This window comes from Triticum urartu, chromosome 4, assembly GCF_003073215.2.
Source record: "Triticum urartu cultivar G1812 chromosome 4, Tu2.1, whole genome shotgun sequence".
NCBI classification, from domain to species: Eukaryota; Viridiplantae; Streptophyta; class Magnoliopsida; order Poales; family Poaceae; genus Triticum; species Triticum urartu.
Genome location: NC_053025.1, coordinates 69,312,710 through 69,384,798, shown reverse-complemented (window position 1 = coordinate 69,384,798; position 72,089 = coordinate 69,312,710). Strand labels below are relative to the sequence as shown.

Here is a 72,089-nt window from a genome sequence, read left to right as displayed (position 1 = left end):
GCCCATACAACCAAATGGCGCCCCTCCGTCCCGGTTCGACCCCATCCAGTTTCGGAGGATGATTTCTTTTGAGTCCCTAACATTTTATGCCCCTGTTCTTTACCTCATAACTCCATGACCGTAGCTCCGTTTCATGCGCATGATATATCAAAATGTTCATTGGGAGATGCTCTTCATTTCATTCCATTGTGTCATGCTTGTTTGAGTTCATCTTGATGCCCAAATCATTGATGCAAGAGTGCTATAAAATGTTTACTCCTGTTCCTTAGCAGATTATGATGTTTTGTCATTTTTGTCACATTTTATGTGTGCATCATATGGGCATGACCTCTACATGTGTTTTAAACTATGCCATGCCATCTTTACAGAGGTGCTTGCCTTTTAATTTTGTGATTAATGTGGTGACTAGCACAGGCATGCAAACTAGGCTTCGTGATATTGCTGATTTCAGGGACTTTGGATTTTGCTAAGTCTTTGTTCTGCTGTTATTTTTATGCCATGTAAACATGATGCTACAGTGAGATACATGCTTGTTTTGAGTATCTTCATTAAGGGTGTTTTGACACATGGTTATGCTCTATCCATCCATACCCATGTTTGCAATTATGGAGTGCCCTAGAATGTCTTAATCTTGCTCTACTTTTGCTATAAAATGTTCCTGGCAGATTGTTTACATGTTAATCAATTTTTCCATGGTTGTTGCTAGTGATCCATGCATTCTATGAACTTGCTCTTGCCATGGTTAGCTTCATGAACATGTCATATTGCTGTTGGTATGATTGTATTGTCATGCAATGCCTTGTGGTGAGTGATTTGAGCTTGCAAAGTTGCCTTCATAACTCTGTTTTTGCCATGCTCTATTTTCTACTAAGTCAGAAACTGTTAATAAAACTTGCTATGTTTACATGGGTGCCATCATATCTTCTGTGCCTTTTTGGCTCATGATCAGTAAGGGACTTTTGTTCTATGCATTTATTAGATTCATGCCATGCCTTGTATTGCTATGATATGTTCCTATAGTATGTTGTTTGCTTGCTCTAAACATGGCTTCCTGATGTTATTTCTGGCATGTTAGTATTTTCACTAAGTCTGTGAAGCTGATATCTTTTGCACTTTTGCCATGCTTGTTTGAACCTGCTCTTGAGTGATTTAGCCGTAGCTCAGTGTTCATGTTTTGTCAATCATCTTGAGTACATCACTTCCATATGATTTGTTGTTATGTTGGGGTGCAGTAGCTTAGTTTCATGTTGCATTCTAGGTGTCATCATGTTGTTAATCGCAGAATTGTGCCATTATTGTTTTGCTTGCCATTTGCAAACCGTGCCTCCGTTTCCGGTGATCCTTATATCGATTTAGACCGAAATAATCTCATCTTTCCAGTGGCACACTTGGTTTGCCAAGTTGATGCCTTGATCATTCTTTCCCTTCCTGAGCATGCATATGCATTGCATATCATGTCTTGCATATAATGCCATGTTTTGCATCATGTTGTTTGTGCATTGCACCGTGATTGATTGTTGGTCCTTTACTTGTGTTCTTGCTTTGGGTAGAGCCGGGAGACGAGTACGTGACCGAGGAACATGTTGATTACACTAACAAGGATCAAGCTTTCGTCAACTCTGAGAACTTTGTAGGCAAGATGACCATACCCTCGAAATCACTTCTATCTTTGCTTGCTAATTGTTCGCTCTATTGCTATGCCGCGATACCTAAAACTTGCTATATCATGCCTTCCATATTGCCATGTCAAGCCTCTAACCCACCTTTCCTAGCAAACCGTTGTTTGGCTATGTTACCGCTTTTACTCAGCCCCTCTTATAGCGTTGCTAGTTGCAGGTGAAGATGAAGTTTGTTCCATGTTGGAACATGGATATTGTTGCGATATCATTACTATATATTATTTACTTTAATGCATCTATATACTTGGTAAAGGGTGGAAGGCTCGGCCTTATGCCTGGTGTTTTGTTCCACTCTTGCCTAGTTTCCGTCATACCGGTGTTATGTTTCTTGATTTTGCGTTCCTTACGCGGTTGGGTGTTATGGGAACCCCTTGACAGTTCGCTTTGAATAAAACTCCTCCAGCAAGGCCCAACCTTGGTTTTACCATTTTCCACCTAAGCCTTTTCCCTTGGGTTCCACGGACTCAAGGGCCATCTTTATTTTAAACCCCCGGGGCCAGTGCTCCTTTGAGTGTTGGTCCAAACTACAGCCCCTTGCAGCGCCACCTTAGGGAAACTTGAGGGTTGGTTTTAGTTGTACGGATTGCTTATCTGGTGTGCCCTGAGAACGAGATATGTGCAGCTCCTATCGGGATTTGTCGGCACATTCGGGCGGCTTTGCTGGTCTTGTTTTACCATTGTCGAAATGTCTTGTAATCGGGATTCCGAGACTGATCGGGTCTTCCCGGGAGACGAAGTATCCTTCGTTGACCATGAGAGCTTGTGATGGGCTAAGTTGGGACACCCCTGCAGGGTTTGAACTTTTGAAAACCGTGCCCGTGGTTATGGGCAGATGGGAATTTGTTAATATCCGGTTGTAGTGAACTTGACACTTAACTTAATTAAAATGAATCAACCGCGTGTGTAGCCGTGATGGTCTCTTTTCGGTGGAGTCCAGGAAGAGAACACGGTCTCGTGTTATGCTTGAGTGTAAGTAGCTTCAGGATCACTTCTTGATCGCTATTAGCTTCTCGACCGTGCGTTGCTTCTCTTCTCGCTCTCTTTTACGTAAGTTAGCCACCATATATGCTAGTGCTTGCTGCAGCTCCACCTCGCTACCTTTTCCTACCCATAAGCTTAAATAGTCTTGATCTCACGGGTGTGAGATTGTTGAGTCCCCGTGACACAGATACTTCCAAACAGATGCAGGTGTCGATGATGCCAGTGCAGGGGACGCTACTGAACTCAACTGAGAGTTCGACGAGGATTCGGGACGATATTATGTTTCTTTTCCGGATGATCGGTAGAGGAGCCCAGTTGGGACGATCAGGGATCTAGCATTTGGGGTTGTCTTTATTTATTTTTGTTCCGTAGTCGGACCTTTGATTGTACCTTGGATGATGTATGGTATATTTATGTATTGTGTGAAGTGGCGATTGGAAGCCGACTCTTTATCCCTTTCTTATTCAGTACATGGGATGTGTAAAGATTACCCCTCTTGCGACAGACCTACCATGCGGCTATGCCTCTAAGTCGTGCCCCGACACGTGGGAGATATAGCCGCATTGTGGGTGTTACACCTCATGACTTGATTTGAAGAGTTCTGATCTAGCATTAGTCGGTAAGACTCCAACTGGATCCGCTGTGCATGAGCATCCAAAGCAGCCCGCTCCTCGGCCATCCTAGCGTTTTCTGCGTTTAGCTCCTCCTTGGCCTGTGCTATCTCATCACGCACTTTTGCAATCACCGCATTATGCTCATCCTGATCCGCCGGGTTAACCACTGTTGTTAACAAGGCTGTCAGCTTATCCAGCAAATCAGTTAAGAGCTGAGCCGGCGGGCGCACAGGGCCTCCTGCCACAGCAGCCGTTGCCACTGCTGACCCGGAAATCAGCTCTGCTGCAGTCGATGAGTGATGCACGGGCTGTGTCCGGCCATGAAGATTGCAACCCGGTTCGGCGGCTCGCAGGGGTCCGGAATACTGTCACCATCAGAACAGCCCCCAAGCCGGCCGTCTTGCAGTTGATAAAATGACTCGGTCTCACCAGTGGATGACTCGCCATTAGAGTAAACGACGGTCTCACCACCGGATGCCGATCTATCCTCAGATTCCGCTCCATGGATAAACTCCACGAAGGCACAATTCATGGCGGGCCAAACTCGGGCAGGTCTTGCATGCTGAGCTGTCTCGATGATGTCGGTGCAGATGTCCGGCTGAGGGCTCGGTTTGCCGATCCTGCCGGTGAAGACGTGAATTCCGCCAAAGGGGACCCGGTACCCGTACTCAATTGAGCCGGCCTTGGAGACCCAGCCTGCGTTGTCGATGTAGAGCTTGCCGCGACGACTCTTGGTCATCCGGCCCACGGCGTATCCCTTGATCCCTTTGAAGTTACCCTCTAAGAACTTGAAACCACCGTGCGATAGCCCCATGGTGGGCGCTAATTGTCGTGGAATTGTCACGGCATATGTCCTAGTGTGAGGACTTAGTCGTGGAGCCATCGCAACGATGTTAGCTTAAAGGGGTTAATCAGGACAAGGGACATGAGGAATTTATACTGGTTCGGCCCCTTGCGGTGAAGGTAAAAGCCTAATCAAGTTGGAGGTGGTATTGCTAGGGTTTCGATGAGCATGGAGCGAATACGCTTAACCTGGCTCTCGATCTATTGTTTCTTGTCCTAAGTCGTCGCTGGGTCATCCCCTTATATACACGGGTTGACGCCCTATGGCCTACAGAGTCTCGGCCGGCTCATACAACGGATTCGGCTCGGTGACCTTTTTTACATGCCTTACAATACAAGTCTTGTAACATGGCTCGGTGAACTGCCATTGTTAATATGCTCTTGGTCTTCATTGAGATGAACTGCCATAGGGATGACCCAGCCCCTCCTGGGTGGGTCATACCTGATAGAAATGAAAGGGTTGAGGAAATAGAACCAGTAGCTTGATGAAGATGATGATTTGGTCGACCAGTTCCAACTGCTGTGATAGTTGTATGTCTGGTTGGAGCAGCTAGGTATTTAAACCTGAGGACACACAATCCTGGACACACAATCCTCACCATATTCTCCTTGAGCTAGGGTCACATAGACCTCGCCCAATCACTCGTGGCAAGTCTTCAGGTGACTTGCAAACCTTCACAGACTCGGTCACTCGGCGATCCACAATTTCCTCTTGGATGCTCTAGACCATGATGCCTAACCGTCTGGAGCATGCACAGTCCTCAAAGGTAACAAGCATCGGTTCCACACAGGAACAATCTCTTTAGTGATGTTCAATCACTTTGGGTTTGTAGGTGTTTGGATTTGGGTTTTCCTCACTTGATGATTTTCGCTCAAAGTCCTCGAAGGATGGAATGCTCTTAATGACAAGTGTCAGTTTCTCTCAGAGCAGCCAACCAGCTAGTGGTTGTAGGGGCGGCTATTGTAGCCTAGGGAGCAGCCCAACATGATAAGACATAAATGCCCTTCAATGATATGACCATTAGGTGGGTAGATATTTTGGGACAGCTGGCGCATAGCACATCAACGGTCGGAAATTTGACTATCAAATTCCTCAGAGCTATCATGTTCCTCACTTGTAGGCAATCCGCACTGGCGAATTCATAACTCCTTAGTTAGAACAAATTCCTCAGAGAACATAAGATCTTCATCTCTGTCACTAAAGAAATTGATTGAACTGTATGAGATTTCCAATGGCTTCACTCGAAAGGATTGGGTAGGTGTAGGATTTTGCGATGAGCATCACTTGGAAACTTCTCCTTAGTTTTACCTCGACCCCCTTTAACAGTACGATGTTTCCTATGACTCAAGAAAGGGAAATGAAACTACGAAAACAAAAGACTTCACGCTTCATAATCCTTGCATGAATATCAAGTCTTCATGGTCACACCAATTTCTTCACTTTCAAAGTCTTCAAGAAAACCAAAGTCTTGAGCTGAAGACATTCATTTTTAGGGGTCGACTTTCATCGTAAATATCAAACTCCTCATAGACTTATAGACCTGTGTACACTCACAAACACATTAGTCCCTTAACCTATAAGTCTTCAATACATTAAAATCACTAAGGGGCACTAGATGCACTTACAGAACCCAGGCATCCTATTCCATCCCCCTGAGCCTAGTTGGGTTGCATGTGAGCTCCAGGAAATGGAGGTGTCACTCTGTGTGTGTTTGTGGGCCGAATTTCGTGTTTTGACCCTTTTTAGTATAATTTCGAGATCTAACCCCGTTTGAAAAAATTTCAAGATCTGACCCTTTTGCCTACCGCCAAGGGTGCTGGCGGTAGCCCACCACACCCTACCGCCAGGTCCCTGGCGGTAGGTGATGGGACGGCGCCTAACGGCCATCAGCTACAGCTGACATGGAAAAGGATCCTACATCCACAGACCCTAGCGGTAGGCTACTAAAACCTATCGCTCGGGGCCCTGGCGGGTAGGCTCCTGGTGTGGATAAGGTTGAGTGGGGCGGACCTTTGGTCCCCCACACCCACTCATTCAGCACAAGTCACCACACACCTCTCCCCCGAGCTGAAGTCACCCCATCTCTCTTTCTACTACAAGAGCCTGCAAATCTCTCTCATTTGGTTGACATTTCTCCGGTGGATTCGTAGGACTTTCATCACCCAAGGTACCTCTCTCAGTTCCCCTCATTTTAATTGGTTGAAATCTTGGTTGTGTGCATTAGCTCATTTTATTGCAAATCCTAGTTCATCATTTTGGTGTGGTCAAATCAATTAGTATGATGCATTTAGGATTATGTTTGTTATTTCCTTATGTATTATGTTCCTAGAATTGTTTGTGTATCTAGATCTAGTGCTATGATGAGTGGTCATCTTTGGGGTTAGGGTTAGGCTTAAGAAAATAATTAAGATCAAGATCACCTTAATAGTAACCAAGTGTTGTGCTCTGTTTGATTTATTTTGTTGATTGTCATCTTAAACCCGTATATTCATGTAGGATGGACATTGCAACTATGAGTCTGGCGGTAGCACGTGAGAAGGTTGTAGCGGAGCTACAACATGGTATGATGAGGGAGCTTCAAGCATGGTTAAAGAGTTGTTATGATGCAAATGCGGCCATGACGGATTTTAGCAAGTATTACATTATCGAGGAACCTTGTGATGGTAAGGAGAAAAAAGTTTCCCGTAGGCTTGTGAAAGAAAAAAGAAGATACTTCATGAGCTGCAGGAGCTGGAATATGCTTACACACACACTTTGGCAATGGAGATTGGGTTCTCTGTCAGCAAAGAAGAATTCCGGGAGCTTTACTTGACAAAACCCAGACATGTCATTGGATGGGCAATCACACAAGGCGTGTCAGAGAATCCGGACCGCCATGCTCGATGGGGCTGGTTCCATGAAACGAATGGTGTGTTGGAGAATTGGGCGGGATCCGCTGACTTTCGACTAAAGCCGGCGAACAAATTGAACGTCTTATACGTTTTAGAGCTATTTTTTCGGTGTAGAAAATGTATGCTTGAGCTTGAGCTTGTAGTTTGAACTCATGCCATTCGAATCGGTAGATGTTTTAAGTCACTTGAACAAGTGTCATTTGTGGATGTAATGAACTATGCTGAGTTATGTATGTCCTTGCTACTTGATCACGTCTGGATGTCATTTTTGGATGTTCGTTGATAGAAGTTTGTAAAAAGGGTGAAAAAACTATATTATGAGGGGGTTGGCACCCTACCGCCAAGGTGTCTGGCGGTAGGGTAGACAACTCTACCAAAAGAAAATGCCTCCAGTTCATTATAGCAACGGTTGAGGGGGGGTTGGCACACTACCGCTAAGGGGCCTGGCGGTAGAGTAGCCAAGCCTACCGAAAAAGCACCACTTTCCTTACAGCAACTAAACTCTAATGGTGGCACCCTACCGCCAAGGGGTCTGGCGGTAGGGTAGCCAACCCTACCAAAAAAATCGCCACTTCCGTTACACCAACTAAATTCGAATGGGGGCACCCTACCGCCAAGGGGTCTGGCGGTAGGATCTTGCACCCTACCGCCATGGGCCCTGACGGTAGGTGTAAAAAACAGAGCACACCCTCTATTTTGTGTTCATTAAACACATCCCACAACAGTTTATCACAATTTATCACAAAAATTCATGACAATAAAAAGAAATTCAAGACAAACTTATGTCTACGAGACAGATAGTTTTGACGACAAATTCATTACAAATGACAAATTTAGGTCTAAGGGGTAGTTCACGACACATGGCTTCTTGCCTTAGTACTAGATAGTTCATGATAAATGTGGCATGGCTTCATCCGGTTACATGACGAGTCCACCAAAGCGAAGGCCCTACTGAGTCATACGAGGTCATTTCCCCTTCTTGTCACGTGCCTCATCCTCCTCTTGCGCCTCGTGAGCCTTTGCAAGCTTTCTTGCCCTCTCCTCCTCATGAGCAAGCTTTGCTTGGTGTGCCCTCTCCTCCTCTCGTTTCTTCCGCTCCAACCTCTCCTTCTGATGACGCTCCTCCTCCAAACCTCTTCGAAACGATTCTTCGAACCGCCATTGGCGCCTAAGACAATCTTGATATTGGTCCTTTTGGACATCTACTGGCATTTCATGATCTATCCATGTGAAGTACTTGCATAGAGGAGGCGGTGACTGCATACACAAAAATTGTTAGTGCTCACACAAATTTGAAAGCAACATGTTACTTTTAAGACATATCGGTGGTCGGTCATAGGGGTTAGTTGGAAGCGCATGATCATGGGCATAGTTGGGGCATACAAAATATCTCCTTCCCTCCGTCCATGACTTCTTTCGGTCGGTGGAAACCTTCACCTTGCAAACATCTCCACACCAACATGGTGGGATTTTCACATCTTTCTCCTTCACCCTTGTCCAAAGATGTGTTCTCCCACTTGTTCGTCATGTCTTCTTTGTTAGTGATACGTCTCCAATGTATCTATAATTTTTGATTGTTCCATGCTATTATATTATCTGTTTTGGATGTTAATGGGCTTTATTTTACACTTTTATATTATTTTTGGGACTAACCTATTAACCGGAGGCCCAACCCAAATTGTTGTTTTTTTGCCTATTTTAGTGTTTCGCAGAAAAGGAATATCAAACGGAGTCCAAACGGAATGAAACCTTCGGGAGCGTGATTTTTGGAACAAACGTGATCCAGGGGACTTGGAGTGGATGTCAAGCAATCAACGAGGAGGCCACGAGGCAGGGGCGCCTACCCCCTGGGCGCGCCCTCCACCCTCGTGGGCCCCTCGTTGCTCCACCGACCTACTTCTTCCTCCTATATATATTCATATACCCCGAAAACATCCTGGAGCACCACGAAACCCTATTTCCACCGCCACAACCTTCTGTACCCAAGAGATCCCATCTTGGGGCCTTTTCCGGAGCTCTGCCAGAGGGATCATTGATCACGGAGGGCCTCTACATCAACTCCATGGCCCCTCTGATGATGTGTGAGTAGTTTACCTCAGACCTTCGGGTCCATAGTTATTAGCTAGATGGCTTCTTCTCTCTCTTTGGGTCTCAATACAAAGTTCTCCTCGATCCTCTTGGAGATCTATTCGATGTAATCTTCTTTTGCGGTGTGTTTGTCGAGATCCGATGAATTGTGGGTTTATGATTAAGTTTATCTATGAACAATATTTGAATCTTCTCTGAATTCTGTTATGTATGATTGGTTATCTTTGCAAGTCTCTTCGAATTATCAGTTTGGTTTGGCCTACTAGATTGATCTTCCTTGCAATGGGAGAAGTGCTTAGCTTTGGGTTCAATCTTGCGGTGCTCGATTCCAGTGACAGAAAGGGAACGAAACGTATTGTATTGTTGCCATCAAGGATAAAAATATGGGTTTTATATCATATTGCATGAGTTTATCCCTCTACATCATGTCATCTTGCTTAAAGTGTTACTCTGTTCTTATGAACTTAATACTCTAGATGCATGCTGGATAGCGGTTGATGTGTGGAGTAATAGTAGTAGATGCAGGCAGGAGTCGGTCTACTTGCCACGGACGTGATACCTATATACATGATCATACCTAGATATTTTCATAATTATTCGCTTTTCTATCAATTGCTCGACAGTAATTTGTTCACTCACCGTAATACTTATACTATCTTGAGAGAAGCCACTAGTGAAACCTATGGCCCCCGGGTCTATTTACCATCATACAAGTTTCCAATCTATTTTATCTTGCAATCTTTACTTTCAATCTATATTATAAAAATACCAAAAATATTAATCTTATTATTATCATCTCTACCAGACCTCACTCTTGCAAGTGGCCGAGAAGGGATTGACAACCTCTTTATCGCATTGGTTGCGAGGTTCTTATTTGTTTGTGTAGGTACGAGGTGACTCACGCGTGGTCTCCTACTGGATTGATACCTTGGTTCTCAAAAACTGAGGGAAATACTTACGCTGCTATGCTGCGTCACCCTTTCCTCTTCAAGGGAAAACCAACGCATGCTCAAGAGGTAGCAATAAGGATTTCTGGCGCCGTTGCCGGGGAGATCTACGCCAAGTCAAGACATACCAAGTACCCATCACAACTCTTACCCTTCGCATTACATTATTTGCCATTTGCCTCTCGTTTTCCTCTCCCCCACTTCACCCTTGCCGTTTTATTCGCCCTCTTTTCCGTTCACCCCTTTTTCGCATGCTTCTTGTTGCTTGTTGCCCTTATGGCCCTGCCTAGATTTGGTGATCTTCACCTTAAAAGGTTCGAAGAGATTGAAAGTAACGTTAGAAGCTTTATGACTTTACAATTTGAGCATAACAATTTCTTTAGAAACGCGCTTAAGGAACAAAAAGGCTTTATTGAGTTTGATGACATGTCTAAGGAATTTTATGGTTTGAAATCTCAAATTGCTCATTTTGAAAAATTAATTGCCAAAATTTTGGATAAGCAGGCCACCTTAGTTAATAAGATGGCTGCTAAACCAGAAAGTTTTTATGAGAATAAGGATGAATATCTAAAAGTGATTGATGTGTCCCCTATTAAATCCTGGTTTTGTAATATGAATCTTGATAATGATGGGACTGGAGATGAGTCAACTTTAGTTAGAAGGCGTCCCAAAAATTCGGAGTTTTTAGATCTTGATACTAAAATTGGTAAAAGTGGGATTGAAGAGGTTAAAACTTTAGATAGCAACGAACCCACTATATTGGATTTCAAGGAATTTAATTATGATAATTGCTCTTGATAGATTGTATTTCCTTGTTGCAATCCGTGCTAAATTCTCCCCATGCTTATAGTCAAAATAAAGCTTTTACTAAACATATTGTTGATGCTTTGATGCAATCTTACGAAGAAAAACTTGAGTTGGAAGTTTCTATCCCTAGAAAACTTTATGATGAGTGGGAACCTACAATTAAAATAAAAATTAAAGATCATGAATGCTATGCTTTGTGTGATTTGGGTGCTAGTGTTTCCACGATCCCAAAAACTTTGTGTGATTTGCTAGGTTTCCGTGAATTTGATGATTTTTCTTTAAACTTGCACCTTGCGGATTCCACTATTAAGAAACCTATGGGAAATATTAATGATGTTATTATTGTTGCAAATAGGAATTATGTGCCCATAGATTTCATTGTTCTTGATATAGATTGCAATCCTTCATGTCCTATTATTCTTGGTAGACCTTTCCTTAGAACAATTGGTGCAATTATTGATATGAAGGAAGGGAATATTAGATTCCAATTTACATTAAGGAAAGGCATGGAACACTTCCCTAGAAAGAAAATTAAATTACCATATGAATCCATTATGAGAGCCACCTATGGATTGCCTACCAAAGATGGCAATACCTAGATCCATCATTGCTTTTATGCCTAGCTAGGGGCGTTAAACGATAGCGCTTGTTGGAAGGCAACCCAATTTTATTTTTGCTCCTTGCTTTTTGCTCCTATTTAGTAATAAATAATTTATCTAGCCTCTATTTTGGTTGTGTTTTTTTGTGTTTAATTAGTGTTTGTGCCAAGTAGAACCGTTGGGAAGACTTGGGGAAAGTCTTTTTTTATCTTGCTGTAAAAAACAGAAACTTTAGCGCTCACGAGAATTGCTGCCATTTTTTATTGGAGAGTGCTATTTAGTTAATTATTTTTGAAGATGATTAATATATAAATTTCTCACGTCCATAAATTTAATTTAGAATTTTTGGGGTTACAGAAGTTTGCGTTAGTTACATATTACTACAGACTGTTCTGTTTTTGACAGATTCTGTTTTTCGTGTGTTGTTTGCTTATTTTGATGAATCTATGGCTAGTAATGGAGTTTATAAACCATAGAGAAGTTGGAATACAGTAGGTTTAACACCAATATAAATAAAGAATGAGTTCATTACAGTACCTTGAAGTGGTGTTTGTTTTCTTTCGCTAACGGAGCTCACGAGATTTTCTGTTAAGTTTTGTGTTGTGAAGTTTTCAAGTTTTGGGTAAAGATTTGATGGATTATGGAACAAGGAGTAGCAAGAGCCTGAGCTTGGGGATGCCCAAGGCACTCCAAGGTAAAATCCAAGTACACCAAAAATCTTAAGCTTGGGGATGCCCCGGAAGGCATCCCCTCTTTTGTCTTCGTTCATCGGTAACTTTACTTGGAGCTATATTTTTATTCACCACATGATATGTGTTTTGCTTGGAGCGTCTTGTATGATTTGAGTATTTTCTTTTTAGTTTACCACAATCATCCTTTCTGTACACACCTTTTGAGAGACACACATGAATTGGAATTTATTAGAATACTCTATGTGCTTCACTTATATCTTTTGAGCTATATAATTTTTGCTCTATGTGCTTCACTTATATCTTTTAGAGCACGGTGGTGGTTTTATTTTATAGAAATAATTGATCTCTCATGCTTCACTTATATTATTTTGAGAGTCCTTTAGAACAACATGGCAATTTGCTTTTAGGCATAATAAAAACTTTCATATAAGTGCATTGAATACTAAGAGAAGTTTGATACTTGATGATTGTTTTGAGATATGGAGGTAGTGATATTAGAGTCATGCTAGTTGAGTAGTTGTGAATTTGAGAAATACTTGTGTTGAAGTTTGTGATTCCCGTAGCATGCACGTATGGTGAACCGTTATGTGATGAAGTCGGATCATGATTTATTTATTGATTGTCTTCCTTATGAGTGGCGGTCGGGGACGAGCGATGGTCTTTTCCTACCAATTTATCCCCCTAGGAGCATGCGCGTAGTACTTTGTTTCGATAACTAATAGATTTTTGCAATAAGTATGTGAGTTCTTTATGACTAATGTTGAGTCCATGGATTATATGCACCCTCACCCTTCCACATTTGCTAGCCTCTCTATTACCGCGCACCATTCGCCGGTATCATACACCCACCATATACCTTCATCAAAACAGCCACCATACCTACCTATTATGGCATTGAGTCCATAGCCATTCCGAGATATATTGCCATGCAACTTTCCACCGTTCCGTTTGTTATGACACGCTTCATCATTGTCATATTGCCATGCATGATCATGTAGTTGACATGGTATTTGTGGCAAAGCCACCTTTCATAAATTGTTTCATACATGTCGCTCTTGATTCATTGCATATCCCGGTACACCGCCGAAGGCATTCACATAGAGTCATATTTTGTTCTACGTATTGAGTTGTAATTCTTGAGTTGTAAGTAAAAAAGAAGTGTGATGATCATCATTATTAGAGCATTGTCCCAGTGAGGAAAGGGTGATGGGGACTATGATTCGCCCACAAGTCGGGATGAGACTCCAGACGAAAAAAAGAAAAAAAGAGGCCAAAAAGAAAAGAAAAAAAAGAAGGCCCAAATAAAAAATGAGAGAAAAAGAGAGAAGGGACAATGTTACTTTCCTTTTTCCACACTTGTGCTTCAAAGTAGCACCATGATCTTCATGATAGAGAGTCTCCTATGTTGTCACTTTCATAAACTAGTGGGAATTTTACATTATAGAACTTGGCTTGTATATTCCAATGATGGGCTTCCTCAAATTGCCCTAGGTCTTCGTGAGCAAGCAAGTTGGATGCACACCCACTTAGTTTCTTTTGCTGAGCTTTCATACACTTATAGATCTAGTGCATCCATTGCATGGCAATCCCTACTCACTCACATTGATATATATTAATGGGCATCTCCATAGCCCGTTGATACGCCTAGTTGATGTGAGACTATCTTCTCCTTTTTGTCTTCTCCACAACCACCATTCTATTCCACCTATAGTGCTATGTCCATGGCTCACGCTCATGTATTGCGTGAAAATTGAAAAAGTTTGAGAACATCAAAAGTATGAAACAATTGCTTGGCTTGTCATCGGGGTTGTGCATGATTTAAATATTTTGTGTGGTGAAGATAGAGCATATATAGCCATACTATATGATTTTGTAGGGATAACTTTCTTTGGACATGTTATTTTGAGAAGACTTAATTGCTTAGTTAGTATGCTTGAAGTATTATTATTTCTATGTCAATATTAAACTTTTATATTGAATCTTTCGGATCTGAACATTCATGCTACAATAAAGAAAAATTACATTGAGAAATATGTTAGGAAGCATTCCACATCAAAAATTCTGTTTTTATCATTTACCTACTCGAGGACGAGCAGGAATTAAGCTTGGGGATGCTTGATACGTCTCCAATGTATCTATAATTTTTTATTGTTCCATGCTATTATATTATCTGTTTTGGATGTTAATGGGCTTTATTTTACACTTTTATATTATTTTTGGGACTAACCTATTAACCGGAGGCCCAGCCCAAATTGCTGGGTTTTTTTGCCTATTTCAGTGTTTCGCAGAAAAGGAATATCAAACGGAGTCCAAACGGAATGAAACCTTCGGGAGCGTGATTTTTGGAACAAACATGATCCAGGGGACTTGGAGTGGACATCAAGCAATCAACGAGGTGGCCATGAGGTAGGGGGCGCGCCTACCCCCTGGGCGCGCCCTCCACCCTCGTGGGCCCCTCGTTGTTGCACCGGCCTACTTCTTTATATATATATACCCCGAAAACATCCAGGAGCACCACGAAACCCTATTTCCACCGCCGCAACCTTCTGTACCAAGAGATCCCATATTGGGGCCTTTTCCGGAGCTCCGCTCGGGGGGGCATTGATCACGGAGGGCCTCTACATCAACTCCATGGCCCCTCCGATGATGTGTGAGTAGTTTACCTCAGACCTTCGGGTCCATAATTATTAGCTAGATGGCTTCTTCTCTCTCTTTGGATCTCAATACAAAGTTCTCCTCGATCCTCTTGGAGATCTATTCGATGTAATCTTCTTTTGCGGTGTTTGTCGAGATCCGGTGAATTGTGGGTTTATGATCAAGTTTATCTATGAACAATATTTGAATCTTCTCTGAATTCTTTTATGTATGATTGGTTATCTTTGCAAGTCTCTTTGAATTATCAGTTTGGTTTGGCCTACTAGATTGATCTTTCTTGCAATGGGAGAAGTGCTTAGCTTTGGGTTCAATCTTGCGGTGCTCGATCCCAGTGACAGAAAGGGAAACGACACGTATTGTATTGTTGCCATCGAGGATAAAAATATGGGGTTTATATCATATTGCATGAGTTTATCCCTCTACATCATGTCATCTTGCTTAAAGCGTTACTCTGTTCTTATGAACTTAATACTCTAGATGCATGCTGGATAGCGGTCGATGTGTGGAGTAATAGTAGTAGATGCAGGCAGGAGTCGGTCTAGTTGCCACGGACGTGATGCCTATATACATGATTATACCTAGATATTCTCATAATTATTCGCTTTTCTATCAATTGCTCGACAGTAATTTGTTCACTCACCGTAATACTTATGCTATCTTGAGAGAAGCCACTAGTGAAACCTATGGCCCCCGGGTCTATTTTCCATCATACAAGTTTCCAATCTATTTTATCTTGCAATCTTTACTTTCAATCTATATCATAAAAATACCAAAGAATATTTATCTTATTATTATCATCTCTATCAGATCTCACTCTTGCAAGTGGCCAAGAAGGGATTGACAACCCCTTTATCACGTTGGTTGCGAGGTTCTTATTTGTTTGTGTAGGTACGAGGTGACTCGCGCGTGGTCTCCTACTGGATTGATACCTTGGTTCTCAAAAACTGAGGGAAATACTTACACTGCTTTGCTGCATCACCCTTTCCTCTTCAAGAGAAAACCAACGCATGCTCAAGAGGTAGCAGTTAGCACACGGTGGCCTAGTCATGGAATTGGATGAAGCCATGCCTACAACAATTAAAGATGATAAGTCAAACATATGAACACATTGACATGTAAAGAAGCAAATAATTAAATATGTTAAGCAAATATATCAACAAATTGACATGGACGGAGACAACTAGTACCATTCACATTATTTTAACCATCCGGATTTAGCAACGCGTCGACAGGCTTTCCTCTATCAACCTGACATGTCCTAGAACCACCGGATCCACGACCACCACCTCTCGTTCGTCCTCCATGGCCCCCTCTAAGACTAGTCCTTCCTCCACGGACCCCTCCAAGACTAGTCCTTCCTCCACGGCCCCCTCCAAGGCTATTCCTTCCTCCTCGTGTGCCGGCGGAACCTCCTCTACCGCCACATGTTTGACTAGTGCTCGTGTTGGTTCTGGGTCTTTTCATGCATCTCCTAATGTTGTGTCCCATCTCGTTGCATTCTCCACAATTGTTGGTGTCTGGTGCCTCCATGAAATGACCACTACCAAATTGCTTCATTCCGGTGTATCCAGCTAGATCATCCATGTGACTCATGAACCTCTTCTTTCTTCTTCTGTCCCTCATAGGCATCATGAGTGCCGGATCTGGCGCAATGTGTGGGCCATCATAATCAGGCCACTGTGGCGGATCAAGGAAAGGATTAAACTGAAGCGCCCACGTCAACATCGTTCGTTCCAATGTGAACTCGTGCAACCGCACTATTGTACCATCGGATACGGGCAAGTTTCTCGCCCGTGTTGCGGTCATCAAATGCGAGCAAGGCCAATGATACTTGTGTGGCCTCTCACATTGGCACCACCGGTTTTTGATGCGCACCCCGTATCTGATTTCACCTGCTTGTAAACAACGACGACCCTATTTCCTTGCTGGTCACCTTCTTGTAGATTAATTTTTCTTGCGACGTCAACCCATCCTCATCCAACTCTTCCTCCGGACCCTCATCATCCGAACCATACCGACACATACGGTTATAAGGGACGGTACGGTCCATGTCTTGTTGCCACACAATGACATCCAAGTTACCAATGGCATTTTAATGAATCTGTTCATTCTCCGCGTAAGCATCCTCTTGAGCAACAATAGCATCATCATCAACATGACCACTAGCATCTTCTTGAACAAGAGGAATAGCATCATCTCGGATTACTATGGCGCTGGCATTGATATGATCTTCATTGGGTTGGCTACTTGGTGGTTGGCTAGAATAATTGGGGAGATACACCTCGGCACTACCATCATGTATTGGGGAGGATACACTGCGGTTCAAATCAATTTGCAAGGGAGGAGGATCAACCTTTGTGGCAAATATCTCAAGAGACTTGTCTTGTGATGCGTCTACTTTGTCCTTGTACACATTCCAATGCAATTGGAAGGTGATGGGCATACTCTTTAATCGGGACTTTACTCCCAATCCAATGTCATACCTCCCAATAAGATCAACCTCGGCATTTGGTCATTCCAATGTAAGACGCTTCTCACTTTCACTGCAAGATCATCAAAGCTTGGACTTGTGTCAAAAACCATAGCCTCTTCCCGTTCATCGTCTTTTCCATTCATAAATGTTGTCTTGTCCAAATAATGAACATTTACGAGCTTATGCGTCTAAGAACAGTGGAAACAGTAAAGTCATCCATATATGTCATCCAACCAATTCAAATGGAGCAATAACATAATTTATGTACACATTAGACAAATAACTTCTATTCATAGTTAGTTTCACCTTAACCTTAACCATAACCCTAACCATAACTATAATCCTAACCCTAACACTCACCCCTAACATTACCACTATAACCCCTAACCCTAGGCAAGCACAAACATAGCCATAAATGCATCATAAATGTGCCATAAATGCATCATAAATGCACACGACAAGATCAACACCTAGGGTTTGCAATAAATTGAGCAAATGCACACAAAATCAAGATTTCAACCAATCAAAATGAGGGAAAATGAGAGAGGTACCTTGGGTGATGAAAATGCTTCGGATCCACTGGCAAAATCTCAAGCAAATAGAGTTGATCTAGGGGGTGTTTGGGTGAGGGAGAGAGAGAGGAGAGGAGCTCACCACGGGGAAGAAGAAGAATGGGGAAGAAGAGTGTTGGTGGGGCCCACACACCAACTCCTCCCAACCTTATCCACCCTAGGATCCTACCGCTAGGGCCCTTGGCGGCAGGTGTTAGTAGCCTACCGCCAGGGTCTGCTGTGGCGGTAGGGTCCTTTTCCACATCAGCTGCAGCTAACGGTCGTCAGGCGCCGTCCTGTCACCTAACACCACATCTTAAAGGGTCAGATCTCATTTTTTTCCAAAAGGGGTCAGATCTTGAAATAACACCATAAAAGGGTCAAACAACGAAATTCTACCGTGTTTGTGATGCCTGAGCACAACTTGAAAAATAGAAGTTTTGTGCGTGTCAGGCATGGCTTTTTTTTAGCCGAGGCATTGGATTGTTTGCTTGAAGAAAGCTTACAGTATAAAGAATTCGTTTGGGAGCTGGCCCAGGGGAAACTAGCAAATTAAAGTACTCTATACCTCCGTCCGGTTTACTTGTCGTCCTCATAATTTGAGTTATAGTTTGACCATAAGTTTGTCTAATAAAAAATAAATTATATGTAGAAAGAATAATGTCATGGAAAGCTACTCACTCCATCCCGTAATATAAAAGCGTTTTTGACACTACACTAGTAAAAAAACACTTTTATATTATAAGACAGAGGGAGTATATCCAAATAAGAATCCAACAATATTTTTTTAATAAAATGCATTAACATTTTGCTAGTTAAGTATATGATCAAACTGCCAGGCTAATCGGGGTGCCTGGACCATCTGTAGGCTACTATTTTCGTTTGGGATTATTGGGCCCGAAGACCACTTCTTTTGAATCAAAGCACATAGTAATTTATTCATATTAATATTTCCATTTCATTTTCAATGCACTCTCTCACATACCAGCTCTCACGCGCAGTCAATGAAAAAATATGCATGCAACATATTTATTATTCAACTATGGGACTAGCAACGATGCCTCACACTAAAAAGAATAAAATGGCTGCATGCATGTAGGTTTTCAAAGCAAGGCCTTATAAAAATGAACATGCTTGTGCTGCTCTTAGGCTTAATAAACCCAGACGGAGGGAGTAATCAAGATTTTGATAAGCTAGCTTCTATTCGTGATACCATTTCTTACATGATACCATGATACCAATTTGCAAAACTCAAATTAAACATGTCAAAAATACTGAAAAAATAAATCATGTTCACAACACATATGTTGACAACCCCTAAAAAATTCAAATCAAAATTTAAAAGACACAAAGAGAAACAAAAAAATACAAATAAAGATGTGAATATTGTCATTCTTGCTTTTATCTTCTTTTGACACTATTCATGATGAATTTCTCTTTCTTTTCTCCTTCTCTATTTTGAATTTTGATCTGATTTTTTTAGCGATTATCGACATGTGTTGTGAACATCCATGTTTTTCTTTCAGAAATATTTGACATGTTTGAATTTAATTTTTGCAAGTTGGCATTATGGTATCATGTAAGGACAGGTATCACCGGATATTTTCCCGAGAGTCAAACCGACAGGCTTCATGTCAGGCGTGAAGGCATCATGACGAACCAAATAGCGTCCAGGCACATTACTGAAAAAGGTTTTCGCCCCGCTTTATATATAAAGCAATGATCAACAATATTTTGGAACAGACGCACTCCACCACAACACACGCACACACCCAAGGCGGGATACATAGGTGTTGAGCGCAGCAACACGACCCCTAATAATATAAGAGCAACCGGGGCTCCACCAGTGAACACGCCACCACGAAGATATGAAGCCACATACGACGAACCGTGGGCTCCAAAACGGTGCCTTCGCGAAGGTAACGACACTGGAGCGCCACCATCGCCCGATCCGAGAATCAAAGTTTTCCTAGGAGCCACACGACAGACAATGAGAGCCGCGAGAACGCCTTCTAGAAGGGAACGAGCTACGCCGCCACCGCTTCTCTCGAAGATAGAGCAGGTTTTCACCCCGGCCAACACTCACCGCCATCGAACGCCGTACCTCGACTACTACGCGGCCCACACGACCATGGCCACCGGGCAGCACCAAGCGACAGGCTCTGCCCATGAGCACAACACAACCACCACCAGGGCCGCTGCCCCGGCATCCAAGACCTAGATACCACCTCACCCAACACCCGCCACTACCCCCACCGAAGAGACAATCGGATCTCGGGCAAACAAGCCCCCATCGATTCGTCATGCAGCACCGGGTGCGAGACGAGCATGGTCCTGCTGCCGGGCGTGAGACGAGCTCAATCCTGCAGCTTGAGCACGAGACTAGCGATGGGCCGCGGTAGGGAGAGGGTCATCCCTTCAACGGAAATAGCACCCGGACGACGAGAAGATAGATCAAGGGCCGACACAAAGCCACCTACGGACGAGCCGACACTGGTACATGCCAGCCGTCGCCGCAGCCGACTTGCCAAGCCGCCGTGGAGCCATCCATGACCAGAGCAGCAGCCGCCCCGAGCCACTGCCCGACCCGCATCGCCCGGGCGAGCTCCAGGCGTCGAAGCCGTCAGGCACGAACCCACGCCTCCAGCCGTCACCAAGCACCAACCCTCAAACATCACCCCAACGCCGGTAGGACGGAAAGGCACCATCTTGAGCTGGAGACCCCCGACCTCCCTCGATCCAGCCCACCATGGGCCACTGGCAGCACCGCCAACTACCAGGGAGGCCGGATCCGATGCCCACCCAGCCAGATCGAGGGGGGAGGGAGGGCAGAAGCCGAGGAGGAGGAGTCAAAGACGACGGGAGGAGGGACCCACCGCCCACCACCCGAGGCCTGACGCCGTGCGCGCTTCGCCGCCGAACGCCGAAGCCCAGCCGGGCCACCACTCGCCGAGGCCCGCAGCCACGCGCCCGACCGCACACACTCCGGACACCGCCAGCCGCCATCTCCATCAGTGTGTGAGGTCGATCGTATTCTACCATTTTGCCTGCAAAAAACATAACTGTTAGCCTACAACAAAATACTCAATGACCCCTGAGAAACAATACTAGAAAATAGTAAAAGAAGTGCAAGGGTAAAAGAAGTGCAAGGGTAAAAGAAGTGCAAGGACCAGTTAAACATCTAGGGAAACAACATTTCAGCATGTTATACTCTCTGTCATAGGAGTTTTGTTTTGTGCTACAGTTACAGGAGGGTGGGAGGTTGACATGACATTAAGAAGTTTGTAGGCAGGGCCATGATTATCCCTTCCCAGCTAACGGAATCTTAGTACAGATACCTGGCAAAAGTACTTCAGTGCCTATTTGGCAAATTTGGGGTGTTACTAGACGTTGAGGAAAGAGTACTAGAATTCTATACAATAACTTTCCTACAAGTATAGAGTTTATATAACAACAAATGTGATAAAATAGAACAGGATTAATTTCTGAAGTTCTCGGAAACCATTCATGCGGGCCACATTCGTTTGACTGTTTGTGTGTACTTCTGGTCTTCTACTCCTAATGGCCATAATGGCACTTTCAGATTAACTTTTATTGAATTGCCTACACCAGCAGTTTTACCCAAAGCTTAAGGTGATTGAGAAAGGTGGGGAATATATATTTCAAAATTTCTTATCACATCTTAGCCCCCAACATATCTTAGACGTCAGATCAAAGCATGCTTTTCACAAAAACAAAAACAAAAAGGATCAAAGCACGCCACAAATAATTTTTATGAATATCAATACCATGTGAAAGGGGCTAAGCCGCTAGATAATTTGGTCAAGCTATCATTGCTTTACATAATAAAGGGCAGTCACTGTATAGCTACAAGTCCCTTACACATGGTGCACGTTTTCAACCAGTGCAATCTCTAACTAAGAGATATCAGCCGGCTCTGCTTCCATACCAAATTCTATGCACCAACTGGTTCATCCACAAAGTCAAGCTGGCAAGGCAATTTTCGATTGATCAAAGCAGATAAGAGTCTTAATTATTAATATTATTACTACTTCTCAAGTTCTTGTAATAAGTTGTTAGGTTTTAGCATAAACAGGTAATTGCTCCAAATGTATATGTGTTGCATTATCCCGCAAGGCCACACCAGATTATGGTAACATTGCACACTTAAAAAAATTTAATAAGATGGAGATTTCTGAAAATAATGAAGGTTCTGACAAAAATAGGGAATAAAACCCTTAATTTATTAAATGATCCCAAAATTTGTAGTGCACTAATTTACGAAAATTAATATACACATCAGTTTCCTGATAAATTTCTAGAAATTCTGCAGCTTTTGGGAACAATGATATCCAATGCCATCTTGACACTACGGTGTTTTCCAGAAAGAATATGCAATACTTCAAATATATTGGAGTGAACTCTGACCAATACGTTCATCAAGACATGTTTGATCTTTGCAATACAAAAGCAGATTGTCGTGAAAGTTGATGAAAATAGAAGTCGTTTGATATGGCTAACCTTGTCAAAATTGATGAAGTTCATTTGCACACACAAGTACACAGCACATTGGCTGACATTCAAGAAGTTCGAGAATTTTGACCAACTATTTGGAGAACTTAGAATTTATCCTTTAGGGAGCTCCTAATGAGAAGGATTCCGGCTATACATGAGACTTCTATTGGGAAAAGGTTACTTAAAACAGTTTGAGTCAGCTGCGCCTGTTCAGTGAACAGTAAGTAGGTTACTTAGCACCTGGCCTAAACTAAAAGCTATATATGGGGAGGGTGCCCCATATTGAAATGGATTTAAGCATGAGATAGCGCAGTCATTTACCTCAACTCATCTCTATGCAGCTATATATGGGGAAGGTGCCCCATATAGTAATGGATTTAAGCATGACTATGCTCGCCCGGTTATACTTCCTGGTTACCATGTTGGTATAGCAATACCCCTCCATCCCTTGTATCTCTTCCCCAATTCCTCCCAGCCGTGGCTATGTTCTGAGATCAAGGGTCTCCAACAGTCCCTGTGTGTGTGCCTGTGTGGTGATGGTGTGGTTGGGAGGCAGGGGACATGCGTAACTATTTATTTTGGGCGTTCAAACTGATGCACGAGCCCATCTTCAACAATCCCTTGCCAATTGATTTTAGAGTTGGTCCCAAAGAAGTACTGTCAGTTCTACATTATTTGACTATTGTCTTTCCATATTACAACCCTGAAATCTTCCATTTGTCAGATTCAATCCCGAATTGTAAAACCGGCTGAAATTCAACTCTGAACTATCAAAACCGGCTAGGATTCAACCCTTCTCTTCCCTGAATCTGGTTTTCCCTGAGGAGGCCTGGTTTTGACCCATTGACCGTCCAGTAGGCAGCCACGTCAGTTTTATTTTGTCAAACAGATTTAAAAATAATCTGAAAAAAATTATATTTTCAGCCCCTATTTTGGTCAAATTTTAGCCAAAAACTAAAGTATCCAGAAAATTTGAAGTAATTTGTAAATCAACAATATTATACTATCATTCTGGGAAAGTTTCATAGTTTTTTGCCAAATTTATTTAAAATTAACATGAATTACATTTTCAGCCCCTTTTTTGGTCAAAAAATAAAAGTATCCAGAAATTTGACATAATTCTGTAAAATCAATAATAGTATGTCGATCATTCTGAGAAAGTTTCAGTTTTTTTGCCAAATATTTATAAATACCCTGAAATTACATTTTCAGCCCCAATTTTGGTCAAATTTCGTCCAAACAAATGAAAGTATCCAGAAATATCGAAAAGCTTCTGTAAAATATAGAATAACATACTGATCATTCTCGGAAATGTTCAGCCATTTTGGCTCAAAGGAACTATAAATAGCATCAAATTTCAATTTCTGCCTGTACAATCAAAACGCTGATGTGGCTGCTGACTGGATAGTCAACGGGTCAAAACCAGATTCAAGGGAGAGAAGGGTTAAATACTAGCCGGTTTTGATAGTTCAGGGTTGAATCTTAACCGGTTTTAGAGTTTGGCATTGAATCTTTAGACAAACCGAAAAGTTCAGGGTTGTAATATGGACTACAAACCGAAAAGTTCAGGGTTGTAATATGGACTTCTCTCAAAAGTTATGGCTGCAATGTGTTGTTTATACACTATATGTGCGACTTACAAATGTAAATAAGACCTGCAGGTTGTTTTAAGAGTTGGGTCCAACTCATGACCACTGGTGGAACCATACTAGCAAACTGCAACATGATTGTACCGAATAATGAGTCGAGGGCAAGAACCACATGCACATTCATTTTCTGAAAGAGTCTCTTGGTAGTTGGTAGCAAACAATATTTGTAATTTAACACCACATGCGAACCTGAAAACAATCATGAAAAGCCATAAAGACTGATTAGATGCATGCATACCGTTGTTAATAACAAGTACCCAGGTGCAGTCCACCACTGTTGGTATCCGATGTGCAACTGTGATAACTGTGCTGTCCTTGAATTCCGTCCTGATTATCTTCTGAATAATAGCATCAGTTGCAGTATCAATGGATGCTGTTGCCTCATCAAGGATCAAGATGCAGTTTGTTCTCAATAGCGCACGGGCCAAGCAAAGTAACTGCCTTTGGCCCATGCTCCAGTTTGATCCTCCCTCCACAACTGTTGGGCAAAGCAAGTAAAAGAAATGTGACATAATTGCAGCAAGTTCTGTAAAAGAGAATGAGGTTGAAAAGACCTACTATGTGAATCCAATCCTTGCTTGTCTTTAACTGCTTCAATTAGTTGACATTTGCCTAGAACCTGGCAAAGGTTAATTCACAAATGCTTCCTTAGTTTTCAAATAAGCTGTTTATTAGGAAGAGGGGACTAGTACTAAATTGTGTAATAGTGCAAATATTTCCTTTAGCAGTATATTTCAGTAGTGTTGCTGCTTGCAAGGTGCTAGCAGTTCAATGCTACCATGCCATAAATTATTCAACATAATAATTTCAGCAACATATCACAATGTTCAAACACTACCAACTGATTTACTAGATTGCAACCAGAGGTGCAAAGATCTGGTTATCTAACTATGATTGAAAAACCCTCAAGAGGAAAGTAATATACTGACAACCAAGGAGCATTCCATCTGGGGTATAGTCTGAAAACATAAAACACCATCTTTTACAAAGATAATGAGGTCATTTATTGATTATTATAACTCATGGATGCATGTGAGAGCGTCTGCTTTTGATCTTCTTTTCTCTTAACTATTCTTGTTTCATCATAGAAAAAACATTGAGGAACGAATGCTAAATTCTTTTAACAGGGAAAATAGAAAATAATCAAATTATAGTAACAACATATGGAAACCTACTTCCCAGATTTGTTCATCCGAGAAACGCCCTTGAGGATCCAAATTATATCTTATGGAACCATAAAAGAGTATAGGATCTTGAGGGATAAGACCAATTCGAGATCGTAAGTCATGTAACCCCATTTCTGTGATGTCGTAGTCATCAATGATTATCTTTCCTCCAGAAGGCTCAACAAGACGAAAAATTGCATTTATCAAACTTGTCTTGCCACTTCCTGTTCGACCGACTATCCCAATCTTGTCGCCACCTTGAAATGTGCAAGTAATTCCATGAAGTACTGGAGAAGCATCTTGATTATATTTTATCTGCTAACACAAATATCAATTGCATTATGTACAATGCATGAAAAAATCATACTGGTCATGTCTATGGACGATAAACAAGACATTTATTTTTCATCACCTACCTCCAAACCTTCAAGTTCTATCTTACCCACAGAGGGCCATGCATCCGGTGGTTGATTCTGTTTCATAATATATGGTGCCTCACTTACAATACCCATGTATTGGCTCAACCTTTCAACAGAGATTATTTGATTTGCAAGAGAACATTGATTTTGTATAGAGAACAGGAATAACATATTAAGTGACAGACCATAAGAGAGCAACATCCCTACAGAACCTGCAGAATTGTATAAGCCAACATTAATAATTATGAGTTAATCTTAATCTAATTCTCATTTCATGTGCTCAACAACTACTAAAAGGAAAGGAAATGATGCAATTCTATAGACTGATAAACTAACCTATGTCAAATTCTATAAGAAAAAACATTACAGGAACATAGAACTACATATGCATGATAATAACAAGAGAATCATGTTGTGTTTCTTCCAAATCTGCCATGCTGTGAAATGGATGATTAATGTTATGACCTCGTCTCGACAAAATTACTTGGAATCAAGCAACCTCTTGAGGATGGAAGAGCAAGGGAGCAAGATGTGTGAAGCTAGAAAAGGAGCTGGGAGCACCAGACACCAAGACAAATGACTGAAATCAAAGATGAATCATGCAACAAAAGATCATCAAAGAAACCCAGAACTAGATGGTAGTACTTGTTAGGAATATGCAACTTGTATTCCCATGAGGCCATAGGCCGATATATATATACATGTACAGGTGTGGAACATATGCAGGAAACCCCTTATACAACGGGATAAATACAAAGGGGTACATGACTTATATTATAACTCTAACACCCCCCCTCAAACTCATGGTGGATGAACAACACTGAGTTTGGAGAGATAAAAGCCATGTTGTGCTCTAGTCTGAGCCTTCGTCAGGAAATCCGCCAACTGTAACTCGGAAGGCACATACTGAAGAGCAATAACCTGATCCTGCACAGCAGCACGCACATAGAACGCATCAACACCAATATGCTTGGTGAGCTCATGCTTCACAGGATCGCGTGCAATGCTGATAGCACCCGTACTGTCAGATAAAAGCAGAGTTGGTGTAGTGACAGAAACACCTAAATCCTGAAGTAACCACCGTAACCAAGTCACCTCTGCCGTCAAAAGAGCCATTGCTCGCAACTCAGCCTCGGCACTCGAACGGGAAACTGCAAGCTGTTTCTTCGTCTTTCAGGCAATGAGAGAACCACCAAGAAAAACACAGTAAGCAGAAAGTGAACGGCGATCGGAAGGATCACTAGCCCACGTAGCATCCGAATAGGCCTGGAGCTGTAAAGAACTGGAGCGAGGAAAGAATAGACGGTGAGAGATCGTGCCTCGAAGATATCGAAGAACACGAAGGAGATGACTATAGTGAACCGAGGTGGGGGCAGAGACAAACTGACTCAGAATATGAACCGGATAAGAGATGTCCGGACGAGTGACAGCTAGATAGACAAGACTGCCAACAAGATGACGATAACGCGTCGGGTCAGGGAGAGGATCACCATCAGTAGCACGGAGGTGAACATTGAGCTCCATAGGAGTCTCAACAACGCGCTCGTCAGTAAGAGCAGCACGAGCAAGAAGATCCTGGATATACTTTTCCTGGGATATAAAAAAGCCATCAGAGGTAGAAGAGACTTCAATCCCAAGAAAGTAGCGAAGAGGTCCAAGATCAGACATAAGAAACTGCTCACTAAGACGGGCCTTTACAAAGGCAATATACTCGGGATCATCCCCCGTGATGATCATGTCATCAACATAAAGAAGAAGAAGAGTCCGACCACAAGGAGAAAGGTGAATAAACAATGCTGGATCATGAGCACTGGCTAAAAAACCAGCAGCAGTGATCACAGAAGCAAAGCGCTCAAACCAGGCGCGGGGGGCTTGCTTAAGGCCATAGAGAGAGCGACGAAGACGACATACCATGCCATCAGGAACAGAATACCCAGGTGGTGGCTGCATATACACCTCCTCACGCAGCTCACCATTAAGAAAGGCATTCTTAACATCAAGCTGAGATATAGACCAGTGGCGTGCAGAGGCAACGGCAAGAAGTGTACGAACAGTGGTCATATGAGCCACAGGAGCAAAAGTCTCGTCATAATCACGACCATGCTCCTGCTGAAAACCACGAGCCACAAGACGAGCTTTGTGACGCTCAAGAGAACCATCGGAGCGAGTCTTAACCTTGTAGACCCACTTACAAGTGATCGGACGGACTCCGGGAGGAAGAGAAACAAGATCCCAGGTACCAGTGCGTTCAAGAGCAGCAATCTCCTCATAAGCCAAAACCCTCTCATCATAAGCACGATCAGCAGCCTCATCAGCAACCTTAGCCACATCCTTGGCGGCCTGATTAGCATCCGTAGGAAGAACCGATGGAGTTGGCGGAGTAGGAGCCACCGGAGGAACTGGACGTGGCGGACAGCAGACCTCGCCAGAAAGAACACCCCAAAGACGGATGCCACGCATGTGAATGCGCATGAAGCCAGTAAACTCAGTGTAGTTAGTACCATCAAAGATCACCAGACAACGAGGGACAGCAACATAGCCCGATGTAGCAGACATTTTTTTTTAGGAACCAACGAGAGCACCAGCGACAGCAGAGGACGCTAGCGATGGGATCCTAGCGGAAGAGAGAGCGCTGGGGGATCGAGGCCGGCCCGTCGATCGAGAAAGAGAGCAGTTGGGACCCAGCTATCTTGGGCAGCTCAGCTGGATCGCGGGCGGGACCTCGTGGCTGAAGCACGAGCGGAGCCGGGTAGGAATCGATCGGGAACCGGGCGCGGATCCTGGCGGCGGCCGCCGATTCCGCCGTAGGGGAGGGAGGCGTCCCGGCGTGGAAGTCGCGTCCCGGCGTGGAAGTCGCGCCGGAGCTGGCTGGGGAGATCCGATCGGGAGGGAGATCCGATCAGGAGGGCCGGCTTCGATCGGGAGACTCAGGAGATCGAGGACGGGGGGATCGAGGACGGGGGCTTCGAGCGAGATGAGACAGGCGGCTGGGAATCGATAGCACGAGTTGCAACGTGCAGACAAAATTACCCTAGCTCTAATACCATGTTAGGAATATGCAACTTGTATTCCCATGAGGCCATAGGCCGATATATATATACATGTACAGGTGTGGAACATATGCAGGAAACCCCTTATACAACGGGATAAATACAAAGGGGTACATGACTTATATTATAACTCTAACAGTACTATGTAAGTCCAGGGTTATCTCCTTTTTCAAAAAAAATATGATACTGTGTCACAGCTATGGGATGGCAGTTTGGCTCGAGATGGTGATTAGCGAGATATACGCTGAAGGGTAATCCTCTGAGAAAAGGAACCACTTGCAATATAATTTTTATTTATTGACAGGGAAAACAATGCAATATAATCTTCAACATCGTGTACCTAAATTCTTTACAAAAACACAGGTTAGCACTAAGGGCAAAAGAGCAAGTTAACTAATGGTTACAAAACATTGCATTCCCTTGAATAAAGTTTCACACATCTCACCAGGGCTATAAGTTCCTGCAGGAAGAAGAGTAATAACAAGTGCGGACAAGGAAAGAATAGCAGCACCCATTATCTCCAAACGTTGAGTCAACCATTCAGTTGCAGCAAAGCAGTGAAAAGATGGGCTTGCATTATTGTCGATAAGATCCAAACTTTTAGCAAAAAAATGATCTTCTTGCTTAAAGGCTCTTATTGTAACTGCTCCTGCAATCGATTCTCCAAGATGATTGGCCACTAGAGATTTTGTAGTGCCATTGATCCTCATCAATTCCTTTGAGGAGGCTAAGTAGTATCTCTGTAATGTTATATTTCAGTAAACCAGGTCATGTAAATAAGAGCCTACAGAGACTACATCATGCGTAAATGGGATTATACAAGCTTACCTGCAACTTGACAGCCATGATGATAACAGGTGCAGCAACAAGCAAAATTTGCCAGGTAAAGAAGCACAAAACACTCGAATTGATATATGCATTTAGTGTGGCACAAATACTGAAGGACATCGTAAATGGAAGATCAAGATCGATGATGCTTAAGTCAGATGATACCTGCATCATAGAGTTATTACTTGCTGCCTAATTTAAAATTATCATGGGTCAAACTAAAATAAACGAGATTCATATAGTACTACCAGTTCTTAGTACTTACACGGCTAAGTATCCTTCCAAGTGGAGTGGAATGGTAGAAAGACATGGGTGCACAGAATAGGCCACTAAGTAGTTGGGCAAATAGAGGTCCTGATGTCCGGAGACCAAGATCAACTACTAACAGAGCTCTAGATAGCAAGAAAATGATTGAACCAAATCCAATGGCTGTATACACCAGAACAAGGTTCAATGTGCATACACAGGGATTTTGAACATTAACAGCAAGCCATGAGTTCTGAAATATTTGCCCACATGCAAAAATAATGTTAGTAATAGCAACAAGACTAGCATATATGTAGCCCTTGTTCTGGCCCAAATACATTAAATAAGGCTTCAGTCCAGTGTCACCAATTTCTCTCCCCTCTGTTTTAATTAGTTGATCAGATGCTGATGACTTGATGGATTCTTTTGCCGTACCGTGAATAACACAGGCGTTCCTCTCAAACTGCTTGCCTACATTATAAGCCATTCTTTTAACATTAGGAAAGTCTGTAGTGACTTCATGTGCTTTCACAAGGTCCTGAAATTGTTTGGAAGACACTAGCAGTTCTTGGTATGAAGTAGCATGCATGATCTGCCCATGGGACATTAACTGCCAAAAGACAAGTTACTGTCTGTCAACAAAATAGTAGGAGTTCCCCATGCACCGAAGGATGACCAAACTGTATCTTGTGAATAGCTGAGAAAGCACAATACAGTGATGAATTTCATATGGTTGCTTCCTTATGATGATTTAATGCAGAATTTAACATAAGTCGCAATTTTGTAGTGCAACCAACTTAATAATAGGACAGGTGGTAGGAATCACTTCAAATCTGTTACTACCCAGGAACACCGGTAGCACCACCTCAATAAAGAAAGGGAGAAAAAAATAGCCATGAAACGTGGGATGAATATATGCTTATAGCCAAATGCCAAATGAAAATCGCCCTATAAACCCCACTATTATCTGATCCTTGCAATTAAACACTTCTAAGCCTACTCTGTTTATTCAAGGTGGTAATGAAGCCCCTTAGCCTCCCCCTTTGTTAAGCATAAGAGGAGATCCGCGTGCTTCCCTGGACTCACACCATGAATCCTAAAACTGGTATATTAGCAAATACTTTAGTTTTTACTAATAATCACTTATTTTACTTGATTGACCCTTATTAGTATATAAAATTAATATAAAAAAATATCCTATAATATGCAGCAATCACCCAGGGTTAACATGCATATTAGCAAGGACTGGATCAGGAAGAAAGCTTGATTCCTGTATGTCAGTTGGGCCCAACACTCAACCCCTGCAGGATCTTGAAGGGAAAGCTAGGAAACCTTACATGAGGAAATTGCATCCCACAAGCCTGGTGGAGCCTCTATCTCGGCAATGAAACATGCATGTAACCTCTCAAAATGCCAATAGTTGAATAAAGAGTCAATACTTACGACAACAGAATCAAATGCGTGTAGGAACTCCACTTGGTGGGTTACTAATAGAACTGTCTTTTCAGATAAAGCTCCCATCACATATTCCTGCAAAAGAATGATCATTAAAATTTAGAAAAATTGGAGACTCATGTAGCCAAACTGAGATGCCAACAAATAACCCCTACATTTAAAAGACTTGAAGCAGTATGTGCATCAACGCAGCTGAAAGGATCATCCAAAAGATATATATATCTGCATCATGATACAATGCGCGAGCTAATTGGACACGTTGCTTCTGTCCTCCACTAAGATTAACTCCTCTTTCCCCAATTTGAGTACGGTCACCAAAAGGCAAGCTTTCAAGGTCATACACCAAAGAACACCGCCGGAGAGTCTCTTCATATCTTTGCTTGTCCATGTTAGACCCAAAAAGTATGTTCTGCAAAGTTCCTGTTTGAATCCATGCATCCTGAGAAACATATGCTATTTTCCCACAAACATGACTCTGCAATTATGTTCAGCAATGAAATTAGTACTCGAAAAAAAGTGTAACAGTCCACGCGCACCAATAATATTTAGTAATTTGTGCTTAAATTGAAATCCAAATTTGGACCTCTGTTTTGCTGTCTTGCAAAATATCATATACAGGTTTACTAAACATGTTAAGAGACATTACTTTAAAAATATATTAATTGAAGATATCTATGACATAAACAGTAAGTACATGCACAACAAAAAATTAACTTTTCTCCAACCTGTCTTCTCCCACTTAGTGGAATAGGAGGGTGGTGCAACTGTTTGTTGATTGCACTAACCAAGCTAATAACACAGTCATTGTTATAACTAAGCACTATGCATAATGCACATTTCTCATGAAAAAATAATTCCAACTAATTATAGATCAGGTACTAGAGGTTCAAGAGTTATAATAGGAAAGACATGCTGACAACCAGAAAAGCAAACAAAAAGTGACCACAAAGCGACTAGTAGGCAAACTAAGGGAAGGGAACAACCAATCCCTTAGCTCTAGCCCTTTGCTAGAGTTGACACTCAGCTCTAGTCGCCTCGAAAAGCTTGTTGAGTGTCATAGGAGTTGATCCACCAATCTTTAGGGAAGCATTGCCTGTGGGGTGGGTGTGAAATTAGGAGACGAGCCCAAGAAAAAAACACTACTCCGGTACTGCATCGCACCAATAGGTGATCAATATTTCTCTCATGATCGTTGCACAGTGGCCAGTTGGCGTTATGATAGAGTCCACAGCTGGCTAAGTGATCAACCATCCAGACGCATTTGCAAATCACAAGTAAAACGAAAAATTTCCAACATAAAGGGGACCTTTGCAGGATCAACTCGGAAGGTTTCAAGGCCAGCGAGGCTGCGATGCATGCGAGATAAGCAAAGCAGGTGGAGTAAGAACCTGAGGATTCCGAGAACCACGACAGAGAAGCCATTTAACCACCTATCAATTCCTATAGTAAATGTTGTCCCAATCCCCGACGAAGATTCTTGTGGCAGCATTGAACATGGCACACTCATGCTCTGAATAAGGGATTGGAAAATGACACTAAGGAGCAGTGTGTTGCAGCCACAACCTGCGAGGACAAAAAGTTTGATGCCCATAATTTGATCCAATACTATAGACAGAACAAAATGTTATAACCTCACTCTTTAGATTACAAAAGGTAGTTTTGTTAGTATAACCCAAACACATTTACTGTAAGCTAGATTCATAGCTGCAACACAGTAGAGTAAGTAGTACACTACATGCTAACCATGTGACAATACTAAATGGATAATAAGTTGATGGTAGAAAGGGAGGTTCCAGAATAACATACATCATTATTATGATCATTGGTTAGCAAAGTAAATTAAACACAAAGCAGCAAAAATATACCATTCCTTCTGTCCTTGGGACCTCTCCCAGAATAGCTGCCAAAAGAGTGGATTTTCCTGAGCCAACCTCGCCACAGATTGCTACCTTCGTTCCTGCTTTCACCTCCAAATTAATATTCCTCAGATTTGGACTTCCTGAGCTGTCCCATGAGAAACAGCCAGATTTGAATACTATAGGATACTGACTACACACACAATGCTCCATCGAAATTTGATCCTTTGGCAGCTCAGATTCACCAAGAAAACTGCTTATCCGAGAGAATGCAACCCTTGCTTGAATTACAGAGCCAATAACGTTTGGAATATGATTGATAGGGTCCTGAACAAGGCGCAGTGCAGCTACAAAGGTGAATACATTGCTAGGATTAAGTGGGACTCCCAGAAAATAGCATGCGATAAATGTTGCCGCTGAAACAAGTGCAGGTGATGCCCAGAAGACAACACTAGTATATGCTTTTCCTAGTTGGAATGCTGACAACCATTTTAGCTCCAACTCCCTAAGATGTTCTATAACACTCTTGAAGTGGGCCTCCCATGCATAAAGCTTCAGGACCTTCATGTTCACAAGAGACTCAGACATAGCTTTCAACCTCATGTCTTGAGCTTCCATGAGTTTCTTCTGGAAATCTTGCTGTTGCCTGGCCAGAGGGGCATTCAGTAGAACAGTAAGCATTATAACAAGAACAGATGCTATTGTTGCAGGACCAACTGCATCGTATAGTACTGCCAAGGCAATGCCAAGTTGGAAGCCGGTAGTCCATGTCCGATGGAACCAGAAAGGAAACTCCCCAACCCTGTACGCATCTACTATGAGATAGTTCATTATCTCTCCAGAAGAATGTTTTATACTGGCAAAGCATGATAATTTCTGTTGCTTTCGGTAAATAGAAGCTGACAAGAGTGACTGCACTTGGATTCCCACCCTCCGTGTTTGAAAATACCACTGTCTCTGGGCTAATGACTCCAAGCATTTAGACAGAAGAAGTCCAAGTGCTATAACAACACCTTCATGCTTGAAAGCTTCTTTTCCTGAGGATACATTGATAAATTCCTTTACGAGCAACGGACCAGAAGATAGAGTGAGTACCTTGAGCAATGCGAAGAACCCAGAAAACAGAATGTCCCTTTTGTAGCATGAAACAATTACCCAGAAAAGAGATGATTGCTTAGCATTGATTTTGTCCACAAACATTGAGTACTGAGTGCCTGCTTGATCTGCAACATCCAACGCAGGTATGTCTTTCTCTTCAAGAGGCTTTCTGTAACCCTTCTTCATCAAGGGATTCATCCACCAGAATGACATCCTACTGAAAAATCCAGCAACCGAGAAAGGAGACGCCGATCTCTCAGAATCAAATTCATCCTGAATAGTGTCATTGTTTAGCAAGTTGTGCAAACCAGTTGCTTTGCAAGCTGCGTCAACACATTTTATTAGAAAAATGTAAACCAAAATGGTACATAGTGTTTCAGACTTTCAGTAACTAAATGAGAGGAAGAAGAGGTTTGGATTTGACCCGAAGAGGCAGAAATCCAAGCAACGTTAGGGTTCCTTACCGAAATATGAAGAAATCTTCCGAGTCCGCACGCCAGTCCAGTGGAGGAAAGGTGGACAGACCTGGAGGCGGCGTGCCTCAGTGGAAGCAAGCCTGCAGGCGTGTTTGGCGGCGTGGGCAAAGGTGAGGCGAGGAGGGCTTTTTGGGTACTGGTGGCAGCGAATCCCTGGCACGAAGTGGGAAGCCGCCGGGAGAACAAGGGTGCCGCCACCCGGCTGCCGGCACCTTGCCGGGGGAGCGGGACAGCACGCTCGGCATGTCATGGGGACGGGGGACGGGTTTGAGGTCTACCTGGGGCACGATATGATAGAATTAGGGCGCGCGCTGTCCGCTGTGTATGGATGTCCTGATTTGCATGCCGTCCGAGGTGCTCCGCGGCAGCGCCGGCGCGGTGGGGGTCGAGCCGTCGAGGAAGGACCGGCGAGAAGAACGGAGAGTGTCGCGGAGGCGGCTGTGCATCGTGCACGGTTTGTTGCTGGGCTTCTTGGGCTGAGATGCTGCTGGGCTTCTTGGGCCTTACCTACGATAGATATCGGAAGGCGCCCTTTATCGGCAAAAAAAAAGTATTTTGCCCGTCGTTACTTCACTTCCGGTGTTCCCTCCCCTGCTGGCGGCTGCCGGGGAGCGCAGCCGCACCAGCCAGCCATGAAGCGCTTCTTCCAGCCCGTACTCAAGGACGGATCCCCCGCCAAGAAGAGGCCCGCCGGAGCCGCGACCTCTGACTGCGTTGATGGCCGCGCCCCCACCGCGGCCGACGCCGGCGGGGACGGCCCTCCCGGCGAGGAGCCACGCAGGTTCATCACGTGGAACGCCAACAGCCTTCTGCTCCGGATGAAGAGCGACTGGCCCGCGTTCTGTCAGTTCGTCGCCCGCCTCGACCCCGACGTCATCTGCGTCCAGGTGAGCCAAGGCAAAGAGCGTTTCATTCAGCACCCTTTCTGTGTGTCCGGATTTGCTTGCTACCCTAGATTTGGTTTTAGCCTGCAATGCGAGTGCTGTGCCGAGGGATTTTTAGGCGAGTGTGCTGCAATGTGGCATGCAGGAGCTGCCGTTGCTCGCAGGCATTTCATCTAGCACATTGGGGCGAGTACATCTTAGTTGTCCTTTTGTGCAAGATTAATCCAATTCTGGTAATCTAGGGTTTGACCCATCTGATTGATCTAGGGTTTAATCCAATTCCGGCGTGCTGCATCCCTTGCGAGATTGATGGTGCCAGTTGTCTTAGCTGACTAGCTGGTGACTGATTATGCCGACCGACGATTCCTGCTCTGCATTTTTCTGGTTGTTTGGCATGCTGTGCTATATTTGCTCATAATACATCAATGCTATGTACCACTGAGAGTAGAGAGCATGCAGTGTTGATGGTTGTAAAGGCTAGGGTGGTGTTTGCAGAGGTTGTGTTGAGCATTTTATGAAACAGACTGAATGCTATGAAAATATTCTTAAATCAGTGAACTGATATCTACTTGCCTGTTTCTTGTTATCAACTTATCCTGGATTAATGTTGGCAACATTGCGGAAAGAAAATGTGAAAAACTTGTTTTTGGTCTATCTGTTACTTATGTCAGTCCTAGTGTTCCAATTCCAGTTATTTGGTTGCTCAATTAGCCACTATCTGCTGCTACAACAAGTTCTTGTACCTATACCATGTGCTGATTTGCAGCAATAGTACAGTTACAACAAAATATAGGCCATACGATGAAGTAATTCTCAAGCTGAATCATTATTTGAGAAAACTTATGTCCTTCTACATTATTCTGATGTCTGGATATGGTGGATCGATTAACCCTAGCCTCTTTTTGAAATTGCAGCTCAATAGTTGAAATCCAAATCCGCCTTGGGTTCTTATTTTAGTGCAGTAGAGTAGAACTGGGTTTATACCAAACCCCACTTTTGGGTTGTAAAAATGACAGGCCAAGGTCTTTATTTCCGTTCAATTCCAATACCTTTAGTTGTTATGAGTTATGACAACTTAGCAGCCTAATAATATTATTATTTGTCCTTTTGGGTGTTTAGTTGCCCTAGCCACAAATTGTTGTTTTGTTTTGTACTCTTAATCAGTAATCGCAACTATTATGCTGTTCTCGGGTTAGGTTGTCTACTTTATTTTTTAGTTTAACAATCTAAGCATATTATGTATGTATCAGTGAGTAGGATCTTTGCTGAACTTCTTTGCCACTTGCCAGGAAGTGCGGATGCCAGCAGCTGGTTCCAAAGGGGCACCTAAAAATCCTAGTGAGCTAAAAGACGACACAACGTCGTCACGCGAAGAAAAACAGGTAATACTAAGGGAGTAGCCCTGTACCCTGTAGTTATGGAAAGTGGATCCCTTATGTCAGATCCATTGGTTCTGGCTGAAATTAGATTTCCGCATTATGGATAAGATGTGTAGTTCCTTGAAATGGCTTTGTAAAAACTCTGTTTTTATGGAAAAGGGTGATTTCTGATAGTTTTGCAAGAGTATATCTATTTTTTGAAAAAATTACTCTAGATTGTGTAAAATTGGACTTTGATTTGTATCAGTTGCATCCTGAAGCATTGCTGTGTTGTGGTGACTGTGTATTTAGCAGGAAACAATTATGAATAAATTTCAACTTAGTTTCCATCTGTTTTCTCTTTTCAGCGTAGGTTGTTACAGCAGTTGCATTAGTTGTGCTTAACTAAGTAATTCTACAATTACTTCTTGATGTCATGCAGACAGTGCTGCGTGCTTTGTCGAGCTCACCTTTCAAAGACTACCGTGTGTGGTGGTCCCTTTCAGATTCAAAATATGCAGGCACAGCTGTGTTTATGAAGAAGAAGTTTGAACCAAAGAAAGTGTCATTCAACTTGGATAGAACATGTAAGTTTGGTTTGGAGAGGTTGAGTAGCTGTCTCCCCTGTTACACTATATTTTGAAATGTCGCATGCTCTACTCTAGTGGGACATTCTGTTCGGCATGTTATATTTTTGTGATTATGTCATTGGATTTAATTTGGTAAGGGTGTAAGTGTTAGGAAATATGTAACTTGTATTTCCATGTGGCCATAGGCCAGTATATATACACGTACATGTGCAGTACAATATGCAGAAAACCCCTTATAGAACAGGGAAATACAAAGGGGTACACGGCTACCCCCCCCCCCCCCCACCCAAACACACACACACAAAAAACCCAGGTGGATCAACAACACTTAGTTTGGGCCTTCGTAAAGAAATCCGCCAACTGTAACTCGGAAGGCACATCTGAAGAGCAATAACCTAATCCTGCACACCAATGCGCACAAAAAAAGCATCAACACCAATTTCACACAGTCGCACGCAAGAGGAGCAGCTCAAGGTGTATTCATGGAAGCATGGTAATGGTGTTGCACATCCGAGGGAGCAAGATCATCCACTGATGAAACAACAGGGTAGTACTGATGTGACTTCCATCTCCTCTGATGGGGATCATGATGACTAGAAGGGTCAATCAATGGGCAAATTGCTTTTGAGGAGAACTACTCGAACAACAACGGGGATACCAAATAAACGGTATGGGTTCAATGTCAATGATATTGGAAACTATGTTTCCTATGAAGCACTAGCTCCAGCCTATAAAGCATTTGTTGCTTCTCTTTAGTCTGTGTCAATTCTGACTGACTGGTAGAAGACAAAGGAGAACTCAAAATGGCGTATGGCCATGGCGGAGTTGGAGACTCTGTGTAAGAACAAGACATGGGTACTAACACCTCTTCCAACAAGAAAAAAGGTGGTCAACTGCAAGTGGACATACACTGTGAAGCAGAATGCAGAAGGAAATATTGAATGGTACAAAGCGAGGCTTTTGGCAAGGGGGTACAGCCAGACCTACGACATTGACTATGATGAGACCTTTGCTCTAGTAGCAAAGATGAACATTGATGTGAAGAATGTCTTTACATCAACTTGATGTGAAGAATGCTTTCCTGCATGGGGACTTGTAGGAGGAGGTCTACATGGAGATCCCACCTGGGTTCTTGACTTTTGAAACGGTTGACGAGGTATGCGGCTAAGGAAAACTCTTTGCGACTGAAGTAGTCTCCAAGATCTTGGTTTGAAAGTTTAGATGGGCAGTATGTGACAATGCAATGGTGACCATACATTGTTTTATAGACACTCTTAAAAGGAAACATAACCATGCTTGCAGTCTGTGTAAATGATATCATTCACTGGTGATGATGACTAGAGATAGCAAGGTTAAAGAGGTGTCTGAGTAAGGCCTTTGAAGTTAAAGATCGTGGTCGACTCAAGTACTTCCTTGGTATAGAAGTGGCTAGGTCTGGAAAAGGAATATCTCTTTCTCAAAGAAAGTATACCTTGGACACCTTGTTGTAGATGTTAGAATAATCCGAGACACATAGTCGATCATCCGAGCACCAAGCAATCACACAAGGCACGGCACCGAGATTTGTTAACGAGGTTCACCAAACTCGGCTACACCCCCGAGGCCTATGGGCACTCCTCATGACACCGTCACAATACTGCACCTCGGCCACCTGGACGCTGGCACATACCGCCGGCTCCCCCTGCGTGTATGTGCTATTATGTTGGCATAGGTTACATCGTGGGTCTACCCTCGCATTATATAAGAGGCCTACGATACAAGTGTCCTATGAGGGTACGAGTCCTACTTTATCTAGACACTGTCCAACTCAAAGTCCAACTGTAACCTACCTTGTATAATATATTCGACACAATTCGAATAAACTCCACCTTGGCAAATATTCTCCACCACCTTGAATTCGTCCATGCATCAAACTTTCATGTACATTGGACTTGAGTTTATTCCAGGCTGCCAAATCATCCTCCGCAAATTTTCATCCTTCACATGATATTTCCATCTTAGATGGCTTGACATCCTGCAACCCATTCAAGTATCTCTGTTGTACCAAAAAATCTTTCACCCTTGTCTGCCATAACCCGAACCTGGTATCCGTCGACACCATGAATTTTATATGTACGCCTGACCCGTGGAAAACAACACTTAGCACAAAATCAAATGATATGTTGCTTTTCTCCAATGCCTTGCGTCTCCAATGGACTATCCCGTGCAATTTTCGTATTCGCCAGATTGTTTTGCCTCTTGCCTGTTGTTGCACGTGAGGACTCAGTCCTCTTTTTTTATCCCAAACAAATCTCAGTTCTACTCCCGATTCATGCAGCGCTGGCCTCACCTGGGCTTCAGCCCTCATGGACCAGCTTGCACCTACGTCTGACCTAGTTCGGCCTGCCCCTTGGCTTCGATTCAATCTCTAAAAAGAACCACGATCTGATCTGGTTGCTGTCGTTGTTGTATGCAGTCGCTTGCTGCAGGTGCAATTGATCAATCGACCCGCTGCTCCCAATTGCTGGCACACTTGTGAGTTCCCATCAATCCAGTGCTTCTCGTCAACTTCGATCTTTCCAAGCATTGCTCTTGATCGTTCGACATTACCCAGATCAAACCGACCACTTCCACGATTTCCTTCGTCTGTTCCTCTGGATCAACAATCCACGACCTCCAAATAACGTAGCTCTGATACCACTTGAAAGAATAATGCGAGATGCATCATCTATCATCCGAGGACCAAACAATCACACGGCATGACACCGGGATTTGTTAACGGGGTTCACCGAACTCGGCTACATCCCTAGGGCTTGACTATGGGCGCTCCTCCCCATGACACTGTCACAATACCGCACCCTGGCCACCCGGATGCCAGCACACACTACCGCTCCCATGTCTGTGCTATTATGTTGGTATAGGTTACATCGTGTGTCTATCCCCGCATTATATAAGAGGCCTAGGATGTAGGTGTCCTATTAGGACACGACTCCTACTTTATCTAGACACGGTCCAACTGTAACCTACCTTGTACAATATATTCGACACAATTCCAACAGTAGATGGTATATAGAATCTTGAGGTACTTGAAAGGTACTCCTGGGAAAGGAGTGTTGTTCAAGAGTCATGAACACCTTCTTGTAGATGGTTACCTTGATGCTGATTGGGCTAGCTGCCTGGATGACAGGAGATCAACTTCAGATCATTGTGTTTTTGTAGGAGGAAATCTAGTGTCTTGGAGAAGCAAGAAACAACTTGTTGTTACTGCAGAGGCTGAATACAGAGCCATGTCTCAGGGATAGAGTGAGTTATGAATGAGGAACCTATTAGCAGGGCTGAAGATATTGAAGACCTGTTGCATGAATGAACCTATTAGAAGGTGTGACAACAAGTCGGCAATCCATATAGCAAAATCTCCGGTTCAACATGATAGAACCAAACATTTGGAGCTAGACAAATTATTATCGAAGAAAAGCTAGATGCTAGGATTATCAAGATAGAGCATATGAGTTCATGGCAACAAATTGCAGTTGCTTGAAAGGATTGGGAACCAGAGAATGCAACCTAGCGTGTGACAAGATGGGAGTGATAGATACCTATCACCCCTCTTGAGGGGGAGTATTGTATGTGTTGCCCATCTATACTGGCCCATGAGGCCCAGGCCCATACCGGTCAAGTGGCCTAGAGATGGAGCGCTTGTACTGTCTGGCTGTGTGCACCGCCAGAGCCATCGAAGGTTTGTCTCCACATCCACAGATTGGCTAGGTTCAAAGGGGATCTTATCCTCCTAATCACTTATAGGTGCCTGCTGGTGCAGCAGATGTGGGGCTGCGGAGCTGTTGGTCTGCCCTGACATGATAAACAAAGTGGTCATTTTGAATTTTTGCGTGCTTTCTGGAATTAAATTTTGCAGAAACTATTATTCTTTCTGATGGTATAGTATTTTACCTGTTTCAGCTACTAAGCATGATGCAGACGGTCGTGTCATCATTGTGGAATTTGAATCATTCTTGTTGCTAAACACATATGCTCCAAACAACGGGTGGAAAGAGGAGGAAAATTCATTTCAAAGAAGAAGAAAGTGGGATAAAAGAATGTCGGAGTTTGTTCAACAAGTAGACAAGCCCTTAATCTGGTGCGGAGACCTGAACGTTAGGTAATTAAGAACCCATTGCTGTTTTTTTATGTTGTTATTATATATGCCTTCCTCTTGCATGAAGTTACTATTTAATATTTATTGATGATAAGTTAATTTTAGTCTTCTGGAAACCACATAGATTAATAAAACATGTAGTTGTGGATTTGCATTTTATATGGCCAACCCAAACTTCATAATTAGGGCCCATCCATGTGGTCTAGTGGCAAACACAAGGCAGTGGTCTATGGGGTCTTGGGTTCAAATCCCCACTCCTTAATGATAAGTAGTTCCTCCTGCATATTATCAGTGATCCCCGATAATTACAAGATGCACTTCAAGTAAATCTGTTTTGAGCAGAAAATTCGTAAGGTAAGGGAGAGAAGTTTTATTACTTTACGTGGCCATCCTCGAGGAATTCATGTTCTCTATACAATATATAGATGGAATGAGTCTCTTATAAATTTTTCACAAACCAACCCCCTGTAACCTTTTTTTAAATCTTTCAGTCATGACGAAATCGATGTCAGCCATCCTGATTTTTTTAGCGATGCTAAGCTCAATGGATATATCCCTCCAAATAAAGAGGTATTATTTGCTTTAAAGATGCAATTCTGGGTTATTCTTGTAAATCCAGTTCATGTTCCCCAAAACTCAAGTGTTGGAAACAACTTTTATCTTGCCATAATCCCTTGTGCATCCTTCGACTCCCACCTGTATGCTGCTGCTGCTTATCAAGCAAATCCAAATGGGTCAGCTATTCCTAGGTGTGACATTTTTATAGGATGATTTGGCCCATATGGCCCATCTAGTCTAATGTCTATCTTGTGAGGATAGCCAAATTCTCGCTTCTCTATCTTAAACTTATTGTAAGTTTAGCGAATGCTTATTTTGTCCTTTCTAAGTACTATATTTCCTCTTTCGGATTTGCAAATCACACCTAGAAATTGGCCAGTTGAAGTTACTTTTTATCAAATTAGAGTATATATTCTAGCAACAGCAGCAAATAGGCTACTTCAAGAATTAGCTGCTTCTGTTACACATGAGTGGCAAGCTTGTGAAACCTTCCAATCTTATGCAAATAGGCTAACATTCATTGGGTGTTGGTATAGTTATAAATTTGTTAGTTATTATGTGTGTGCTCTTTTGTTCATTATTTAATATATACTTTATATGACTGTAAGATTGTCTCAGTGAAAATAAACAATAAGAGTCGTGTTTTTTTTAACACTCCATAGTGAGACTTATCTGTTTCTCACCAAGGCATAATTTGGCACTTAAGGGCCTAATGCAGCAGAAAACGGCGATGGCAGACAGAGCCTTACACCCTTAACAGATTTTCAATGTCTGGCCTATCAGCTGACAGCCTATCTTAAATGCATCTTTCAGTTTTACACTTCTACTGGACGACTAGTACCCTGTTACTGATGTATCTGTTTAGCTATGCATTAATGCAAAGGAATGTCTCATCTATTCCTACAGGACTGTGGACAGCCAGGATTCACCCTTGCAGAGAGACAGCGCTTTGGCAATATATTGTCCCAGTATGTGTAAACTAACATATTTCAGCATTTTTTTCCTTCTCCTTGATAGAGCACTCCCCCATTTCTCAAATGGAGGCCATCCTTGAACAAATGTATGCAACCTTTTAATTTAGTTTGCATGCTTAATCTACCATAACCATCATCGTTTTCTCTCAACTGATGCCCCACATTGATATATAGCTGGAGCGTATTAACATCTCTATTTAGACAAGCAACAAAAAAGTGCCCTGATGAGCATCTCAAATGTGAATCTTGTGGAATTGTGGTCATGGAAACATAAAAGATTATTGTTTCAATGCTCAGTAAGGTAAATGTTCAACATGACTGGGGGCAGTGTCAAGTTCTCATATCATCATATAGATATTGCTGGTACAACCTCTAAATTTGTTTATAAGTACTTTACTAGTCATTGTAAATTCAGAATGGACCAAGGTTTTTGCACACACAAAAAGGATGAAGTTCAAACTAGCTAGAACACATACTGTCATCTTTGTCTGGAATTTTATAGGACAGGCCTGAAAAACATACCTATAAACCAATGAATGGTGAATAAGACATTTTAGTGGAAATATAGAAGGCTAAAGTTAGTTGCATAGAAGCATTAATCTTTATAGTCTTGAATACCACCTTATGGACTAACATTTGGATGTATAGGGGAAAGCTGGTAGATGCTTACAGATACCTGCACAAAGAAAAAGACATGGAGTGTGGCTTCTCTTGGTCTGGGAATCCAGTTGGGAAGTAAGAAATATTTCCATGATTGTATTACTTCTAGATTATTAATTATAGTGTTCAGTTGCTTATCAAAATTTGACCCTGCATGATTGAAGCATATCTGCTGTTCCTTTTTATGTCTTGGATGGGTTATTTGATCCCTATTGTATAGATATATGGTTACTTTGTAAGCATGTGGTCCTCAATGTTTACCGTTAACAAATTATCCCCCATCTCAGCAATCTGATTTTATTTCAGGCACGGCACTTATAAAAGAATTTGGCAGCATGAATTTGATTATTAATGTTCTGCTGATAAGCAATGTTCTTTTGTAATTTACTACATATGACAGCTAATGCTGGAGTGTACGTATTTCATCTTTTTCTATATGGACTGATTTATTGCTTAATATTTCTCCAGGTACCGAGGAAAGAGAATGCGGATTGACTATTTTGTTATTTCAGAAGGGTTGAAAGACAGAATTGTTTCATGTGAAATGCATGGTCATGGAATTGAACTGGAAGGTTTGTATTGCACATATTTCTTTGCGTGATGATAAATTATATAACTGTGATATGTTACCTTTGGTCTTTCCGAAATTCTAATTTTATTTGCCTATCATCAGCTGCAAATAACTAAGGGGGTTGGACCATGTCTTGGCTGTATATATTCAATGTTAAATAAAGAAAATTATAGTTGTGTATGTAATTTGCTTTTGAGATAACATGGAAGGATAAAAAACAGCTACTAATAGATTTGGAACTGCCCTAAGCTGCTACCGGTACAATTCCCTATTGATTTACATCGTATGTGCATCTGAAAAAATGATGATGCATTTCATGCTGGAGTTCTGACAAATCTCTCGACATAATCATATCAAGTTCCCAGCCGTGTTCATGTAATCTGTAATCATTATAAAAGATGTAACAGGTTCAGTTATTTATTAATGTTTGCTTGACCATATAGTTTATTGTGGCATTAGTATGTCTAACTGTTTCTCATGTCAAAAATGAAAACAAAAGAGTCAATGGTGACATGACTCTCATGTGAGGTGTCTGTGTGTTTGCCTTGATTCAATTTGTGGACTTTCATGATGGCAGGATTTTATGGAAGTGATCACTGTCCTGTTTCACTTGTGCTCTCCAAAGAAGCAGCGGAAGCACCAGAATCGAAGAGCTCCAGCTAACTTCTGTGTTTTTCTCGAACCGGACACCATGGATTATTAGATTATTATTAGGTCAGTTGAAGCGCTTGGCCTATCATGAGCTATTTAAACATTTTTTATGACCTGTAGGCCACTACTGCGGTGCACCCTCTAGTCCGGATCTGGATTGGAATTAGAGTTCAACTCTTACTGTGATCAGCTATTGGTATCTAAGTTCAGATTTCTAAGAGTTGTTCCACTTATGACTGGCTTTTACAATTTCGGAAGAAACCAGATGCGAGCGCTTGGGCAACATTATGCCCCCTCTGTTTCTTAATATAGTATATAGATCATGTTTTGCAATGCAGGCAGCCAATTTTCTTAAGCAAGATCTACATCCGTTGCATGAAAATAACATGGGAATTATGACCCAGATACAATAGGGCAGAGATTGCCCAAGGAAATAGTGTTGACGGTTAATACACTACCGATCTTACGATCTACTCCTTCCGTTCTAAATTACTTGTCGCAGAAATGGATGTATCTAGACCTAAAATACATCTAGATACATCTATATCTGTGACAAGTAATTCAGAACGGAGGGAGTACATGAAATCGTGGAAGAATGTAGAAGGATGGGTGGTGTTTGAAGGGTCCTCGTTCAATGAAAGGTGATATGATGGTTTTACTCGGGTTCAGGCCCTCGGATGGTTAATAGCCCTGCGTCCTACCTATCTATCTTTACTGATCAACAAATGTTGAACTCATATCTACACAGCTAGTTTATGAGTGCATGCTTTTTCCATAGCTTGATCTTTTGTAGAGGCTCACTTGTCGTTTATATGGGTAAACGAGAGCCGATAGTTCGGTATTTATTTTTGGAGATATGATACAATCAGGTTGCGAGTATGTATCTCCATGGCATCCTCCTTCGAGTAGGTATCCGCAGGCGGTTGGGGCCCGCGGCATCTCGAAGCCAAGTCCGAGCACGCCTTGAGCGGCAGCAGCCAACAAGAGCTCACCGCCGTGTTGACCAGCCTCCGCCGGCGTTCGAAGTTCCCGTGGAGCCTGGCCTGGAACCGCTGTGAACCCCGACGCCACCTCATCCTGCTGCCGTCGGCGACCAGCAGGAGCGCATCTTTGACGCCGATCCTCATCCGCAGCACCCCGGCGCCGCTGCGCCCCGTTTTCGATTTGGTCTAGGCGAGATCGGTCCGTCCTGCGTCCGATCCAGGAGTCCCCAGCTCACCTGCTGCGCCGCCAAGCCTGCTTCGCCAGCCTCCTCCTGCGCCCGAACCTGCTCCGTCCTTCAGCTTCCATGCGCCCCCAAGCCCTGTGCCGTCGGCCTCGCCTCTGCTTCGAGCAGGAGACGAGCGCCCGCCGCTGCCTCGATCTGCGATGCTCGAGGCCACTTGGCCTTGTTTCGATCTGGATGCGCCGAGACCATCGTTGCAACGTTGCGACCTCTGCCCCGGAGTACCTCAAGTTCATCTACATGAAACTGCCAAGTACCTCTACGCATGGATACTGCCAAGTACCTACACCGGCAAGGCTACACGGACGTTTGTTCCACTACAACACTGAAACGTCAAGGTCGACTATGTTTTGTTGCCCCGTTCGGAGTCGTCAAGTACCCAAAGACCATATTGACACCAAGTACATCTACCGCCATCTTCGGAATCGCCAAGAACGCCAAGTACCGCGACACCCAGATCCCTCGAATATGTCAAGTTCAACTAACGTCGCAAGAACGAGACCGGCGGGTCCGAAGACCCCAAGTACCACGACAACCCCGAAGGGATTCGAATTCGTCAAGTTCACCTTCAAAACGTGTACCACTACCGCCGCCCGAACATCTACAGAACATGTACCACAACCGTCGCTCAAGACCCATGAACGACTATCGATGACCCTCCAAGTTCGTCCACGATTGCCATGTACAACTGCCGTCGCCGTGAACAACTACTCCCACTACCATCGTCGAGTACCACTACTTCCCACGACGATCGTGAACGACTACACTGTGCGTCCCAAACCACCCCAGATGCACGCTCCAAAGGTATAACCGCCGAGATGACCTTCCGAGAACGAATGTTTGCGATGCATGAGGTGCTCGTGTTTGCACCGTGTCAGAAAAATGTCGCTTCCATGTTCCTCCTCGTTGCCATGCCGTCCACCCGTGGGAACCCGGTAACCGGGAGCACCCCACCGTTCATCGCATGACACGCTCCCGTCGCATCTTCTTTTGCATCGGTATCTCCATGAGCTACCAGAACTGATATGTTGCCATGGCATCATTTTCGGATTCGTTGCCGTGGCACCCCTTTCGTTTCCGCCATGATAAAAAATGCTTCATATCTTGTTCATGTCAACATTTTCATAAAACTGCATAAAACTTGCACATGTCATTCGCATCATGATAATAACATTTAAATGTTTAAAATTGTTGTTGCACCAAATTACTAAATGCATATGGGGATTTACCGGAATTGTTGTTTGTTATTTCCGGCCTCATTTAAACTTGCCTAAATGTTTAGTTTACTTATGCTCCACCTCTTGCCATGCCTAACCACATTTAATATTGTTGAGTACATAAACGAGAGAGAACTAAATAAGTCATGTGGTGTTTCGTCAATATGCAACTCGTTGCATATTGAGCTCCACTTAACTTGTAGTTTTGTTTGTGCACTTTGCCATGCCTCTTTAAACCGGACATGCATCATACTTGATTGTGCATCATGCCATGTTTATGTGATGGTTGTTTACTATGTTGCTTCTTCTTTCCGAGTTGCTTCTCTTGTTAGCTTCGGTTTCGTTCCGGAGTTGTGAGGATTCGTTCGACTACGTCCGTTTGTCTTCTTCATGGACTCGTTCTTCTTCCTTACGGGATTTCAGGCAAGATGAACATACCCTCGAAATCACTTCTATCTTTGCTTGCTAGTTGCTCGCTCTATTGCTATGCCGCGATACCTACCACTTGCTATATCATGTCTCCCATATTGCCATGTCAAGCCTCTAACCCACCTTGCCTAGCAAACCGTTGTTTGGCTATGTTACCGCTTGCTCAGCCCCTCTTATAGCGTTGATAGTTGCAGGTGAAGACGAAGTTTGTTCCTTGTTGGAACATGGATATTGTTGGGATATCACAATATCTCTTATTTTAATTAATGCTTCTATATACTTGGTAAAGGATGGAAGGCTCGGCCTTATGCCTGGTGTTTTGTTCCACTCTTGCCGCCCTAGTTTCCGTCATACCGGTGTTATGTTCCTTGATTTTGCGTTCCTTACACGGTTGGGTTATAATGGGAACCCCTTGACAGTTCGCCTTGAATAAAACTCCTCCAGCAAGGCCCAACCTTGGTTTTACCATTTGCCACCTAAGCCTTTTTCTCTTGGGTTCTGCAGACTCAAGGGTCATCTTTATTTTAAACCCCCGGGCCAGTGCTCCTCTGAGTGTTGGTCCAAACTAGAGCACCGTGCAGGGCCATCCCTTGGCAACTTGGGTTACGTCGGCTCCTGTACGCTTAGCTTATCCGGTGAGCCCTGAGAACGAGATATGTGCAGCTCCTATCGGGATTTTTCGGCACAGTGGGTGGTCTTGCTGGTCTTGTTTTACCATTGTCGAAATGTCTTGTAACCGGGATTCCGAGTCTGATCGGGTCTTTCTGGGAGAAGGAATATCCTTCGTTGACCGTGAGAGCTTGTGATGGGCTAAGTTGGGACACCCCTGCAGGGTTTTGAACTTTTGAAAGTTGTGCCCGCGGTTATGGGTATATGGGAATTTGTTAATATCCGGTTGTAGAAAACTCGACACTTAACTTGACTAAAATGCATCAACCGCGTGTGTAGCCGTGATGGTCTCTTTCCGGCGGAGTCCAGAAAGTGAACACGGTTCTTGTGTTATGCTTGAACGTAAGTAGTTTCAAGATCACTTCTTGATCATAATAGTTTCTCGACCGTGCTTTGCTTCTCTTCTCGCTCTCGTTTGCGTAAGTTAGGCACCATATATGCTAGTGCTTGCAGCAGCTCCACCTCACTACCCTTTTCCTACCCATAAGCTTAAATAGTCTTGATCTCGCGGGTGTGAGATTGCTGAGTCCCCGTGACTCACAGATTTACTTCCAAAACCAGTTGCAGGTGTCGTTGATACCAGTGCAGATGACGCAACCCAGCTCAAGTGGGAGCTCGATGAAGATCGTGTTCGTTGTGTTGTTTCGTTTCAGTTGATCAGTAGTGGAGCCCAGTCGGGGCGATCGGGGACCTAGCATTAGGGGTTGTCTTCTTTTATTTTGGTTCCGTAGTCGGACCTTGATTGTATTCTGGATGATGTATGTTTAACTTGTATTTGTGTGAAGTGGCGATTGTAAGCCAACTCTTTATCCCTTTCATATTCAGTACATGGGATGTGTAAAGATTACCCCTCTTGCGACATGCCTACTATGCGGCTATGCCTCTAAGTCGTGCTCCGACACGTGGGAGATATAGCCGCATCGTGGGTGTTACAAGTTCCTAGGTGTTTTGGAAACCGGGGTACCCAGACTTACCTGCCTGCGGCCCTGGCGTGGCTCCATCAGCGGCTTGGTACGATCCACCTTTAGCATCGATAACACAAGACCCTCGCAAGGCGGACGACATCAAGACCTCGAGAGGAAGCAGCCTCCCTAGAATGGCTCTTGAGGGGTGGAGACTTATATGCAGGCCCACCTCGCGAGGTCCGGGCGACGCAAGCCATGACGACCAAGGCCAGGCGGGCGCCAGCGGGCGCAATACAACAGGTTTCCTCTTTGGTGCTAAAGAGGCAAGCGCAGGCGCGGAGTCCCGAGAAATTAGCCAAAGGCTTTCATTTCTGTGCTACAAGACCAAGGCCGCCAGGACGGCAGGACAGAGGTCATCACCAAGCCCACCACGACGTCACGACAAGAAGTTTTGCAGGTGAAGACCACCTTTCGTCAGGATAGGATGTATTATTTGTCTGCCTTCAAACTTGGCCGTTGTGGGATCCCTTTCCGCCTTCGTTTTGGGGGAAGAGGACCAAGGCCACCACCATAGGGAGGGGATCGAATTCACTCTTTCCTCACCAGCGCACCCAAGCACAAGAACAGTCCTCCTGGGGTTGTTCTTCCTCTGTACTAGTTCATCCACAACCACCTCGAGGCTAATCAAAGCAGGAGTAGGGGTTTACACCGCAAGATGGCCCAAACATGAGTAAACCGCCGTGTCTCTTTCTTTTCCCGCTCATCGAGCTAGGCCGAGGGAGCAACGAACTGGCAGGCTGGGAAGATTGAGTTTTTCGCACCCACCTCAGAGTTCGAATCTTTCTTGGGTCAGCGGAGCCCCGAATCCGACAACAGTTTGTATTGAAATCCTAGAAAGACTTATATTTAGAAACAGAGGGAATACTAGCTTTAGTAAAATGCGTGCATTAAAGCACTATCATTAGTAACCTTCCATCAAATCATAAATCATACTTGTTTTTTAAGTTAAAAAAGGTGTACATATATAGTGACTAGTTTTCGAAGGCTGGCTTCCGCATCCATGCTCGGACACCAGTCCAGATGATGGATTTTCAGACAAATAACATGTTCATTGCGGATTGTCGTTGAAGATGTCCCTATATTGTATATCTATTCAAACTGTGGGGATTTGTCTCCCTGTGTGTCAACTTGATTGGCGGTCTTTGAAGCTGGGCTGTAGCTGCGCCCGTGGTGTGTATTCCTGGTGGAACTTGTTGGATCGGTGGTTGTTTTACCAGTTTCACGAAAAAAAATTGGGAGCTTGAGCTCCTTTGGTCGAATAACAAAGCTTAGCAATATGCAGAACAAAGCTGGGCATGCCACGGCAGCAATTGGACGCGGACAACAGCGAACAGCCTGTTGGCTTGCAAACGCACCACCGGAGATTAGTATTATCGTTGCGGATGAATGTAAAACTGTTAACACTTGAGTAATGAAATGCTTTCCCCCAGCAAAAGAAAAAAGCTTAGCAGTTTTCATTGGACATATGTGTCAGTAGGATATTTGAACCTGAGTTCTTTGTGAACTAAGAGTAGATCATCCTTAAGGTGGAACAAACTCATCAGAGTTCAACTTCTAGATTAGGCACTGGTGATTGTTTCTTTTTTTAAATTTATTTTAGGCTTTCTGGTTTTTGGCGATATTCGTTCAGTAGAAGACTTTTCCGTCGACTATAAAGATGCATGTGACGGCTGTCAATCTCAAGATGTTGCCGCATCAATATTTTTGATGTGCTCATAAGGATAGGGTATGCATGCATGAATACATAAGGTTGACTTTATGCTCATGTATATGAGCAACTATACTGTTAAAAAATAATCGAGGTCTTTTTTCAGGGTTCAGTCATCCGAACATTTATCGCGGGGTAGTGTTCCTTTGCTGGCTTCTAACGCATGCGTGGATCGACCCAGGATCCCGATCAACGACCCAAGATAGCCCGATGGAACGATCTCATACGCACCTTTGCTTCCCGACCACAGTAGGGGAGCAACCACAGGGAGGGGAATCAACCGGAACGGTGCGCCCATCCACCACACCTACTCGTCGCTGTCTCAGCGGGCACCGCGTAGGACGCTCCCACCTGAACCAAAGCAACTTTCCACCCTCCCCCAAGAGGAAACCAACGAATGAAACCGCACCGCAGCAAATCGAAGAAAAAGAGAGACAGAGAGTGAGGGGGGAAGAAAAGAAGATTCATGGCACGCGGGCCGAGAGGATGGCGACATTCAGATTCCGGCGTATCCCATTGACCCCCGACTTTTACCCAAAAGCAATCCATCTCTTGGTCTTTCCTTCTGTACTCCATCGACAAGCCGATTTCAGGTATCTGCCTCCGATCTCGGCGGCGATCTTCGGAACGTGATCGCTAATCTTGTTTAGATAAAACGGGGTCCACCGTGATTAGCTTAGGCTAATTAGCGCTCTAGTGCGTGCTTGGTTGGTGTGGCTCCAGTTAATTAACCTCGTTTTGTCTAGGGAAAGCAAGGCGGTGCTCGATCCAAATCCTGTCCTTGTCTCCGGTCCGCGTCCAACAGAATGACCAAACCGGGAGACACCTTGCTGATTTGTTCCCTGTAGGCTGCGCTCCCTGTGGTACGGTGGTCGATGAGGCGTTTTCTTACCTCCTTCCTAGTGGGAGCTTTGTAGTATCATTAGTACGTCTGTGGATAATTTGGAGATCTAGACCATGTGATGTACTAGTACTATTGTTGTTATGTACCAAGTACTTCCTACATAAGGATCGATAGGGGCGATCCTGCTGCTAACCGTCGGCCGACCAGGGAGTTCAATCACATGTAATGTACGGTCGTGATTAGGCTCGTAATGTTTGATGCAAAACTGCACAAGACGAAGCTAGTTCTTGTCCTGGCAGTCTATCCCTTTCACTCAAAAGAACTAATGAAGGCTGGTGTGGCCTACTAGCTAATTAACTGGAGTTCCTCTAATACTAGTTGACAACAATTCAAATTTCCAATTTTTTTGATGGTTAATCTCTTGTATTTCCAACAATAGATTACCAATAACATATGTCTTGTTTGCCCATATATCTCGCACACTTTTGTTGATCACCATTGTCGAACCATGGTACCAGCGTATTACATTGGCATGTGCATCAAAGGGTATACCATTGAATTCGTATTTGAAATAAACTTCTAATGATATACTTTCTCAAATAAACATCGTGTATTACATTGGACAAATTGATGATCTAGGGATACACGCATACCTTATAAACCGGAAGTGGGGAATAGCAAGAGAAAACAAAAAAGTGATAGTCTATGCAATAGTGTTGTAGTTTTAATCCATGTGTTAATATATAAATCATGTGTGTTGATGCGATTAATGCTTACATGGTCTATTAATTCTTGATTTATACTATATCAAAGACAGTTAATATGGATCGGAGGGAGTGAATCATGTTAGTTATATATAGTCTGGCTAATAGGGTCGTGATATTCGTCACCCTGGATGAGGAATAGTTATTCTTCATCCCCTCTCTATTTTGACATCAATGCATCATATTTTTACGTTTCGTAAATTTTGTCTTATTTCATACATAAAAAAAGAACGTAACATAGTATGTACTCGCTGTAAAAAATATTTTATGTTACGTAAAATTACGAATGTAAAATCATAGTGTAAAACATACATAAAATGTGATTTTTCTGGTCTTATAACCTATATTTTTATTTTTTATACCAAATTTTACATATTGAATCAATATGCATGTAACTATTTATATTGTAAACGTAATTTATTTAGGTAGTGATCGTAAGATTACCTCAGGTGAAGAATAATTTATTCTGCACCTTGAATGATGAAAGCTAATAATATGGGATAGACAAATGGACGGAGCCATGTACCGTGGTCTAGCTCTGTCTTGGACTAGATCTTACTGTAAACTTTCTTTTATATAATTCGAATGATTTCAATATGGCTCGCCACGCCTAAACTTGTGCAAGCCATATTGTCATCTCGAGTAAAGTTATTTGGCCCCCTCTCTCTCTCCTGGCGCCTACTCCCTTTCCTTCTGAAGCCCGCCTCCTGTCAACGTGCTCGCGTGCTTGCCACTAGACCAACCGCCACAAGGAAGAGATGAGGAAGGAGAAGAAGAAAAAAATGGAGGGGGAGGGGGCGAGAAAATGAGTAACTGATAGGTGGGTCCCCTGTCCACCTCAGCAGGTCAAATATTGACTTGGATTAGTCTTTGCCACATCAACCCAACAGGTGGGCCCAACCAGTCAGATCTGTTATTTTCATGAGCTTACCAGCCGATCGGTGCTCTCCGTTATTCGTTAGATGCAAAGTTGGTGATTTCTTAATTTTTTTCCTTTTTTTCAAAAAGGGAGGACTCCCCGGCCTCTTCATCAGAACGATGCATACGGCCAACTTATTAAATAAATAAATAGGTTCAACAAGGTCTTAAAGTCTCAAAACTAAAATAAAGGAGAGCTCACATAGAGCTAAAAGGGCCAAAAGACAAACTAGCCATAAAAAAGCCACAACCGGCCGGCATAAGAGAGATAGGTAAACTAATTGCCTATCCTATTACATGACCGCCATTCAAACCGGTTGAAGATATCCCGTGCTACCATCTCCCAGCGGATAGATCCAGTGTAACATCCCAAAATTTTAAATTTTGGAATGTTATAATAAATAGATAGATTTGACTCCTTGTTTGATTGATTGTTTGAAAGTGAGTGAATTCGAAACTTTTGAAAGTTAAATGAGAGGGAATAAAAGGACTTTCCCAAACTTTCATATTTGCTTTCTGATCTCCATGAATTCAAATTCTTTTCACCACAAAACCCTGGAGAGAAGATGACATGACTTCTTCCATTTATTTAAATGACAAGGGGTGTTGAAAATATTTAAATTTCATTTGAAAATATTTCCGAATCTGGAACTTTATGCAACTCAATGATTTTCATGAGAGAAGATAAAATGACTTCTTCAAATTATATGAAATATGAGTTGGAAGTTTCAAAGAATTAAATTCAAAGCCCCCTTTGAATTTATTTTCAATTTGGAATGTTACATTAGATCATCATGCATATCTTATTTTCTTGCATTTTGGTCGATCCTAGAAATTTCACGCAACTCAAGGACCTTCGGAGAGAGTTGGAGATTTCGTTATTTTCATATTTGAGAGTTTTCTCGAATTTGGAAAAGAGGATCATTTGATTTATTTATTTCATCTTCAATAATTTTTCCGGTGTCAAAATATATGAGAGAGGGAATAATATGACTTTCCCAAATTTAGGAAAAATGAAGATTTAATAAATAGATCAACTTTTGGTTTTGCCGGAGTTTTATTTGCATTTTATTTAGATAGGGAAAAATGCGCGTTTTCGAAAATTGCATTTTAGGTCCGGAGAAAAGTTCATTTTGTTCGGCTCATTTTTAGGAGTCGGGGAAAATTTACTTTATTAATTTTGGAGCTCGATTAGATTTTCTTTTCTGTGTTTTTCTGCGCGTGAAACCGTTTAAAAAAAAGGCCCAGGCCAGCCGCCCCTCACCCGGCCACCCCAGCCCTATGCGCGCATGCGCCAGGCGCAGGTAGGCAGCGCCGCCGCCTCGCCTCTTGTCTTAGCCGAGTCCTAGTTGGACTCTAGGCTAGCTCTTTCCTTTATTCCGTTTCTTTTTCATCTAGGATTTCTATTTTTATTCTATTTCTTGTCCTCTACCCCAAGTAAACCCCCTCCCCTCCCCAATATAAATACCCCAACACCCACCCCCCTCTAAACCCATCAAATCAAATCCAAACCCCCTCTTCTCACACCAAAAACCCAAACCCCCTCTCCTCCCCGAGCCGTGCCCCTCACCCGCCGCCGCCGCCCCTATAGCGCCGCCGCCGCCCTACCACGCCGCCGTCGCCGCCGTTCGCCCCGCCTCGCCGGAGGTAGCCCCGCGCCTCTCTTTTTCTTCCCCGCAGTTCGGTTCTTTTAAAAGAAACCGTTCCGGTTTTCCTCTCCGATTCTTCGTTTCGGTTTCTTTTCCGAAACCCTAGATCGGTTTTCCGTTTTCTTTTTCGGTTTCTTTTCCGAAAACCCTAGATCGGTTTTCATTCTTCTTTCGGACCGTTTGTCTCAACGAACGTGATCACCGGATTCTTCTAGGTTAACGAACGTCCGTTCGTATAACCGTTCTTCTTTTTCTTCTCGTCGGATTTATTCCGCGATCGCGATCTCAGATCCGATCTTCGTTTTAGTTTATCTTCTCGCCCGTTTATCGGAATCAGGTGATTCAAGCGCCTGGAGTTTCGTCTCGAAACCGCCATTCCGTCTAATCAACTTAAACAAGTTTTTGCTACTGTAAAATTTTGACCTAGTTTCAACTTGCTAGAACCGAGTTGTTTTCTTCCGCCGTTTGTTTTCCGTTGTTTATTTGGTTCGTTCTTTCTTTGCAACCGGAGTTCTTAATTTGAACTTTCTGGTTCGTTCTCTCGTTCGAGTCTTACTTGTGCATTAGATGAGTACTTATTGTGTGGTTACTATTGTTTTCTTACGATAGATTGACCGAAGTGTGACGAGTAGATCTATCAAGAGTTTTAAGTGCGAATCATCTTCATCAACCTTGCAGGCAAGTTCACACTTTGATCATACCTTTTCTACAACCCATGTTTTATTGCATTAGATCAATCCTCTCACATTGCATGATTAGGATCTAATTAAATTGTGGGATGGGAAGTAGATGAGGTAGTACCTATTACCTGTATTATTATGAAACCTTTGGGAGTTACTTCTACGTTTGCTTATTATGCCATGCTATGCTAGTAGACGTGGATTGGGTGAGTGATATCCATGACAGATGTGAGTTGATAATTTTAATGGTTTATCTAAGGTGGCAACTTAAACACACATCTGGGTGGATTGAGGCACCTGATGTCTATCAGGACTTGCCTGTTTTTCTTTCGGACCGCCACCCAGGCTCAAAGGGATCATAAGATTTTTCATGCTAGAAACTTCCGTGTGCAGCCACAAGCCATTATGGGCTCTGGCATAGTTGACTAAGTCGTGCGAACTCTTATAGGGTAGACTAGCAAATGTAGGGGAAGTAGGTGTACCGGTCTATCCATCGTAAGGTGCTAGCGCTTTTGAAAGACTATGTCTCGGTCATCCGTCTTCTCAAACACCCTGTAGTGCGAGAAATCAAACGGAGGCGATCGAGTCTTGTGGGGAAAAGTGCGCAAACCTCTGCAGAGTGTACAAACTAATCATGATTAGCCGTGTCCCCGGTTATGGACAACTTGAGTATCTAGTACTTGAATATCATGTGAATCTCATCACGTTACTTCTAATTAATGTTGTTGGGTTTTAATTATTTTTAATTGGGATTGAGAATGCTGTCAACCATTCTCAATGTTCAACAACCACCATGATAGCTAAATAAATTTATTCCTTTGTAGTAGGGAAAAATTGGCTTTACGCAAAAACCTTATAACCATAGAGCTTTTCCACCAGCCAAATATGCATGTAGTGATAGCCAATGTTCATCATTCTCTATGGTGTGAATTTGCCAGTACATTCAATGTACTGACCCGTTTCGGGCTGCAACGTCTTATGTTGCAGGTTTCTTACGACGAGTAAGTGTTACCTTAGGGTTACGATTTCTACACTCAACTTTGCCGTTGGTGTTGATGGGAATCCACAACCTTATTGCTTCCGCTATATTGGATTGAGGTAATAGTACTTACGTTACTTTATACATGTGATTTACCTCTGTTATAAATCCTTCGAGTACTGTGTGTGTCAGCATACTGATCCAGGGATGACACATAAGCACAGAGACTTGATCCATTCGGGTCGGGTCGCTACAAGATGGTATCAGAGCACATGTTGACTGTAGGACGTGACCCTAGAAATTGGCAAGTCCATAGCAAAGATTTTCTCTACAACTTCCCCTTTCAAAAGATCTTTTACCTCTCTTCTCTTCTGAGCTTATTCAAAAATTCTCTTTAGTGAGACCATACCCCTTTCCCCTTTTGACCACACGAAGATTCGACTGATGAGACCACTCCAAGAAGTACAGGATATCAGACAAGTAAGACCATTTGGAATGAAGAGGATTTTACCATACATTATGATTATGGAAACTACAATGGCTGAAGACTGAAGACTAGGAGAATTTGAAGGCTCTGAAGAATCCCCAGATTTGTATGACCTAGGAATGCTACCCTTATGGAACTTGGCAGACAATGGAAGTTGTCAATGCCCGAGATCAAGGTGTATCGGAGAAAGACTGAAACAAGGAGCATGAGAACTCAAAGTTTTGTCAAGAAAACCCTAAGGCAGGGGATATCAATTATGGAAGATAGCTCATGGCAATGACAAGGGCAGAAACACGGTTATCCGTGATGTCATCACCCGCTAATGCTATTGTCACCGTGCTGAGTTAAGGATGCAAGTCCTCAGAATGGATTTGATGGAAGAAGGCTGATGGAGCACCTAGCATAAGATGAAGTTTTAACCTTAGCCGATGTATCACCAGGATCTGGAGTGTTACATCAAGAAGTTAAGATGGACCTAAAAGAAGCATTAATTGATAAGGAAGCATTTCGTGAAGAATTTAAGACCAGAAGTTGAAAGCAGCCAAGCTAGAGAAGTAAAACCTTGAGATACAGGAGATTCGTCAGGAACTGAGGGACAGTATGACCATGGCTCATGCCAAGGATGTTGAAACCTAGAAGTTTGGAATGCAATTTCAGAATATTCAAGGATGTCACGAGAGACTTCGCGTCAACAGAGTTGATCTGGCAAAAGAACTTGAGAAGGACAAGCATGATTGGAAGAAGCCATTGGAGACATGAACAAGGCTTGAAGAGTTTGGAGACGTTGAAGATTTATTGACCTTAGAAGACCAAACCCCTGTTATGTACCTACGTTAGATGCGACGTTTGTGAGCTGTCATTTGTTTGATGTTTTTAGACAGCCACAACAAAAAATCTGTCTTTTCAAAACTTTTGTTTGTATTATGTGCATCCCTCTCTATCTCTCTTATCTCACCCCAAACCCATGGACCCAATAGATGATGAATGGAGATGAGCTTGTATTTTCTGGACCGATGAGTCAATTGGAGACAGACCGATGGATTCAGAACATGGAGGAACATATGGAGAACAACCCTATAGTCGGAAAGGATATGGCCCAGCATGCTCTTCAATGCTTTGAAAGAGGAGCTGCTAGTTGGTGGAAGATATACCAAACCATGAATGGATGGCAAGGAGTAACCACTTGGAGAGAAATAAAGTTGACTCTGCAAAGATCTCACCTGGTGTCCCAGAAGTTGAAGTCTTATGGAAAGGATATGAAGAAAACTTATGCATGCAAACTTTATGGAGAAATAGGACACAACCATAAAGAACACAAGGATGAATGCCCTAACTATGAAGGAAGTCACCCCGTTGAAGAATGCCCAACTAGGCAAATTACTTGTTTCTTGTGTGAAGGGACTACCCACTATCCTGCTCAGTGCCAAATTTACCCCATGGTACAACGAACCATCCAGCTGAAGGAAGAAGCAATGAAAGGAGCCCTCATGGAAGGTTTAGAAGAACCTGTGATGAAGAAAGAGGTGGAGGACACACCCAAAGAGGAACCAATTAAACCCTACACCAAGTCTTGCTATTCATGTGGAGAAGAAGGACACCTCTCCCAGAATTGTATGAATGGGGATCTAGTAGAATTCCCGATAGAGGAAGTAGAATATGACCCACAGGAAATAGAAGCCCTAATTGGAATGGAAAGGACCAGGAAGAGAAGTAGATTGGATTCCAGGAAGGATCTGAGTCATGTCACCTGTTATGGGTGCAAGGAGTCAGGGCACTACCTCAACAAATGCCCAAAAAGGAAACCTCGATACTTGTCAGAAGTAATATGTTTTAGTTGTAATAAAGCAGGGCACTTTGCCAGAGATTGTCCGAAGGAGAAGGAGACTTGTGATAAGTAGTTGAGTTTGTAACAGAAGAAATATGGTCGTAGTAGTGAGAACATTTTCCTTTATATTGAGGTGTTGAGTTGGGGCATGTAATGGAAAAACAGGAGATTGTAATAATTTGAGAATCAATAAAGTTAGCATCGTTCGTACTGATATGGATCTTATGAGTTGTTACTCTATGAAGAAGGATTTTGACCATTTTGAGGATATGAGAAATATGGTCTATAAAATATTGGAGCATTTTAAGGGTGGTAGTACCCTGTAAGAACCGTTGACCCCTGGAAAAGATAAGCATACTCCACTGAGTGGATTCGGACAAAAATGAATACGAGTTTTGTCTCGATATGTGTGATGCCCCAAGAGTATGTGGGATGAAGTTGGAGACCGTCAGTTGTTTGGATCAAACATGATCAAGGAGTCAGAAGAGAATGTTAAGTTGATTCGAGATAGACTAAAGGTAGCTCAGTCCAGACAGAAGAGTTATGTAGACTCAAAAACTCAAGGACGTAGTCTATGAAAGTTGGAGACAGAGCATGTCTTCGTGTGTCTCCTCTGCGAGAAGTTAAACGAATTGGAGTTAAAGGAAAGTTAGCCCCGAGATTTGTAGGACCATACTGAGTTTTGGAGCGTATGAGAGAAGTGGCCTACAAGTTGAGTTACCCGAAGGACTGTCAAGAGTTCATGACGTTTCCCAGTTGAAGAAGTGCCATGCAGAGATGGCCAATATTCCCATGTAAGGACGCTTGACCGCGGAAAGGATAATGATGTTCCACGAAGTGGAATATGAACTTCATAAGTATAAGTTTTATCTCGGTATGAGGGATATCCCACGAGGATGAATAGATAAATTACTATTGGATATAAAGGAGGTATGATGTTGGAAATATGGATCAATGGAAAATTCCATGATGAGTCTGAGTAATCATGTCCTAGTTTGGTGCCAATAGACGGAAGGAAGACAGTACAATTGGATGGATTTAAGAATACTAGGAAGTTGGAAGTTGGAATAATGATCGGTTGCCCGATGATAAGTTCAAGGACTACAAGTGATGAGATGGGCCATAACCCAAAGGCCCAGGACCTGCCAAGAAGCAAGCACATTCTTGCTGAAGGAAAAACCCTGGAAGTGGATATACCTTTGTCGACAGACGATTTTATAGGAGTAAACGCAAAACCTGAGAGTTGTGAAGGAACGATAGATGGTTGTCTGGCTTGCAGAATCAATGGATTTTTCCGAACTTGGTTCGTCGACGAGAGAAATTCTGCAATGCTTGTGAGGATGACCGAGTGTTACAATGCGAGATTCACTAAACCATATACAAGGTAATGATTTGGGTGCGGGATGGATTGATCACCATACCGACTTACTCTTATTATTCGCCTTGCTATGGGATGGTAAATCTGAGTGACTTACCTATAGTAGAGAGACGACGATATTAAACCTTGTTTAAACCGTAGAATGGTATAGCGATATTTTTCCCTTGTACACGGGTTTTGCCAACCGTAGGTTATACGGTGAGGATCAACCCAGACCCATTTCCTGCAGGAGAAACAATAAATTGTTGACCACCATGAGATATCGATAGTTGTTTAGTTTTGGCGCCCGACCCCTCAGCTAAGAAGACCCAATCTCGGAATAACCTTACCAAGAGGAAAGGACAGAAGAATTGAGGAAAAGGTTATGCCACTACCAGAAGAGCTCAAAGAAGGAATTTTCTCGAGGATTTGAGAAGACCGACACTGTCAAGAATAAGGATGGAGTATACGAGTTTTGATGGAACCGTAACCATGCTTCTAAGGGTAGTAGCACCCCAGACCCCGGAGACGATCGATGAATTTCGAGGAGACCCCCAAACCCTAACTTTTTCTTGCTAGCCTCTCCGAATCTCGAGGACGAGATTCCTTTTAAGGGTGGTAGGTTTGTAACATCCCAGAATTTTAAATTTTGGAATGTTATAATAAATAGATAGATTTGACTGATTGTTTGAAAGTGAGTGAATTCGAAACTTTTGAAAGTTAAATGAGAGGGAATAAAAGGACTTTCCCAAACTTTCATATTTGCTTTCTGATCTCCATGAATTCAAATTCTTTTCACCACAAAACCCTGGAGAGAAGATGACATGACTTCTTCCATTTATTTAAATGACAAGGGGTGTTGAAAATATTTAAATTTCATTTGAAAATATTTCCGAATCTGGAACTTTATGCAACTCAATGATTTTCATGAGAGAAGATAAAATGACTTCTTCAAATTATATGAAATATGAGTTGGAAGTTTCAAAGAATTAAATTCAAAGCCCCCTTTGAATTTATTTTCAATTTGGAATGTTACATTAGATCATCATGCATATCTTATTTTCTTGCATTTTGGTCGATCCTAGAAATTTCACGCAACTCAAGGACCTTCGGAGAGAGTTGGAGATTTCGTTATTTTCATATTTGAGAGTTTTCTCGAATTTGGAAAAGAGGATCATTTGATTTATTTATTTCATCTTCAATAATTTTTCCGGTGTCAAACTATATGAGAGAGGGAATAATATGACTTTCCCAAATTTAGGAAAATGAAGATTTAATAAATAGATCAACTTTTGGTTTTGCCGGAGTTTTATTTGCATTTTATTTAGATAGGGAAAAATGCGCGTTTTCGAAAATTGCATTTTAGGTCCGGAGAAAAGTTCATTTTGTTCGGCTCATTTTTAGGAGTCGGGGAAAATTTACTTTATTAATTTTGGAGCTCGATTAGATTTTCTTTTCTGTGTTTTTCTGCGCGCGAAACCGTTTAAAAAAAAGGCCCATGCCAGCCGGCCCCTCACCCGGCCACCCCAGCCCTGTGCGCGCGTGCGCCAGGCGCAGGTAGGCAGCGCCGCCGCCTCGCCTCTTGTCTTAGCCGAGTCCTAGTTGGACTCTAGGCTAGCTCTTTCCTTTATTCCGTTTCTTTTTCATCTAGGATTCCTATTTCTATTCTATTTCTTGTCCTCTACCCCAAGTAAACCCCCTCCCCTCCCCAATATAAATACCCCAACACCCCCCCTCTAAACCCATCAAATCAAATCCAAACCCCCTCTTCTCACACCAAAAACCCAAACCCCCTCTCCTCCCCAAGCCGCGCCCCTCACCCGCCGCCGCCGCCCTAGCACGCCGCCGTCGCCGCCGTTCGCCCCGCCTCGCCGGAGGTAGCCCCGCGCCTCTCTTTTTCTTCCCCGCGACTCGGTTCTTTTAAAAGAAACCGTTCCAGTTTTCTTTTCCGGTTTCTCTCTCCGATTCTTCGTTTCGGTTTCTTTTCCGAAACCCTAGATCGGTTTTCCGTTTTCTTTTTCGGTTTCTTTTCCGAAAACCCTAGATCGGTTTTCGTTCTTCTTTCGGACCGTTCGTCTCAATGAACGTGGTCACCGATTATTCCCGGTTAACGACGCCCGTTCGTTTAACCGTTCGTCTCTTTCTTTTCGTCGGATTTATTCCGCGATCACGATCTCAGATCCGATCTTCGTTCTAGTTTATCTTCTCGCCCGTTTATCGGAATCAGATGATTCAAGCGCCTGGAGTTTCGTCTCGAAACCGCCGTTCCGTCTAATCAACTTAAACAAGTTTTTGCTACTGTAAAATTTTGACCTAGTTTCAACTTGCTAGAACCGAGTTGTTTTCTTCCGCCGTTTGTTTTCCTTCGTTTGTTCGGTTCGTTCTTTCTTTGCAACCGGAGTTCTTAATTTGAACTTTCTGGTTCGTTCTCTCGTTCGAGTATTACTTGTGCATTAGATGAGTACTTATTGTGTGGTTACTATTGTTTGCTTACGATAGATTGACCGGAGTGTGACGAGTAGATCTATCAAGAGTTTTAAGTGCGAATCATCTTCATCAACCTTGCAGGCAAGTTCACACTTTGATCATACCTTTTCTACAACCCATGTTTTATTGCATTAGATCAATCCTCTCACATTGCATGATTAGGATCTAATTAAATTGTGGGATGGGAAGTAGATGAGGTAGTACCTATTACCTGTATTATTATGAAACCTTTGGGAGTTACTTCTTACGTTTGCTTATTATGCCATGCTATGCTAGTAGACGTGGATTGGGTGAGTGATATCCATGACAGATGTGAGATTGATAATTTTAATGGTTTATCTAAGGTGGCAACCTAACACACATCTGGGTGGATTGAGGCACCTGATGTCTATCAGGACTTGCCTGTTTTTTTTCGGACCGCCACCCAGGCTCAAAGGGATCATAAGATCTTTCATGCTAGAAACTTCCATGTGCGGCCACAAGCCATTATGGGCTTTGGCATAGTTGACTAAGTCGTGCGAACTCTTATAGGGTAGACTAGCAAATGTAGGGGAAGTAGGTGTACCGGTCTCCATCGTAAGGTGCTAGCGCTTCTGAAAGACTATGTCTCGGTCATCCGTTTCTCAAACACCATGTAGTGCGAGAAATCCAACGGAGGCGATCGAGTCTTGTGGGGAAAAGTGCGCAAACCTCTGCAGAGTGTACAAACTAATCATGATTAGCCGTGTCCCCGGTTATGGACAACTTGAGTATCTAGTACTTGAATATCATGTGAATCTCAACATGTTACTTCTAATTAATGTTGTTGGGTTTTAATTATTTTTAATTGGGATTGAGAATGCTGTCAACCATTCTCAATGTTTCAACAACCACCATGATAGTTAAATAAATTTATTCCTTTGTAGTAGGGAAAAATTGGCTTTACGCAAAAACCTTATAACCATAGAGCTTTTCCACCAGCCAAATATGCATGTAGTGATAGCCAATGTTCATCAATTCTCTATGGTGTGAATTTGCCAGTACATTCAATGTACTGACCCGTTTCGGGCTGCAACGTGTTATGTTGCAGGTTTCTTACGACGAGTAAGTGTTACGTTAGGGTTACGATTTCTACACTCAACTTTGCCGTTGGTGTTGATGGGAATCCACAACCTTGTTGCTTCCGCTATATTGGATTGAGGTAATAGTACTTACGTTACTTTATACATGTGATTTACCTCTGTTATAAATCCTTCGAGTACTGTGTGTGTCAGCATACTGATCCAGGGATGACACATAAGCACAGAGACTTGATCCATTCGGGTCGGGTCGCTACATCCAGTAACCAAACGCTCCCTGGCCTCCGTCGGAGTGAGTAGCGACCACATACGGATCAACACAGTGGCTCGGAAAATAACCTACAAAAAATGAATATTTGTTGTTCTGTTAAAAACCAAATCATTTCTGCAGTTCCATACTACCCACAATAAAGCACAAACTCCTACGCGAATATGTCTCACTGTTTCGGGCTCTATCCCGTTAAGCCACGTTCCAAATAACGTGTTGACAGAACTCGGTGGAGTAATATTAAATGGAATATGGACTGTCCGCCATAGAAATTTGGCTAACGGGCAATCAAGAAAAAGGTGTTTGATCGTTTCATCCTGATCACTGAAACTACACCTAGTAGGTGCTGGGGAACGTTGCAGAAAACAAAAATTTTCCTACGGTTTCACCAAGATCCATCTAGGAGTTCATCTAGCAACGAGTGATTAGATGCATCTACGTACCTTGTAGATCGCGAGCGGAAGCGTTCAAAGAACGGGGATGATGTAGTCGAACACGACGTGATTCAAATCACCGATGATCAAGCACCGAACGGACGGTGCCTCCGCGTTCAACACACGTACGGAACGGATGACGTCTCCTCCTTTCTTGATCCAGCAAGGGGGAAGAGAGGTTGATGAAGATCCAGCAGCACGACGGCGTGGTGGTGGATGCAGGGCGTCACAGTAGCAGGGCTTCGCCTATACTACGAGAGAGAGACGTAACGGGGAGAGAGGAAGCACCAAAGGCTGAGGTATGAAGTTCTCCCTCTCCTCAACTATATATAGGAGGGCCAAGGGGGGGTGGTGCGCAGCCTAGGAGATCCAATCTCCTAGGTGCGGCGGCCAGGGGAGGGTTTCCCTCCCCCCCAAGGCACCTCGGGGTGCCTTCCACCACTTGGACTCCTCCGTGGTGGAAACCCTAGGCGCATGGGCCTAGTAGGGCTGGTGCCCTTGGCCCATGAAGGCCAAGGCGCACCCCCTACAGCCCATGTGGCCCCCCGGGACAGGTGGCGCCACCCGGTGGGCCCCCGGGACCCCTCCGGTGGTCCCGGTACAATACCGATAACCCCGAAACTTGCCCCGATGGCCGAAACAGCACTTCCTATATATAATTCTTTACCTCCGGACCATTCCGGAACTCCTCGTGACGTCCGGGATCTCATCCGGGACTCCGAAAAACATTCGGGTTACTGCATATTCATATCTTCATAACCCTAGCGTCACCGAACCTTAAGTGTGTAGACCCTACGGGTTCGGGAGACAAGCAGACATGACCGAGACGACTCTCCAGTCAATAACCAACAGCGGGATCTGGATACCCATGATGGCTCCCACATGCTCCACGATGATCTCATCGGATGAACCACGATGTCGAGGATTAATCAACCCCGTATACAATTCCCTTTGTCAATCGGTATGTTACTTGCCCGAGACTCGATCATCGGTATCCCAATACCTTGTTCAATCTCGTTACCGGCAAGTCACTTTACTCGTACCGTAATGCATGATCCCGTGATCAACCACTTGGTCACCTTGAGCTCATAATGATGATGCATTACCGAGTGGGCCCAGTGATACCTCTCCGTTATCCAGAGTGACAAATCCCAGTCTCGATCCGTGTCAACCCAACAGACACTTTCGGAGATACCTGTAATGCACCTTTATAGTCACCCAGTTACGTTGTGACGTTTGATACACCCAAAGCACTCCTACGGTATCCGGGAGTTACACGATCTCATGGTCAAAGGAAAAGATACTTGACATTGGAAAAGCTCTAGCAAACGAACTACACGATCTTTGTACTATGCTTAGGATTGGGTCTTGTCCATCACATCATTCTCCTAATGATGTGATCCCGTTATCAATGACATCCAATGTCCATAGCCAGGAAATCATGACTATCTGTTGATCAACGAGCTAGTCAACTAGAGGCTTACTAGGGACATATTATGGTCTATGTATTCACACGTGTATTACGATTTCCGGATAATACAGTTATAGCATGAATAAAGACAATTATCATGAACAAAGAAATATAATAATAATGCTTTTATTATTGCCTCTAGGGCATATTTCCAACAGTCTCCCACTTGCACTAGAGTCAATAATCTAGTTACATTGTGATGAATCGAACACCCATGGAATTCTGGTGTTGATCATGTTTTGCCCTAGGGAGAGGTTTAGTCAACGGATCTGCTATATTCAGGTCCGTATGTACTTTACAAATCTCTATGTCTCCATCTTGAACATTTTCACGAATGGAGTTGAAGCGACGCTTGATGTGCCTTGTCTTCTTGTGAAACCTGGGCTCCTTGGCAAGTGCAATAGCTCCAGTGTTGTCACAAAAGAGTTTGATTGGCCCCGACGCATTGGGTATGACTCCTAGGTCGGTGATGAACTCCTTCATCCATATTGCTTCATGTGCTGCCTCCGAGGCTGCCATGTACTCCGCTTCACATGTAGATCCCGCCACGACGCTCTGTTTGCAGCTGCACCAGCTCACTGCTCCACCATTCAACATATACACGTATCCGGTTTGTGACTTAGAGTCATCCAGATCTGTGTCGAAGCTAGCGTCGACGTAACCCTTTACGACGAGCTCTTCGTCACCTCCATAAACGAGAAACATTTCCTTAGTCCTTTTCAGGTACTTCAGGATATTCTTGACCGCTGTCCAGTGTTCCTTGCCGGGATTACTTTGGTACCTTCCCACCAAACTTACGGCAAGGTTTACATCAGGTCTGGTACACAGCATGGCATACATAATAGAACCTATGGCTGAGGCATAGGGGATGATACTCATCTCTTCTATCTCTTCTGCCGTGGTCGGGCATTGAGCTGAGCTCAATTTCATACCTTGCAAAACAGGCAAGAACCCTTTCTTGGACTGATCCATTTTGAACTTCTTCAAAATCTTATCAAGGTATGTGCTTTGTGAAAGACCTATGAGGCGTCTTGATCTATCTCTGTAGATCTTGATGCCTAATATATAAGCAGCTTCTCCAAGGTCCTTCATTGAAAAACTTTTATTCAAGTAGGCCTTGATGCTGTCCAAGAGTTCTATATCATTTCCCATCAAAAGTATGTCATCTACATATAGTATGAGAAATTCTACAGAGCTCCCACTCACTTTCTTGTAAACGCAGGCTTCTCCATAAGTCTGTGTAAACCCAATCGCTTTGATCATCTCATCAAAGCGAATGTTCCAACTCCGAGATGCTTGCACCATCCCATAAATCGAGCGTTGGAGCTTGCACACCTTGTTAGCATTCTTAGGATCGACAAAACCTTCCGGCTGCATCATATACAACTCTTCCTTAAGGAAACCATTAAGGAATGCCGTTTTGACGTCCATTTGCCATATCTCATAATCATAGAATGCGGCAATCGCTAACATGATTCGGACGGACTTCAGCTTCGCTACCGGTGAGAAAGTCTCATCGTAGTCAACCCCTTGAACTTGTCGATAACCCTTAGCGACAAGCCTAGCTTTATAGATGGTCACATTACATTCCGCGTCTGTCTTCTTCTTAAAGATCCATTTATTTTCTATGGCTCGCCGTTCAACGGGCAAGTCAGTCAAAGTCCATACTTCGTTTTCATACATGGATCCTATCTCGGATTTCATGGCTTCTAGCCATTTGTCGGAATCCGGGCCCGCCATCGCTTCTTCATAGTTCGAAGGTTCACTGTCGTCTAACAACATGATTTCCAAGACAGGGTTGCCGTACCACTCTGGTGCGGAACGTGTCCTTGTGGACCTTCGAATTTCAGTAGGAGCTTGATCAGAAGTATCTTGATCATCATCATTAACTTCCTCTCTAGTCAGTGCAGGCACCTCAGGAACATTTTCTTGAGTTGCGCCATTTACCGGTTCAAGAGGCAATACTTCATCAAGTTCTACTCTCCTCCCACTTACTTCTTTCGAGAGAAACTCTTTCTCTAGAAAGAATCCATTCCTGGCAACAAAGATCTTGCCTTCGGATCTGAGGCAGAAGGTATACCCATAAGTTTCTTTAGGGTATCCTATGAAGACGCATTTTTCCGACTTGGGTTCGAGCTTTTCAGGTTGAAGTTTCTTGACATAAGCATCGCATCCCCAAACTTTTAGAAACGACAGCTTAGGTTTCTTCCCAAACCATAATTCATACGGTGTCGTCTCAACGGATTTCGATGGAGCCCTATTTAAAGTGAATGCGGCAGTCTCTAAAGCATAGCCCCAAAAAGATAGCGGTAAATCGGTAAGAGACATCATAGACCACACCATATCTAATAAAGTGCGATTACGACGTTAGGACACACCATTACGCTGAGGTGTTCCAGGCGGCGTGAGTTGTGAAACTATTCCACATTTTCTTAAGTGTGTGCCAAATTCGTGACTCAAGTATTCTCCTCCACGATCTGATCGTAGAAACTTAATTTTCCTGTCATGTTGATTCTCAACTTCACTCTGAAATTCCTTGAACTTTTCAAAGGTTTCAGAGTTGTGTTTCATTAAGTAGACATACCCATATCTACTTAAGTCATCAGTGAGGGTGAGAACATAACGATAGCCACCGCGAGCCTCAACACTCATTGGACCGCACACATCAGTATGTATGATTTCCAATAAGTTGGTTGCTCGCTCCATTGTTCCTGAGAACGGAGTCTTGGTCATTTTTCCCATGAGGCATGGTTCGCACGTGTCAAATGATTCATAATCAAGAGACTCTAAAAGTCCATCTGCATGGAGCTTCTTCATGCGTTTGACACCTATGTGACCAAGGCGGCAGTGCCACAAGTATGTGGGACTATCATTATCAACTTTACATCTTTTGGTATTCACACTATGAATATGTGTAGTAATACGCTCGAGATTCATTAAGAATAAACCATTGACTATCGGAGCATGACCATAAAACATATCTCTCATATAAATAGAACAACCATTATTCTCGGATTTAAATGAGTAGCCGTCTCGTATTAAACGAGATCCTGATACAATGTTCATGCTCAATATAGGCACTAAATAACAATTATTGAGGTTTATCACTAATCCCGTAGGCAAATGTAGAGGTAGCGTGCCGACGGCGATCACATCAACCTTGGAACCATTCCCGACGCGCATCGTCACCTCGTCCTTTTCCAGTTTTCGTTTATTCCGCAGCTCCTGTGGTGAGTTACAAATATGAGCAACGGCACCGGTATCAAATACCCAGGAGTTACTACGAGTACTGGTAAGGTACACATCAATCACATGTATATCAAATATACCTTTGGTGTTGCCGGCCTTCTTATCCGCTAAGTATTTGGGGCAGTTCCGCTTCCAGTGACCCTTCCCTTTGCAATAAAAGCACTCTGTCTCAGGCTTGGGTCCATTCTTTGACTTCTTCCCGACAGCTTGCTTGCCGGGCGCAGCAACTTCCTTGCCGTCCTTCTTGAAGTTCTTTTTACCCTTGCCCTTTTTGAACTTAGTGGTTTTATTCATCATCAACACTTGATGTTCCTTCTTGACTTCTACCTCCGCTGATTTCAGCATTGCAAATACTTCAGGAATGGTCTTTACCATCCCCTGCATATTGAAGTTCATCACAAAGCTCTTGTAGCTTGGTGGAAGCGACTGGAGGATTCTGTCAATGACCGCGTCATCCGGGAGATTAACTCCCAGCTGAGTCAAGCGGTTATGTAACCCAGACATAGTGAGTATGTGCTCACTGACAGAACTATTTTCCTCCATCTTACAGCTAAAGAACTTATCGGGGACTTCATATCTCTCGATCCGGGCATGAGCTTGAAAAACCATTTTTAGCTCTTCGAACATCTCATATGCTCCATGTCTCTCAAAACGCTTTTGGAGCCCCGGTTCTAAGCTGTAAAGCATGCCGCACTGAACGAGGGAGTAGTCATCAGTACGTGTCTACCAAGCGTTCATAGCATCTTGGTTTTGTGGGACGGGTGGATCACCTAGCGGTGCTTGTAGGACATAATCTTTCTTGGCAGCTATGAGGATGATCCTCAGGTTCCGGACCCAGTCCGTATAGTTGCTGCCATCGTCTTTCAGCTTGGTTTTCTCTAGGAACGCGTTGAAATTGAATACAACGTTGGCCATTTGATCTACAGGACATATTGTAAAGATTTTAGACTAAGTTCATGATAATTAAGTTCATCTAATCAAATTATTAATGAACTCCCACTCAGATTAGACATCCCTCTAGTCATCTAAGTGTTACACGATCCGAGTCAACTAAGCCGTGTCCGATTAACACGTGAGACGGACTAGTCATCGTCGGTGAACATCTCCATGTTGATCGTATCTTCCATACGACTCGTGTTCGACCTTTCAGTCTCTGTGTTCCGAGGCCATGTCTTCACATGCTTAGGCTCGTCAAGTTAACCCTAAGTGTTTTTGCATGTGTAAAACTTCTTACACCCGTTGTATGTGAACGAAAGGATCTATCACACCCGATTAACACGTGGTGCTTCGAAGCGACGAACTGTAGCAACGGTGCACAGTTAGGGGAGAACACTTCTTGAAATTGTTGTAAGGGATCATCTTATTTACTACCGTCGTTTTAAGTAAACAAGATGCAAAACATGATAAACATCACATGTAATCAAATAATAATAGTGACATGATATGGCCAATATCACATAGCTCCTTTGATCTCCATCTTGGGGCTCCATGATCATCCTTGTAGATCGTCATACTCATCGACATGTAAGTCGTGATTCATTGTACAAGAACATGATCAATCTCATACATCACATATATCATTCATCACATCCTTTTGGCCATATCACATCACATAGCATACCCTTGCAAAAACAAGTTAGACGTCCTCTAATTGTTGTTTGCATGTTTTACGTGGCTGCTATGGGTTTCTAGCAAGAACGTTTCTTACCTACGCAATGACCACAACGTGATATGCCAATTGCTATTTACCCTTCATAAGGACCCTTTTCATCGAATCCGATCCGACTAAAGTAGGAGAGACAGACACCCGCTAGCCACCTTATGCAACTAGTGCATGTCAGTCGGTGGAACCTGTCTCACGTAAGAGTACGTGTAAGGTCGGTCCGGGCCGATTCATCCCATGATGCCGCCGAATCAAGATAAGACTAGTAACGGCAAGCATATTGAACAAAATCAACGCCCACAACTACTTTGTGTTCTACTCGTGCAAGAGAACTACGCATAGACCTAGCTCATGATGCCACTGCTGGGGAACGTTGCAGAAAACAAAAATTTTCCTACGGTTTCACCAAGATCCATCTAGGAGTTCATCTAGAAACGAGTGATTAGATGCATCTACGTACCTTGTAGATCGCGAGCGGAAGCGTTGAAAGAACGGGGATGATGTAGTCGAACACGACGTGATTCAAATCACCGATGATCAAGCACCGAACGGACGATGCCTCCGCGTTCAACACACGTACGGAACGGATGACGTCTCCTCCTTTCTTGATCCAGCAAGGGGGAAGAGAGGTTGATGAAGATCCAGCAGCACGACGGCGTGGTGGTGGATGCAGGGCGTCACAGTAGCAGGGCTTCGCCTATACTACGAGAGAGAGACGTAACGGGGAGAGAGGAAGCACCAAAGGCTGAGGTATGAAGTTCTCCCTCTCCTCAACTATATATAGGA

General features: G+C 43.2%; 1 protein-coding gene and 1 pseudogene across 2 annotated transcripts; one reads left to right on the top strand and one right to left on the bottom strand.

Annotated features, from left to right (window-relative positions):
* Positions 1-20,851: 20,851 nt before the first annotated feature.
* On the bottom strand, positions 20,852-34,838 carry LOC125550723 (annotated as a pseudogene).
* Positions 34,839-34,868: 30 nt separating this feature from the next.
* Positions 34,869-45,190, top strand: LOC125550724 (DNA-(apurinic or apyrimidinic site) endonuclease). Of its 2 annotated transcripts, XM_048713792.1 has the most exons (9): positions 35,068-35,466; positions 36,753-36,845; positions 37,264-37,408; positions 41,348-41,546; positions 42,035-42,113; positions 43,008-43,069; positions 43,724-43,810; positions 44,204-44,307; positions 44,884-45,190. In XM_048713792.1, the coding sequence occupies exons 1-9, from the start codon at positions 35,212-35,214 to the stop codon at positions 44,967-44,969; spliced, it is 1,110 nt and encodes a 369-aa protein (XP_048569749.1). In that variant the 5' UTR covers positions 35,068-35,211; the 3' UTR covers positions 44,970-45,190. The 2 variants fall into 2 exon arrangements, 1 of the variants encoding a protein (XP_048569749.1); XR_007301797.1 differs by lacking the exons at positions 44,204-44,307; positions 44,884-45,190 and having other exon boundaries at positions 34,869-35,466; positions 43,008-43,161; positions 43,250-43,756.
* The last annotated feature ends 26,899 nt before the right edge of the window (positions 45,191-72,089 follow it).

Coding starts and splice junctions, on each gene's coding strand:
- LOC125550724 (XM_048713792.1), top strand. CDS start 35,212: ATGAAGCGCTTCTTCCAGCCCGTACTCAAGGACGGATCCCCCGCCAAG. Junction 35,467..36,752: donor CCGACGTCATCTGCGTCCAG/GTGAGCCAAGGC, acceptor GCCACTTGCCAG/GAAGTGCGGATGCCAGCAGC. Junction 37,409..41,347: donor ATTCAACTTGGATAGAACAT/GTAAGTTTGGTT, acceptor TACCTGTTTCAG/CTACTAAGCATGATGCAGAC.